The following is a 72,089-nucleotide window of genomic DNA, read 5'->3' on the forward strand; positions in this document are numbered from 1 at the left end:
ATCCTCCAAGCCCCTAACGTCACCGTCTGCAGCTGCCAGCCCACAGGAGAAAGAGGAGGAGGAGGAGGAGGAGGAGGAGGAGGAGGAAGAGGAGGAGCTGACACGGAGAGAGGACCATTCTGGACCAGAGCAGGAGGATGGACCATGGATCAGTGACCAGCTGCAGAGCGGTGGCAGCCTCTCTCTGAGCGCGCTCAGTAAGTGATCCCTCTTACAGCATCCAGCCGTTTTTAGGAGTCCATTAAGACGTCCTCCTGAGAATGACCGGGGCTGAAGCTGTGACTAAACTCTTCATCACTTGTTCTTCTTTAGCTGCCCAGAGCGGAGCTGAACCAGGCCCCTCAACCCACCATCTGCAGCTGCCAGCCCACAGGAGGAGGAGGAGGAGGAGGAGGAGGAGGAGGAGGAGAGGCGCCCCCACCTGACCAGCACAGAGGACGCTGTTTGCCTCTGCTTCTTCTCTGAGCTGGAGGGTTTGGGACGCTCCTCACACACACACACACACCAACCTACAACGTGGCCATGACGAGAAGACAAATCTTTGATGTGCTCCAGAAGTCTGATCAAACTATGGGTGGCACCGTGAATTAAAGAAACACACTTTAAACCCAGGATTTACTGGATTTAGCTTTTCTTCACAAACAACTTTCAGTCAGCCCTCAGGTTCAGGGGTCCCATTCACAAAGCAGCTTAATGAAAACTTGGAGTCTATTAACTCTGAAATAGGGGAAACTCTGGATCTAACCTGGGGGGGGGCAGGTTTTTCTCACTGAACTTTGAGTTTTTCTCTGTCTCTGCCCTCTTTCAGAGCCACACACCATTTCATTTCCTCATTCATCCAGTCAGCAGTGAGTTTTGGCGTAGCCTTGTTTTAGCCATCTGTCATTATCCGTAGCATAAAAAAATCACAGTCAGTAGTTGGTCAGGCACTGTAGGTGTCACCAAATATTTTTTTACTGACATGGCATGTTCCTTTGTCAAGGACCCCGTGGATGAAGGTGCAGCATTACTGCACAGAGGATTAAAAATGCGTCAGGAGTTGATCATCAGACGGCACATGTACTCGCATTTCCACACAGTTACCTTATTGAGCGGCACAGTTTCCCGTCTCAATCGTTTGCATTCACAACTTAATCCGTCTTTACATTTGAAACATTACAGCTCACAGTCATGCGCTCACTTCTCAGTAGATATTGTGTGCTGCACTGCGTTTCTTTGTAAACAGAAGTTTTTTCTATAATATCGGAGATGCTGAGCATTTAAGTAAGGCAACTGTACGCAGAGCGGTCTGAAAAGTGCGCCTCCCCAATGAAACGGTTTTTACCAGTCTTTGTGGTTTTCTTCTTCTTTTTGTTGGCTGAGTAGAAGTCTGTGTTAGTTTCATTGGGCTTACTTCTTTAACAGAACGTGATATTGATCAGAAAGCCATTTGCGTGTGTGAAAGCAGCATTATTTTTGGAATAAAACCACTACACGGTCAAATAGCCACTAGATATTTACTCTACAATGTAAAGCATGTTCAAAATGAGCTGCCCCCCTCCCCTCAATGACATTATGCTGAGATTTTACCTGCTTGAACAATGTTTTTTAATATCTATAACAACACAACCTTTATCAAGTCAGCGTTAAAAAAACACCCAGAAAAGTTTAAGTAGAAAACCCTGACTGTAAGAAGTTCAATAATCATCCAAAAAATAATATTAGTTAACTAATGTATCCAATGAATCTCTCAGAGACTGTGCTGTAAAGCAAAATATTTCCTGTTTAATCAAAAACTCATCATTCTCCTGCGCACCCCAGGCATAATGACAAATCCAAAGTACATCTCAAGCAAAACAATCCCCCAGTCTCAGTGTTTTTCAATCCCAAATTATACAAAAGTCCCAAACTGACCAAAATAACCTACGTGTCCTTTTTGAAGCTATTTTAAATGATCTTTGACTCAGTTTTTGGTCCTTGACGCACACAATGCAAAACGCCATTAAATCCACAAGGAGAGGAAAGATAAACCCACACGGAAAAACGGCCCAAACCAAAAATACTTGATGGATCAACAAAAACACTGGTATACCAGGAATAAGAGACAAAAGAATGAAGATCTCACCTAATCCTGGGAACTTAAACCCAGAGCAGAAACCTTTCAACTCCTGGCGCATATTTTATCCTTATCTGCTGCCATGTGCGCTTCACTCCTGCAGGATTGCACTTATGTTAAATAACTTCAACTAATATGCAACAATTCAAACAGCTGTAATGTTTTTGAGATTGCAAAGGACTACATTTATACTAACGCATTGACCCCAGCAGCAATGTTCTCCCATGCTGCCTCCCTCTCTTGCAGCTGCGTTGGTCTTTATTTCTATGTTTGACCTCTTCATATGAGCGCATTAACATTTCTGCTTGAATTGGGGTGACAAACGCGTCCCTTCTCCTCTCTGTTGCCGTGGTGTATCATTGAATCAGGGCTCCATTGATGATGGCTTTTTTTGGGTTGGGCTGCACAGGCTTAACTCCAGGTGAAACTACTCTGAGTTGATTAAACCAACTCAAATCAACCGTTCTGAAACCCAAATCTCAGAGTTTTCTGTCTCAAAGTAGATCAACTCACAGTTCAGAATTAGACTCAAGAGTTTATTGAAACTGCTTTGTGAAACGGACCCCGGGTGTCTGATATGTTGAAGCATTTGTCAGGAGCCATGAAGGAGGAGGGGGAGGAGGGGAGGAGGAGGAGGAGGAGCAGGAGAGAAAACACAATCGTTTACTGAAGTCAAATAAGGGAAGAGGCATAAAATAAAGACCCAGTGTCTGGAAAGTCTTCATGATAAAATCAGTGAAACATCAAAAAAACAAAAACACACAAAAAACATGGTGAAAGATGATTCAGACTGCAGACACAGGCTCTGTATTATCTAGTTGTGTAAATCCAGGGCCTTACATTGAACTTTGAAAAGCAAAGTTATTTAAAAATATGTCATTTCCCAAAGGGGTGAAATGAACTCCATCCTCCAAAAAAAGAAAAAGAAAAAAGATCAGGTCTTTGACTCTCCACTTATGTTGGCATGGAGTGGCTGAACCAACCAGAGGTCAATAATGAACAGCAAAGATATGAAACACGTGATTGACTTCATCATAAATCCTGAGGGGGATAAAACACTGAGTGAAGACGACTAAAAAACCAAACAGTCTGATGAAGTCAGTGTGCTTCAATCAGACGGGGCAAACATTTGAAAGTTTCTCACCTTGGGTGAAATGTGATTTCTTTCCTCTGGATAGCAGTCATGTGATGGTGCTTTCTCTTTGTTGAAGAGCTAAATTGACTCTTTTTTTCCCCTGGGTGGCTGTTGGACAGCACTGAGAAGACTTGAAGTGAAAATCTTTGTCATGTAGTAGGTTACAGCCTGTGAGCAGCAGAGGGCGCTCAAAGCTCTGCCAAAGCTGCAGAGGGACTGAAGCAGGTGATGAAAGTGAAAGCTCCCAATGAAGAATTCAGGACTCATTCATAACTGCAAGAATGTCAGCCTTTAAAAACCGGACGTGACATTCGTCAGGTGAAAATCAAACAAACCAACCCCCGTCATCTTCACCGTTTAGGACATGAAGCTCGTCATTTTAACACCTGATTCAAGAGGATCAAAAATCCTGAGAGAAGTCAAACCTTTGGTGGAGATGGAGAGTTAAAGTAGAGACAAAAGAAAGGAAGAGGAGTTCATGGTGTTAGTTTATGGTTTATTTAAAGAAAAGAAGAAGAAAAAAAACTTTTGATACTGCTCTCTGCTTCAACTAGAATATGAATGCTCTCTCAAAGTTGGAAGATCAGTGCAAATGCCTGAATGCAAAATAAAGTTGCTTAGCCGTCTGATGAGAGGGGGTGGAGGTGGGATCAAATAGGAAAGAAAAGAGTGCGCTGTGGGACGCACCATGAAATCTAAAACATAGATTCATCTGCAGTGTGAAAAATGACCCCGTCAAACACAAAAGTAGGAATCTGACATTTGACAGTGAAAGCCAACACCAGGACTGAAGCGGATCATCTGATGCCATCCAAGCTAACGTCCCACTAAAAACTCTGACTTTGATAACAGCCTTGATAAACTGTGTGCGTGAGCTCATGGGGTCAAAGGTCATCCGATCCCTTTTGTAGGTCCAGCCAGCAAACAAAGCATTTCACAATAAGAGTTTGTTCTTCAAGCTGAGAGCAAAGGAGACTGTGTCCGTGCTGCTGCTGCTGCTGCTGCTGCTGCTGCTGCTGCTGCTGCTGCTGCTGCTGCTGCTGCTGCTGCTGCTGCCCTGCCACCGCTGTCCTGCTGCTGCTGCTGCTCTCTCTCTGAGTTTCCTTCCACAGGGGGTTAAACAGCTCAGACTCAGGTGTTGTGTCCGTGTGAATGTAAGTGTCCATGTTTAAAGGCAGTCCCCTGACAGCTACAGAGCCAGTCCTCATCAGCATCTCATTGTTCTTTGTTTGGAGCTGATGGATCAGAGCCGCCTGGCTAACAGCGAGGGGCTCGTCTGCTGTCCTTTGGCCAGGTTTACGTGTGTTGTAGAGCAAAGGAGCTTTTCATGCTGCTGCTGCTGCTAAATGACTGTGTTTTTCTGACCCACTATCTTTCTGCTGTGGCCTCCAGGTTCTCATCTGCAAAGAATCAAAGGAAGGAAAATGAAGAGGTGAAATGAGTCCAGGTCAGACTTCACAAACACCTGGGACCAGATGTTGCCAACAAGTCTACGAGGGAGTCGGTCAGGGTGGGGGAGACCTTGGCATCCATCTCCTCCTCAGAGGGAAGGGTCCCGCAGCAGTTGGCGTGCAGTGCTGAAGCACACCCAAAACGGCTCTTTTAAGAGCCACGTTCCTGGAACATGTTGCTTTGCTTTACAGCCGTTGAAAAAGTTATGAGACAGAAAATAGTTTAGTTTAGTTTAGCTAAGTTAAGTTAAGTTTAGTTGTTTATTGTTTCGTGGACAGTCCCCTTTGATTCACTATGCAGTAAAAGAGGCAGCTTTAGCCTGAACGGCTAATTTCCAGCTGTAGTCCAGTTGTAAAATAGGCAGCCTACAATGTTATCACTGAAAGTTAAGATACAATTAAATATAAAAGAAAATACATAAAATGTATGTTTGTAAAAAAGGCCTAAAACAAAAGGAAGAGACACAAGTTATCACACAAAATGAGAACAGACACAAAGCAATTGATGCATTTAAAGGCAAGACTGAGACAACAAAGGGTGAAGAAATAATCCTAAAGGCCACATTCAAAGCACAGATAAGACATTACACTAAGACATTACATTAAAGTGATACTCCGGGATGGAACAAGTTGGGTCCTATCACAAGGTTTAGGGCAGAAATGACCCCTACAGCAGTGATTTTGTGCAGCAGAAGCCCAGAGCGCTCGCACCAAACACCCCCTCCCTGCTCCTCTGCTGGTTTCCTCTGCACTCAGACGGGGCCAATTTTTTACTTGACCAAAAACACAAATAAATGGACTCCCAACGAAAAACTCTGATATTGGTCTGCATTCACGCTTTAATCAGAGAAATTTCAGCGCGTTACTTTCACACAAAAACACCGCTAAATAAGGCTCTAGTTCTCATGGTGTCGTAAAACGGCGCTACCTCGGCTGCAGAGCCACAGCTGGCTACGAGATGCTCGCCGCTTAGTGTATCAGTCCGTGCGCGTGGTGCCGAATATAAACAAACACAGGTAGTCTGCCAGGACGAAGAGACACCATGAGAACTAGAGACTGATTTAGCAGTGTTTTTGTGACTTCAGGATCTGACTGGAAAAACTTTTAAAAAGATGTGGATTAATATTACAGTAGAATTCATCACATTGTATTTCTGATCTCACACCAAAAGTGAAAGTTCACTGAAAATAAATCTCTGTCTTCCTATTTAGCAGCTGTATGGAGGCCAAGAGAAAAAAAGACTGTAATATTTTACTTTCATGGTTGAGATTGAGTAAACAAGGACTTTTAATGTCACATCACCTTTAGCTGCTCTTAAAAAATGATCTTGTGAAATGTTTCCTACACGTCACATCAATACTTTCAACAACACTGAAAACAAGTGAAACCTCAGCGTCTTTGTTCCAGAATAAATAAAGGTTTAAATGGATGAATGAACGAGTCATTTCTGATGCACCTTGTTTAGAAAAAGTGATTTTCAGTATCTTCATCAATGCATTTCTAAACCCAACAGATCATTCTGCTAATGTAGTTATTCTGATTTAAAATCAGATTGATATGGACATGGCTTTGTTAAAGCATCCTCAACCACACACATGTACACACACACACACACACACACACACACACACACACACACACACACACACAAACCTAAATACAAAACAATCACATCGAGATGAGCAAAAATAGGAAATACAACATAAACAGTTAAAAGATCAACACTGCTTTAACAGCATTTTTTACGTCACACACTGTAATGTTAAAAATCACATTTTGAAGCACATTTATTGTTGTTATTTATTGTTTTGTTTTTTTGTTTGTTTGCTGAACACACATTTACAAACATTTAAAACATTTAAAGGGAATGTGAATTATTGTAATGTTGTCTGCGACTGATCAAGTGGTTACACACTCAATGAAACACAGGCATTACAATAAACAAAGTTAAAAGGAGCAACAATAGGGAAGCATAGGGGGTTTCAAAGGGGGTTCAGGGGGGCTGACAGGTCTTGTGTGAGGAGGTCACTGGCCGTCACTAGAGGTTCCTCTGTTTCTTCTAAATAGGCCCAGGAACCTTTTCCTCAAGGATTTCTTTGATCTTCTTTGGGCCACCTCCTCTATTTGACCATCAAGGACTGCAAGAGTGTCCATCACAGAGGTCGTTGGTCTCACCTCTAATCAAATGTCCCTACACAGCTAAAGGCTGAAAACTGATCCAACTGTCAGAAGAAAAAGACTTTTGCTTGGTTAAATCTTCGTCCTCAGATGCAACACTGAAACTTAACAGGCAATACAACTACTATTTTCAAGTGCAGTTCCAGATTCATGTCATAAAAAGTAATAACATGAAAGTCTGCAAATTTGGTAGTCCTGTGAAAAATTTAATGTTACGCTCATCAAATAATGAGGCATCAAGGGAACCATATTTAAGCTCACTTTCTAGTTTGTGAACTTTATCTCTGAGTGTTTGACATTCAATGTTTAAAGATTCAATCTGTTGATGTAGTGAGGCAATGTCATCATGTGTCTCCTCTGTCCAGACCTCAGTGCCCCGAATTCCAGTTTCAGCCTAAACCTCTGGTTGATCTGCATGTACCTCCTCCTCCTTTGACACAGGACTTTGATGTCATTTCAAAAGAGCTGCAGCAGCCAGCTCTTTATTTCTGTTGTCAAATCTTGTAGAACACATTTTGAGATCGCAGATATCTTTCAAGATTGTTGACAGCCCGAGTCTTATCAGCAGCGGAGGTGAAACTGAACAAACTTGGCACAAAGTCAGGGTGTAGGGGATCATCACTCTTTTTGCCTGAAACAAATAAATATGCTTTCATCATTTCTGCCCAGAGTGTATATACATACATGTGTATCATAGACTGTAAAAAATATATATATACAGTACATATACATATATACTGCATTTACATATATACTTTACAGTCTATGATGTGTATGTTTGTGTATATATGACTGTAACAGCTGGTTATCATCATATAATACAACTAGCTGACACAAAGTCAATTCAAAGTATACAGTGAATAGTGAGTATATGCATTATCTTCTTGTACTCCTGATATTTGAATACTTTATACAACACAGCTACAACTACTTTGTGCTGGAGTACCCAGTTAGCCTCAGTTTAAGTTAGCATGTAGAGCAAAAGCTTCATTATCACACACGAAGACAAAAACGTTTCATTTATTTTAAAAGGAAGCTTAACCCTTGTGCACTGCTTAAGTAGACTATACGCTTGTACTGTTAAGGCTGTTTTCAGCCACTAATTTTTTACAGCTGTAAAAAAATATCAGATCAATATTTTCTTCTACTTTTTTCACATAAATCTCTTAATCCACTTCTGCCCTGCTCAAAACTACCAAGCATTGAAAAATAATTTACTAATTTTAATAACTTAAGGGCAATTAAACTGAAAGAACATCACTGATTATGGGAGGGTTAAAGATGAAATGACCTATATTCCACATAAAAAGCCATCAGAAACCAGAGATTTTTTACGGGGTATCATGGTCTTGGATATTTCAAAGATGAGTGACATTGTTGACTTTAATGTGTTTTTAGATCTTGTGTAGCATCAATTTTTTTTCAAAAAGTAACGCTCGGGCTGTTAAGGCTGTTTTCAGCCACTAACTTTCAACTGCTCTAATAACCCATCCAATCAGTATTTTTTTCTACTTTTTTCACTAAAATCTCTTAATTCACTTCTGCCCTTGTCAAAATTACCAAGCATTAAAAAAATTAATAAATTTGTTTTACCCCTATTCTATACAAGATTCTTTTCTGTGTGTGGTTTTTCTCTTATTCCCTTTCGGTACCATAATGTGGTAGTAACATGCTGAATCAGAATTCAACTTGAGGCCACAAAAAATAAAAACAAAGACAAAAAAGAAAGCAAACACAAAAACACACACTCACCAAAAAAAGAAAACGACGAATTGGTGCATTAGTGCCACCATGTGGATTGTGAGGTAACACGACCATTTTTGTGGCTCAGAGTCAGAAGAATCAGCTATGACCATCTCAAGAGCTTCAGTGATGCTGAGTTTCCTCTCCATGTAGCTTTCAGCTGCTCTTCTCATCAGAAACTGATCATGAGGATGAGTGAAAGACCTGAGCGCAGGAATGGAGCAAGCAGGTGGCAGGTGCATAAGCACCCTCTACATTTTGTTTTTGTTTAGTCTGAGTGGACCCTTTGTAGTTCTAAGAGCTGGAGTAAATGTTCATATTATTTTCCAGGATCAATTCACAGAGGTCAGACCCATCATGTCATTTTACTTTTTTCTCACCAACGCGGCTCGACAAACAAAACACACAGCCTCAAGTTGAATTCTGACTCAGCATGTTACTACCATGTAATGGTACTGAAAGGGAATAAGAGAAAAACCACACACAGAAAAGAATCTAGTATAGAATAGGGGTAAAACAAATTTATTAATTTTTTAATGCTTGGTAATTTTGACAAGGACAGACTCACGTCTGTCCTTAAGAGATTTTAGCAAAAAAAAAAGGAGAAAAAAATACTGATGGGATGGGTTTTTGGCGTAGTTAAAAGTCAGTGGCTGAAAACAGCCATAACAGCACCAGCGTTACATTTTGTAAAAAAATTGATGCTACAAAAAAATTAGAAATGATTAAAAATCAATGATGCGACAAATCTTTGACATATCTAAGACTATGATGTCACGAAAAAAATCTCTGGTTTCTGATGGCTTTTTATATAGGTCATTTCCTCTTTAACCCTCCCATAATCTGTGATGTTCTATCAGTTTAATTGCCCTTGAGGTATTAAAATTTGTTAATTATTTTTCAGTGCTTGGAAGTTTTGAGTAGAGCTGCACGATTTGGGGAAAAGGTGCGATTTGCGATTAGGTGGAAAATATTGCGATTGCGATTATGCTTGCGATTTAATAAAAAAGGTTGTGTCATGATGAGTCTACAGATTTGCTTGGTTATCATGGAGAAAAATCTGAATTGCATGTGCTGACATTGCGATTGCGATTGCGATATCCTCTTTTGCGATTATGTAATTGCATGTGCTGACATTGCGATTGCGATTGCGATTGCGATAATCGTGCAGCCCTAGTTTTGAGCAGGGCACAAGTGGATTAAGAGATTTGTGTGAAAAAGTAGAAGAAAATATTGATCTGATGTGTTTTTAGAGCAGTCAAAAAGTTAGTGGCTGAAAACAGCCTTAACAGTACGAGTGTACAGTAAAATTGTCCACAGTGACTTTTAGCCCTTTGAAAATTTTTTAAATCGTATTTTCAAAATGCATGTAAAAATAAGCTCCTTGCCCAAAATTCATTCAATTTGCTGTAATACAAGAAAAGTTATGGTCAAATAACTGATAAAATTTTACCCCTAGTGGCTGTTTACAGTCATAGCAGTGCACAAATGAAAGATGCCTACATAAAGAGCTTTACTGAAGAGTTAAGTTATCCAAAGGATGAGCTATGAAAGGTTTGATTTTACCCCCCAAATACAAAAGAAAACGTTACCTGACACGAAATGGGAACTACAAATCCACGTTTCGTTGCCTGGATTCCAGTCATGTCTGCGAATTGCAGCGATCCACTTGCTTCTTTAATCTTTTGCCTTCGGTAGCCTGTAAAATGAAAGTTCTGACTGCTTATCATATCTGTTTGTGCAGTCAATGGAACAACAGCTCTTTACCATTGTCGATGTTTTTCTGAAAACAATACAACTAGTCTCCCTCTTTCCGCCTCTAGTCTCCCACTTTCTGCCACTCAGTGGGCGTAACCGCAGTGACTTCCGCATCCTGTGACGTTAAAGTATACCGCCATACTGAAAAACTTATCAGCCAATAGGAACGCGCCCATCATAGAACCCGCCCACACGACAGGTTTGTGTCAGAAGAATAACCAAAGAAGCTGGAATCAAAAACCAAAAAACCGAGAAGCAAAACCAAAAGAGAGAGAGAAGAGAGAATGAAGCAATGGAAACAATTCAGAAAAAAAGTAAACAGTTTTCATAATGAGTGATTTTTTTTGCTTTTGACAAGATTTTTTTTGGTTGAGTAGATTTGATTTTTGATTAAATCCATATTATTCCTTTGAGTTTTAGAAAGCGTTTGTTTATTCTATTGGCACAAATCTGATTCCATAATATGCATGCTTCCTCGTTGTTTAATCCTTATATATATATACAGAGAGAGAGAGAGCGCGCAATATCTATCTATCTATCTATCTATCTATCTATCTATCTATCTATCTATCTATCTATCTATATATATATATCTATATCTATATCTATCTATCTATCTATCTATCTATATATATATATCTATATCTATATCTATCTATCTATCTATCTATCTATCTATCTATCTATCTATATATATATATATATATATATCTATATCTATATCTATCTATCTATCTATCTATATATATATATATATATATATATATATATATAAATATATATAAATATATATAAATATATGTACGTGTGTGTGTGTGTCTGTGTCTGTGTGTGTGTGTCTCAACAGGGTCTTTAATTTTAATAAATTGTATAAAGACCAGAATTAATCTTTCTTCTGAATCACCACAGGTGTTCTGGATGAGGTGGCAGATTACATGGAAGACTTGGAAGCCAAATTGAAGAGTGTTTCCCTGCCATCCCCATCCATCTTCAGCCAGTAACCTTGAAGGCACTTATTGGAGTTACCCCTCATGGTTTTGTGTCATTCTTCTCAAAGCTGTACACTGGCAGCATCTCTGACAAAGAGATAACAAAGCTTTGTGGCATCCTTCTCTTGCTGGAGCCAGGCGATGAAGTGATGGCAGACAAAGGCTTCGTCATTGATGATCTCCTCTCTGGTGTTGGAGCAAAACTCAGCATTCCACCCTTCAAGCATACAGCCCAGTTTACCAGAGAGGACACTGAGAAGACACAGGCCATTGCCCGTCTCAGGATAGTGGTTGAGAGAGTAATAGGCAGAATAAAATCCAATCACATCTGGGACTCACCTGTACCACTCACTTTGATGGTCACTGTTAGCCAAATCTGGTACAACTGTTGTGTAATGGCTAATTTTCAAGGGCCTTTGTCCAGTGATGAGTAATTAGCTCATGGTTTCTGAAACACTTTCAAAACATACATGAAATACTCTGTATACCTTCTTCTTTTTTTGTATTCATGCCAACTTGTATTAGATATTCAATGTTTGAAAACTGGCTGTGAGACATCTTTTTGAATCACTACAGCCCTGCTTATGATGCATGTAATCGTTAGTGTGTACAGATCACGGTGTTTCCAGTTTGGGTGGAGAACATGTGGGTCATGACTCCTTTCATGTTATTTTTGTAAAGCACTTTATGCTCCAATGTTTTGTATGAAAATGGATGTATAAATAAAGTTTGATTGTCTTACAGGCAACTGCTTCTTTTGTCATTGTTACTTTTTGGGGATAGGATTTGAATTTAGCCACACAACCACATAAGGAAAAGTGAAATCATACACACTACAACAAGCAAACTTTTAATTAATTAAACTGAGACCAAAGATACATTTTATACAGTAAGGTAAGTAAGACTATTACCAATCAGGGCCCTGGAAATATCAAATGAGCTGTGTAATTAATCACCATGTATGCATTTACAAGTATTTACAATGTTAGATCACTATGCAAAACTGTAAAACAATAACAAATATGTGATAAAATATCAAAATAATAAAAATAATCACATTACAGCAGTGCAGCAATTATTTACAACAGATGCAGTTAGTCCACAACAGTTCAGTGTGACTGCAAGTACACATTCATGTATGTGGTGTAGTAGAAAAGGTCTCATTTTCCCTTCATTTTGAGTATGAATTCATCATCTCGCCAAATTCTTTCAACACAAAAATTTGCCTGAGTATCTGTTACAAAGTCACAGCACTCAAGGCCGGTTACAGCCAACTGCCCCTGTACCTGCCAGTAGTACGGGTGTGACTGCCTCAGGGTATACCCATTTTCCCTGTTAAGGTGTGCAACCTGTGACGCATCAGATTTCGTGGTGCTCTTCACCTCAACAAGTCCGAATGGCGGTGACTCTGAGGGGTCGTAGACCCTACTATCAGGACTGGCCCCGAGATGGGGTGCTTCAGTGGGATTGACAGATCCAACAGGCAGCACATTAACACGTTTGAATTCAGAGTAGCTTAACGGGATCTCTGATTCCATTTGCAAACCTCGCTTCATTGCAGCTGTTTGCTTGCTTGAGCCCCTTACCATTTTAGCAGCAAGGGCTTTTGCTGAAGCCTCTGAATCCACACCCCTGCCCCAGGAGGCACAGGCCTCTCGAAAATGACTGGCAGTTAACCTTGGATGACGTAATTGCACCCACAAAGGACATTTTGATTGTTGCCTGGTTGCCTTCTCAATCTCACCGGCCATTTGAAGTGACACTTGCAATGACTGTAGGTGCAATTGCTGGTGCAATGTGGGAACAAAGTACAAGTTAGAGAGAGAATGCTGAGACCAAGGAAGAGGAAGAACTGGGAATTCAGAAGCCAAGTGATGCTGGGTAAGATCACTGGATGTTTCAGGTGGACAAAGGGAAGACATGGGGCATCCACGTGGGACAGGGCCAAATTTAGATGGAACCAGCTCTATTTCAGACAAGCCATCCCATACAAGAGCAATGAGGGGCTGGGGTTGTTCCTCACGTAGCTTTGGTCCAGCCGCCATCAAATCAGGGTCAGGAAACGGTCCTAAAAAAACAGGATACATACCGCCCTACTTATTTGTACTTCTGTTTTGGGAAAATGTAGTTACATTTGGCTATCATTATACAAAGGCATTACCATTTAGCTGTAGCAAAAGTGAAATGTTGAATCCTATTACCTGCATATGCCTGGTTCAAAGTGGACTGAAGACCACTCTTGCCAGCTGTTGTTGGCTTTCACACCACCACATCACTCACAGGTTCTGGATGAATACCCTGAAATCAAGGATGAAATATGTTCATTTTTGCAAGAATTGTGGTAATACACTGTCTTTGTGTGTGGTGTTTTTTCCTATTGATTTTATGACACAAACAAACAAGGCAACATAAACATATTGCTGCGTTTCCACCAAGCAGTACGGGTCGGTTCAGTACGGTTTGGGACGGTTTGGGACAGTTAAGTCTCATCCCGTTTGCGTTTCCACAGAAAACTGTGCCCTCTCGTGGTGGGCGGCGTGTAAGCCGCATGCCGGAAGCCACAGCTGGTAAACAATAGCGCGACGCCGTAGCAGCTTACCCCGCGATTAAATCCAACAAAGAAGAAAACGCGACACAGTAAACAAAGAGCACGGATGGAAGACATGCAGCATTTCGTCCTCTCTGTGATTTTCATGTAACTCTCTGTTACAAAGTGCAATCAAGCTTCGTTTCAGAGAAGTCTGTGTGCCGCCAGGAGAAATGCAGCCGCTGTCGAGGTGAGTGACGATTCTTTTGACCAATCAACCGTCTGCAGTGTGTTGCTCCACCTCCCGAGAGCGGATCGGTTCAGTCTGGTACCCATACGAAAGGGTCCCAAAAAAGTGGGACGGCTCGTCTCGGTTTTTAGGGATCCGTCCCGGGATGAGTCTGTGGAAACGCCACTAAAAGCGCACCGTCCCGAGACGAACCGCCCCGGACTGCTTGGTGGAAACGCGGCTTAAGATACACCCCACTCACTACACATGGTACAACAGTGTACAATCTGTTAATGACAACAGGGGAAATAAACTACCTTATTTTACACCCACCTGAGTTCTCGGTCTATGCCATTATTGTAGACTGCTTGTGCAGGCCAGAGATGGAGGGACGGTCTGCAGGCCATACTGTGAATAATGCGCTGTCTGATGTAGTAGGGCCACAGTATGGTTGCAAAACCCTTTTCCTGCTGCACAGCTACAGGAAAATGCCATCAGACATCCACTGTCAACAGTTAGCGTCATCTGTACAAAAATAGATAAGAATGATGAACACTGCATCACGGAATTACATCACTGTCAGTGGTAATAGATAGTAACAGTAACAGTAACTCATGGCAAGGGGACCCTTTTTTTCCCCAAATAACTCTAACTTTTATAATATGATATTTTTACACACACACACACACACACACACACACACACACGACTTTATTCAGTACAACAGAAATACATCACAAAAAGTTGGTTTGGTTAGGTGGTGGAAGAGGATGCACTCTACTGACCACAGGTCTATTATAGAAACAGTTAATATAGCAGAAGAGACTTATAGCCTGTGGAATTAGGTGAAATATAAGGGCAAAGAAAAAGAGCGGAGTTGAGGCTCTTGTACAAGATAAGGCTAGGATGGACAGCACGTCAGCTGAGAGAGCTGCAACAGCAGTGGAGAGAAATCCTGCAACAACAGGGAACTTATGCTCTCTATAGTCAAACCTCTAGTTTGTGAGGCTCCTCGCTTTTCCTCTGTGACCGGTAGCACCTTGCCCTCACTGTCACCTGGCCATCTAATACATTTGATACTTTGATAATGATAAGACACGCACAAGAACACAAGTTAGCAGAGAAAGCTGTCGGGCTAATCAATGATAGCATCGGTCTAATATAAAAGAAGTTGACTTAAACAACCATAAACAGAACAAACGGTTGGCATCATGCTGCAAAAGAGACTTAAATGGTTGAGTATGGTTACCTGGATCTATACATAAAAAAGTATGTTTAAGTGCTAATGTGACCCAGTGTAATATTGCAGGCCGTCCTCTCTAGAAGTCATTCGCCGGAGCTATTTATGGAAGCCACGATGTCTTTTAATGCATGTCAGTCTGTGTGAACAGAGACAGATGCAGGATAAAATGGTGACACAGGGCATTCATACACACTCTCCAATCTGCGGCAATTCCTCCATAGCAGTGAGTGAACAATACAAATTAAAAATAAAATACTTATTTAAAACAAAAATATTGATCGTATAGTGGATTTTTTACCTCATTTTAACTGTTTTCAACAATATGAACTCATAACACTTTTTAACTTGGAAATACATCATGAATTATTATCGTGCAAAATACATGAAATTAACATTTGTGAATGTTTTAAAACCCACAACATTTTGACAGACTCAGCCCAATTACATACCTGTGTGAACAGAGACAGATGTAGGATAAAATGGTGACACAGGGCATTCATACACACTCTCCAATCTGAAACAGGGATGTTGCTAACATTAGCCGCTAGCTAGCGATCGTTTATATTGCTTTAAACATACAAAACGGAAGGGTAAACTCATTATAAACATCGTGAAATGAAAGTTAAGAAACTCAGAAATAACTCGATTCTCATTACTTTCAGCTGTGTGTCTATTTTAACGTGAAGTTAATTGATCATTCTCACAGAGAGATATAGGCAAGTTACCTGCGGCAATTCCTCCATAGCAGTGAGGAATTACCCGGGATGCGTCACCATATTTACCCTGAGGCTGAGCTGTACTTGCATATCTAGAACAGCAGGTGTCACTACTGAACCATTTAGCATGGATTTAACAATGAGCCTGTTTAACTATGTTACACTAAGTAAAGTCGCTAATGATTTGTTATTCTCTATCAGGGTTCAGTAGCACTTAGGCTAACATGCTTACTCTCTACTTACCTTCATATTTTTCTATGAAGTTTTCGTGGAAAAAATTGTATCCTTTCTTTATTTTTGATTTTTTCGTGACTGATTTCTCTTCCACGACCCTTTCCACATCAGCAAAGGAAATGCTGGGCAAATGTTGGATACATGTACTGAAAACCCGATCCATCTTGAAGAAAGTGAAAAGAGTTTGCACTTGACCGGAAGCTAAGTTCCCCAGTGATTACACATTTCCGGTTTTTGTGAAAAAGGTCTATAAACAGATTAACTTCACCCTCAATTTGAGAAAAAATAATAATTATGTAACAGATTGTTCTATTAGTCTGTCTGTATCAGGTATTTAGTTCGCCTTTTCAGTCATATGTTCCTTATGAGTTGCCATAGGAGCCGTAAAGCGGTGGTTGTTGTGGTAAGAAACGAGTGGCGGTCTCTCAGTTTGGATGTGGAATAAAGTGGAAGCTGTGGATGCCGAAGCTCCCTGCCTACGTGCTCTTTTATCATCTATACACTTTACATGCCGAACTCAAAGAACCCAGAAAGCTCGGTTACATTGGTGGCAGCGGTGGTTCTTTCTGTGAGTGCTTAGTTGGTCTTTGTTTCGCTGTGTCGTCTCGGCTTTCGCTGTCGTTCATTAGCTTAGCTTCCTCAGTATAGCTAGCCCGCTTACCTTCCTCAGTATAGCTAGCCCGCTTACCTGTTGAGCTGCGTGACTTTACCAAGTGATAGCCATGTGGTCCGGATACGAAGACCCTCTGAAACCAGGCACGAGACAGTATTTGGACCGCTTCAGAGCTAACTTATCTGCTCGGTCACGAGCTCCCGGCGAAAGCTTGGAGGTGTATGCAGCTGATGTGAGCCGGCTCGTGACGGAGGCGTTCCCGGAGTATGGCGCAGCTGCACAGAGAGAAGAGAAGTTTCGTCGCTTCCTTGCTGGCCTGGATCCGATGCTGAAAGCCAAGTGTCTGGAGCAGGGTGCTACGGATTTGGAGGAGGCTCTGACTATAGCGGAGCGTTGTGAAAATGCCAGAGAGGCCCTGCAGAGAGAGTGTGTGAGTACTTACCCCGTCACCCAGCTACCTGTGGGCTCCACGACGGTGCAGTCTGTGTCGGTGACGGATAATCTGCAGAGAGCTGTAAACAAATTGACTGATGAGATGTGCTCCATGAGGCTGGAAATGAAAGAGATTTGTGAGGAAAATCAAAGACTGAGAACGGGGAAGAACGATAACCGTGAGCGGTGGTACCGATCTCCCTGAGGGGGCGTTGCAGCTGTACCTGTGGTGAGTGGGGATGTCAGTCAAGGAGCTCCCGTGATGGACAGTGGGGCCGCTCCCCAGAGCGGGGGCCATCTTCACCTCGAGAGAGTTTACAGTCACGTGGTCGCCATCAGGATACAGGGCTGTACCCCACCCCGAAGCAACAGGGGGCCAGGAGCCCTAGCCCTGGGTGGCGTTCCAGACGTGATGAAGAACCTGGACGGCGTGGGGTGCGTTTCTTGCCTCGGCAGCAGCATGCTGACAGCGGACAGCAGGGAAACGGTCAGTAGCTGGTGTTGAGGCCCTGACATCAGCTCTTCCCCCTCCTGAGGGCCCTATGTTGCATGACACTTTTGTGAACTCCCCTGTCAACAACGCCTCGGACCGCACCACATCTTACGTGAGAGGGGTGGTTGAAGGAACTGAGGTGGCTGTGCTGGTGGACTCGGGGGCCACTGTGTCATTAATCAGTGAGAGTTTTCGCATGTCTGTTCCTGCCCTGCGGAGCAGGCCCCTCAAGAAGAATTACATTGACTCCCGTGCAGTAAATGGACAGATGCTGGATACGCTTGGCTCTCTGTCAGTAACTTTTAAACTTGGCTCCTCTTGTTGGCAGCACAATTTCTTTGTGCTAAGAGAGTCTACTCAGGATGTTCTGCTGGGTCTAGATTTCTTGGCAGAAAACTGTGCGCTTCTGGACTTGGGGCGAAAAGTGTTACAGTTGTGGGATATTACCGTGCCCCTACTCCAGGGTGGGGAGTTGGTACCCGGCTGCTGTAATGTGTCTCTAGCTGATGTAGTGACCATTCCACCCTTAAGTGAAGCCCTGGTGCCAGTCAACGTCCGCTGCCCAACAGGGGCCAGTGTTCCAGCTGCAGGTTTTGACGGCTATTTAGAGCCCAACATTCCTGAGACAGCTGGATTGGTAGTGGCTCACACAGTTACTCGAGTGAAAGATGGTGTGACTGTGGCCCGAGTCCTAAATCCAACAGGTGGAGCAGTTGAGCTTAAACAAGGTCTTCACCTGGGGGAATTCTATCCAGTTCAGGAGACTGATGTTACGCCACTGGCCCCCCCCCCTGTGACTGGATCTGACCATTCGCCACCTGCTGCTCCCCCTGTCACACTGGACGGATCGCCTGTCACCGAGCAGCAGAGGGCGCAGCTAACAACGCTACTGCAGAGATTTAGCAGTGTATTTAGCGGGCCAGGCAAGAGTACAGGAAGGTGCTCGCTCGTTAAACACCACATAAGGACTGGGGACCATCCACCCATAAAACAGCGCGCCTATCGTACTTCTCCTGAAAAGAGGGCAGAGATCGACCGTCAAGTGGCTGCGCTTCTGGCTGATGGTATGGTGGAGGAGAGTTGCAGTCCTTGGGCGTCGCCTGTGGTGCTGGTTAAAAAGAAAGGGGGTGAGTGGAGATTCTGTATCGATTATCGTCGCCTCAACGCAGTGACAATCAAAGATTCTCACCCCCTCCCACGGGTTGATGACAGCCTCGATGCCCTTTCAGGTTCATCCTGGTTCAGCACCCTCGACTTTTCAAACGGCTACTGGCAGGTGGAAGTGGTGGAAGAGGATCGCGAAAAGACCGCCTTCACGACTGGCCGCGGCTTGTATCAATGGAGGGCCATGCCGATGGGTCTGACAAATTCTCCAGCAACCTTCCAGCGCATGATGGAGCTGATTCTCAGAGGTCTGCCGTGGCACATCTGCATGGTGTATCTGGATGATATATTGATTTACAGTCGCACCTTCGGAGACCACCTGGCCAACCTGGAGGAGGTCTTGACCAGGATACAGTCGGCGGGCCTGAAACTGAACCCTGGCAAATGCCACTTTGCCAGAGATCACGTGGTATTTCTGGGTCATGTGGTTTCCGGACAGGGCCTCCAACCGGACCCCCGTAACACCGAAAAGGTGAGCTCCTGGCCAACTCCACGCTCTTCGTCTGAAGTCCGGGCGTTTGTGGGTCTCTGCTCATATTACAGGCGATTTGTGAAAAATTTTTCACAATTTGCAGCGCCACTTAACCGCCTCGCTGGGAAAAATGTGCCTTTTGAGTGGACTGCTGAGTGTGAGAGGGCTTTCACGTATCTTAAAGGGGTGCTCACTTCTTCGCCAGTGGTGTCTTTGCCTAACTTTGCTCTCCCATTCAAAGTCTACACAGATGCATCTAAAGACTCTGTAGGGGCGGTGTTGGCACAGGAAGTGGACGGCCTGGAGAGGGTCATTGTCTATACCAGCCAGGCTCTCACGCATGCACAGAAGCGCTGGTCCACCTTTGACAGGGAACTGTGGGCCATAGTGTGGGCTGTGCGTGAATTTAGGCATTATCTGGGACTCTCGGCCTTTACCATTGTGACTGACCATCGCCCACTGCTGGGACTCAGGCACATGGCCATTGATAATGACCCCACAGGAAGGAGGGGTCGTTGGGTGCTGGAACTGGACCCCTTCAACTGGACCATGGTGCACAAAGATGGCCCTAGCCATAAAAATGCAGATGCTCTTTCCCGCAGGCCTGTTTCCCCTGACTCCCCCGCGACGACGGATCATGTTGTGGGTTCAGTGGAGTGTACTTCTCTCTCTCCAGGGACACAAGCAGAGCTGCAGGCTGCTTACTCTCTCAGCTGCACCAACTTTGAGCTGCAGGCCGCGCAACGTCAAGACCCCGACATTGGTGTGGTGCTTGCTTGGTTGGAGCATGGAGCAGCACGGCCACCTCGCAGACGCCTGGGGGGAGCCTCATGTTGCCTTAGAAAGCTTTGGACTGAATTCGGCCGTTTGTCGGTCATTGATGGACTGTTGTGCAGGACTGTGCTATCATCATCCACTGGATCTCAGCAGGTTCAAGTTGTAATCCCTGCGTCGGTGGTGCCTGAACTGCTACAGCGCCTGCATGGGGGTCCTGCTGCTGCCCACTTTTCAACAGAACGTGTGTGGGAGAAGGCTAGACGATCCTGCTACTGGCCGTTTATGCTGAGAGACATTAGGGTGTGGTGTGAGCAGTGCAAGGCCTGCCAGACTCGCAGGTCCCCGGTCCCCAAGCAGAAGGCTCCTATGGGGGGTTCCCTGGTTGACCACCCTTTGCAGCGGGTGGCTGCAGATATCCTGGAACTGCCTGTGACTTCTCAGGGGAATAGGTATGTTTTGGTTGTTGAGGATTATTTTACCAAGTATGTCAATGTGTACGCCCTTCCAAACCAGTCTGCTCACACCGTGGCTCGCTGTCTTTTTGAGGACTATGTTTTGGTGCATGGAGTCCCCGAGGTCCTGCACACCGACCAAGGCCGCCAGTTCGAGGCTGATGTGATTCAGAATCTCTGTCAGATGTTGGGGATCAAGAAAACACGCACCACAGCCTACAATCCGAAGTCGGACGGCATGGTGGAACGCCATAATCGAACCCTGATTGACCAACTTGCCAAGATGTTGCTCTCCCATGGGGGTGAGTGGGACAGTTATGTAAAGCAGGTCGCTTTTGCATATAACACCTCTAGACATGCCAGCACCCGGTACACCCCCTTTTACCTCATGCATGGTCGAGAAGCTCGTGTCCCCGCTGATGTGCTGGTGCCTGGTGTGGCTTCAGACTCCCGTGGAACTGGATCTCTGCCAGGGTATGTGTCGTCAATGGTAGAGGGTCTGGAGGCTGCTTTCTCAGCCGCCAGGCTGAATGCTGCAGAGGCTCAAGAGAGGCAAAAATCGTATTATGATACTGATGTCTGTCACCGTGCCTATGAGGTGGGAGAGATGGTATGGTTGAGTAACCCCACTGAGAGCCGTACAAAGCTGGCACCACATTGGAGGGGACCATACCAAGTCATGGACACACTCACATCTGGAGGTGAGGCTGCACTTACCTACCGGATCAACAACCCTCTGGACCCAATGGAGAAGACTCAGGTGGTTCACCATGACAGACTGAAACGTTACACTTTGCCAGTGCCATTGGGGACTGTCGGTGGCTCCCCTCCTGACCCTCAGGCATCTGCTTTGTTGGGGGCTTCACCGCTTCCATCATCGCAGCAGAAGGTTGAACAACAGCTGACCGGAAACAGGGACATGGATCTGTATGGAGAGTTTTCAGGGTCTGGTCTAGCGCAGTCACGCAGGGGGCGTGTCCTGCGGCAACCTTTGCATCTCCAGGATTTTGTGAGGTTCTGAGTTTGTGGTTTGGATATTTGTTTCCCACTTGTAGGGCTGTTTTGTTTTGGAGAGGCCAGTTATCACATTAAAAAAAAAAGAAAAATGTGAATGAAACACAAGTGAAGCTATGTTTTGTATTGACAGTGATGTTCATGTTGTTTGTCTGTTTTTTTCTCGTATGTGTAAGTTAAATTCTGCTTCAGGGTTTTTTTTTGTTGAGAGACAGATTTCCTGTTGTCCCGATATCTCAGTTTGTTTTTGTTGTGAAACGAGGACATTTCAAGCTAAAGGGGGGGACGTATGTAACAGATTGTTCTATTAGTCTGTCTGTATCAGGTATTTAGTTCGCCTTTTCAGTCATATGTTCCTTATGAGTTGCCATAGGAGCCGTAAAGCGGTGGTTGTTGTGGTAAGAAACGAGTGGCGGTCTCTCAGTTTGGATGTGGAATAAAGTGGAAGCTGTGGATGCCGAAGCTCCCTGCCTACGTGCTCTTTTATCATCTATACACTTTACATGCCGAACTCAAAGAACCCAGAAAGCTCGGTTACAATAATAAAAAAAGGTTAATTAAATGTTTGTTTCTAAGACGTACATTAACGCACGCACGTGCGTGCGTCGTCGTCATGGAAACCGAAGCGGAGTTTATAAAAGGTCGGCTGACTCTTCCGGGTTCCCCTTTTGCACTTGGATTTCCTAACGAGTTGCTACAAATCTTGCCTTTGGAAAACAAAGTTTTGGAAAAGCTACTGAAAAGTTCATCTTTGCTTGGATAACCCTCTTCCGGATCGACCATCGGCTGACGGTGCCGAAAATGGCCTCTGGAAGATCACCTTTTGACCCGGACCACCTGCCGCCGAGGATCGAGCAGTGGGAGGACAACCCTGCAGGTGAGACTACTCCGACCAGTGGTCTCTTTTTGCGTTTGGCTCATAAAAGATGGGCTCATCGAGCACAATAAAGAACTTTAAAGCTTTATCTGTTCACAAGTCTGAGTTACTTTTCTGAATTTAAGAGTTTACACCGTGTATTATCCAGTATTTTGATCGTTCATATCTTCTAGTTGAATCGCTCCGTTTATACTTCTAACACTAATTGTTTTTATGTCTTTATATATTTTTGTTCCAATATATAGACTACTGTCTTTTTCCACTGTAATTCTGTAAATTTCCTCGTTGTAGTGCGAGTTAATTCCATTATCTTGTAAATCTTAGCATACGGAATGAATGCTAACTGGTATCAAATGGAGTTAAAGTCGATTTTTTTCCGACTTTTTTTCTTCTTAATATTTATTTCACTTGCAGTAGCTTATATACTACTACTGTCTTTTGCCACTGTAGTTCTGTAAATTTCCCCGTTGTGGGGCGAGTTTATGGAGTTTAAGACCATTTTGCGACTTTCTTTTGAAGTAGTTGTAGTAGTAGTTGTTTTTAATTTTTTTTTTGTTAGCGTGAAATGATAAATCATGGTGGTTGAGTGTCTAAAGTATCCCGGGACACAAAGGGGAACCTGTTGACAGTCGGTGTGGTGGTTTAAAACGTTTTGATTTTGGTTTTGATTTTCATGGATTGGTTAGAAAAGAATGTTGAATGTTGAGTCTTCTATTCCAATCAAAACAAAACAACTGCTAAAAGAGTACTTTAGTTGAGCTCCATGGAGACGATGAATGCCTGAAGTCAGGTGTGGGCACGTTCACCCGTGTAGATGTGGAGCTTTGATGGTTTGTTTTCACCATTGAACTTTCAGTTTGTATCTGGATTTGATCAAATCAAAATTCATCTTCCCCTTTAGAGTAAAACCTGATCACTTTTAAGGATTTTATGATATTTTATTAAAGTGAAAATAATCCCAGAGATTGATGCTGGTGTTGTGAGAGAAACCAGTGGACATGTCTGACTAGACTGGTTTTGGACTTGAGCTGTTGGTTGAATCGTTGCCATTGTTGTTTTGACCGCATGGTCTTTGCTCGTTCAGCGGGGTTTTGAGTTTTGGAGGGCTTTACACCGCTTTAGGATGCCGCGGTGTGGGTGTGCTGTCTGGATGAGCGCACGCTGAGCTCCAGGATGACCCCCTGCCCATCACGTGCCATGACAGCAGCCTGTAAAACTACAGCAACACCGACAACACCAACAACACCAACAACACCAACTGATCAGCTTTGACCTGTTTGATCTGCACTCTGCGGTTACCCGCGCTGCTGGCTCAGTCAGCATGGTGAACTTTTAAACAGTATTTTATGTCAGGGCTAAATGTTTCCATAATCCAGTGTGAGGCGTAAGGACTGGTGTCTAACACAGCTCATTGTAAATCAGTCAGACCTTGATCATTTTGTTTAGCATGTCTTTGCTTGATGCACATTTTGTGTGCTGCTTCTTAAAGTAGCAGAGCATCTCTGTGTGTAGACCATCTTTTGTTAAAGCCTTTTAAACATCATCTCTCTCACTCTCTAAAGATAACCGTAAACTGGGCATAAGCTCCTTTTTCTCCAGAAAAATCTGAGGGAGTGAAAAGGGTTTCTTGGTTACAGTAGATAGTATTGATGTGTGTCAGCTCAGAGCAGCCAGCAGGTGGGTGAACTTTAACAGCACTGGAGCCTGCAGCTGATGCTGCAGCTCTGCCTGTGCTCACTGTCTCATGGCTCAGTTCACCGTTTTCAATGGTACGCTCACGTGCGGTCATGTCCACGTGGACAGAAATGTTTTCATCTCCTCACCGATCCTTGTTAACTCTAACAAGTATTAATTGTTTAAAGAGTCAGAGTTTTGAATCCTGCTCTCTGACGCTCTGACTCCTTCTCTTTAGATGGCCTTGACATCATCATGGAGCTTCCTGAGGACAACGGCGTCCCTGAAGGCCCTATGTTGGATGACCACCCAGGTCCCATCTACATCTCCTCTGGTGAGGAAGATGAAGATGGAGATGATGTGGTTTTTGTTGGGGTTTATCACCAAATGATGGCGCCCATGGAGTGGGATGATGAGGACATGGACGAAGAGGACACAGATGACGAGGACACAGACGACGAGGACACAGACGACGAGGACACAGACGACGAGGACACAGACGACAACGACACAGACGACAACCACACAGACGACAACTACACAGACGACAACTACACAGACGACAGTGACGAATGGGGGGAGGAGAGTAAAGACTCTGGATATGGATCCATGACTGAGGACGAAGAGGAGGAAGAGGACCAGGAGCATCTACCACAGGACTTCTGGCAGGAATTGCACCGAGTGATGCGTGCAATTAGTCCTCTTCTTGCTTCTCCTCCTCTTGTTTCTCCTCCTCTTGGTCCCTCTGTACTTGTCAGTCCCCCTGCTGGTAGTCCTCCAGGCACCCTCTCCCCCTCTCCTCAGAGGCCAGACGAGTGTGTCCCCTCCACCTCTGGCCTCGTCTCTTCTCTTAAGAGGAGCAGGGAGGAGAGCGGCCCGGAGCAGGAGCAGGAGCAGGAGCAGGTAAGTACCAAGAGGCAGAGGACGAGCCAGGAAGACTCGGCTCCTTCCACATCCTCGGGCCTCAGCTCTGGCGCAAACAGCAGGTTCTGGCACGTTCCATCTCACCACACGGGATGGAACGATGACAGTGACTCTGACTGAGACAGAGACTCTGTTTGCTGCTGGGAAGGGAAGTATACACACACACTGACACACGCTCACACACTAATAACAAGCAAAGATTTTTGAGATTTTTGCAGTGATTTTTGTTGTTGTGTAAAATGTGGATGGCTGCAGTAGAAGTGAGTAACTGTTCAAGTTTCCATGGTCTGATCGAACTGACTGTAACACCTGGAGTTATTGAGGATCTGACGCCGTTTTCCATTCTTTATTTTCACAGAGAGCTGAGGAGACCACGAGGAGGAGGAGGAGGAGGAGGAGGAAGAGGAGGAGGAGGAGGAGCTGACACGAAGAGAGGACCATTCTGGATCAGAGCAGGAGGATGGACCATGGATCAGTGACCAGCTGCAGAGCGGTGGCAGCCTCTCTCTGAGCGCGCTCAGTAAGTGATCCCCTCTCACACTACAGCAGTGACAGTAGAGTGGTAAAGTAGAGATCAGCTCCATTTCAAAGCATGCTGAGATTACAGTGAAAAGCATCCAGCAGTTTGTCCATTAAGACGTCCTCCAGAGAATGACCGGGGCTGAAGCTGTGACTAAACTCTTCATCACTTGTTCTTCTTTAGCTGCCCAGAGCGGAGCTAAACCAGGCCCCTCATCCCACCATCTGCAGCTGCCAGCCCACAGGAGGAGGAGGAGGAGGAGGAGGAGGAGGAGGAGGAGGAGGAGGAGGAGGAGCTGACACGGAGAGAGGACCATTCTGGACCAGAGCAGGAGCATGGACCATGGATCAGTGACCAGCTGCAGAGCGGTGGCAGCCTCTCTCTGAGCGCGCTCAGTAAGTGATCCCCTCATACACTACAGCAGTGAGAGTAGAGTCGTTTGTAGGAGTCCATTTAGACGTCCTCCAGAGGAGACGGGGGGCAAAGCTCTGGCTGAACTCTTCATCACTTGTTCTTCTGTAGCTGCTCAGAGCGGAGCTGAACCAACAGACAGTCACAGGAAGACCACAGATCCACCACGGACATCCTCCAAGCCCCTAACGTCACCGTCTGCAGCTGCCAGCCCACAGGAGGAAGAGGAGGAGGAGGAGGAGGAGGAGCTGACACGGAGAGAGGACCATTCTGGACCAGAGCAGGAGGATGGACCATGGATCAGTGACCAGCTGCAGAGCGGTGGCAGCCTCTCTCTGAGCGCGCTCAGTAAGTGATCCCTCTTACAGCATCCAGCCGTTTTTAGGAGTCCATTAAGACGTCCTCCTGAGAATGACCGGGGCTGAAGCTGTGACTAAACTCTTCATCACTTGTTCTTCTTTAGCTGCCCAGAGCGGAGCTGAACCAGGCCCCTCAACCCACCATCTGCAGCTGCCAGCCCACAGGAGGAGGAGGAGGAGGAGGAGGAGGAGGAGGAGGAGAGGCGCCCCCACCTGACCAGCACAGAGGACGCTGTTTGCCTCTGCTTCTTCTCTGAGCTGGAGGGTTTGGGACGCTCCTCACACACACACACACACCAACCTACAACGTGGCCATGACGAGAAGACAAATCTTTGATGTGCTCCAGAAGTCTGATCAAACTATGGGTGGCACCGTGAATTAAAGAAACACACTTTAAACCCAGGATTTACTGGATTTAGCTTTTCTTCACAAACAACTTTCAGTCAGCCCTCAGGTTCAGGGGTCCCATTCACAAAGCAGCTTTAATGAAAACTTGGAGTCTATTAACTCTGAAATAGGGGAAACTCTGGATCTAACCTGGGGGGGGGGCAGGTTTTTCTCACTGAACTTTGAGTTTTTCTCTGTCTCTGCCCTCTTTCAGAGCCACACACCATTTCATTTCCTCATTCATCCAGTCAGCAGTGAGTTTTGGCGTAGCCTTGTTTTAGCCATCTGTCATTATCCGTAGCATAAAAAAATCACAGTCAGTAGTTGGTCAGGCACTGTAGGTGTCACCAAATATTTTTTTACTGACATGGCATGTTCCTTTGTCAAGGACCCCGTGGATGAAGGTGCAGCATTACTGCACAGAGGATTAAAAATGCGTCAGGAGTTGATCATCAGACGGCACATGTACTCGCATTTCCACACAGTTACCTTATTGAGCGGCACAGTTTCCCGTCTCAATCGTTTGCATTCACAACTTAATCCGTCTTTACATTTGAAACATTACAGCTCACAGTCATGCGCTCACTTCTCAGTAGATATTGTGTGTTTCACTGCGTTTCTTTGTAAACAGAAGTTTTTTCTATAATATCGGAGATGCTGAGCATTTAAGTAAGGCAACTGTACGCAGAGCGGTCTGAAAAGTGCGCCTCCCCAATGAAACGGTTTTTACCAGTCTTTGTGGTTTACTTCTTCTTTTTGTTGGCTGAGTAGAAGTCTGTGTTAGTTTCATTGGGCTTACTTCTTTAACAGAACGTGATATTGATCAGAAAGCCATTTGCGTGTGTGAAAGCAGCATTATTTTTGGAATAAAACCACTACACGGTCAAATAGCCACTAGATATTTACTCTACAATGTAAAGCATGTTCAAAATGAGCTGCCCCCCTCCCCTCAATGACATTATGCTGAGATTTTACCTGCTTGAACAATGTTTTTTAATATCTATAACAACACAACCTTTATCAAGTCAGCGTTAAAAAAACACCCAGAAAAGTTTAAGTAGAAAACCCTGACTGTAAGAAGTTCAATAATCATCCAAAAAATAATATTAGTTAACTAATGTATCCAATGAATCTCTCAGAGACTGTGCTGTAAAGCAAAATATTTCCTGTTTAATCAAAAACTCATCATTCTCCTGCGCACCCCAGGCATAATGACAAATCCAAAGTACATCTCAAGCAAAATAATCCCCCAGTCTCAGTGTTTTTCAATCCCAAATTATACAAAAGTCCCAAACTGACCAAAATAACCTACGTGTCCTTTTTGAAGCTATTTTAAATGATCTTTGACTCAGTTTTTGGTCCTTGACGCACACAATGCAAAACGCCATTAAATCCACAAGGAGAGGAAAGATAAACCCACACGGAAAAACGGCCCAAACCAAAAATACTTGATGGATCAACAAAAACACTGGTATACCAGGAATAAGAGACAAAAGAATGAAGATCTCACCTAATCCTGGGAACTTAAACCCAGAGCAGAAACCTTTCAACTCCTGGCGCATATTTTATCCTTATCTGCTGCCATGTGCGCTTCACTCCTGCAGGATTGCACTTATGTTAAATAACTTCAACTAATATGCAACAATTCAAACAGCTGTAATGTTTTTGAGATTGCAAAGGACTACATTTATACTAACGCATTGACCCCAGCAGCAATGTTCTCCCATGCTGCCTCCCTCTCTTGCAGCTGCGTTGGTCTTTATTTCTATGTTTGACCTCTTCATATGAGCGCATTAACATTTCTGCTTGAATTGGGGTGACAAACGCGTCCCTTCTCCTCTCTGTTGCCGTGGTGTATCATTGAATCAGGGCTCCATTGATGATGGCTTTTTTTGGGTTGGGCTGCACAGGCTTAACTCCAGGTGAAACTACTCTGAGTTGATTAAACCAACTCAAATCAACCGTTCTGAAACCCAAATCTCAGAGTTTTCTGTCTCAAAGTAGATCAACTCACAGTTCAGAATTAGACTCAAGAGTTTATTGAAACTGCTTTGTGAAACGGACCCCGGGTGTCTGATATGTTGAAGCATTTGTCAGGAGCCATGAAGGAGGAGGGGGAGGAGGGGAGGAGGAGGAGGAGGAGCAGGAGAGAAAACACAATCGTTTACTGAAGTCAAATAAGGGAAGAGGCATAAAATAAAGACCCAGTGTCTGGAAAGTCTTCATGATAAAATCAGTGAAACATCAAAAAAACAAAAACACACAAAAAACATGGTGAAAGATGATTCAGACTGCAGACACAGGCTCTGTATTATCTAGTTGTGTAAATCCAGGGCCTTACATTGAACTTTGAAAAGCAAAGTTATTTAAAAATATGTCATTTCCCAAAGGGGTGAAATGAACTCCATCCTCCAAAAAAAGAAAAAGAAAAAAGATCAGGTCTTTGACTCTCCACTTATGTTGGCATGGAGTGGCTGAACCAACCAGAGGTCAATAATGAACAGCAAAGATATGAAAGACGTGATTGACTTCATCAAAAATCCTGAGGGGGATAAAACACTGAGTGAAGACGACTAAAAAACCAAACAGTCTGATGAAGTCAGTTTGCTTCAATCAGACGGGGCAAACATTTGAAAGTTTCTCACCTTGGGTGAAATGTGATTTCTTTCCTCTGGATAGCAGTCATGTGATGGTGCTTTCTCTTTGTTGAAGAGCTAAATTGACTCTTTTTTTCCCCTGGGTGGCTGTTGGACAGCACTGAGAAGACTTGAAGTGAAAATCTTTGTCATGTAGTAGGTTACAGCCTGTGAGCAGCAGAGGGCGCTCAAAGCTCTGCCAAAGCTGCAGAGGGACTGAAGCAGGTGATGAAAGTGAAAGCTCCCAATGAAGAATTCAGGACTCATTCATAACGGCAAGAATGTCAGCCTTTAAAAACCGGACGTGACATTCGTCAGGTGAAAATCAAACAAACCAACCCCCGTCATCTTCACCGTTTAGGACATGAAGCTCGTCATTTTAACACCTGATTCAAGAGGATCAAAAATCCTGAGAGAAGTCAAACCTTTGGTGGAGATGGAGAGTTAAAGAAGAGACAAAAGAAAGGAAGAGGAGTTCATGGTGTTAGTTTATGGTTTATTTAAAGAAAAGAAGAAGAAAAAAAACTTTTGATACTGCTCTCTGCTTCAACTAGAATATGAATGCTCTCTCAAAGTTGGAAGATCAGTGCAAATGCCTGAATGCAAAATAAAGTTGCTTAGCCGTCTGATGAGAGGGGGTGGAGGTGGGATCAAATAGGAAAGAAAAGAGTGCGCTGTGGGACGCACCATGAAATCTAAAACATAGATTCATCTGCAGTGTGAAAAATGACCCCGTCAAACACAAAAGTAGGAATCTGACATTTGACAGTGAAAGCCAACACCAGGACTGAAGCGGATCATTTGATGCCATCCAAGCTAACGTCCCACTAAAAACTCTGACTTTGATAACAGCCTTGATAAACTGTGTGCGTGAGCTCATGGGGTCAAAGGTCATCCGATCCCTTTTGTAGGTCCAGCCAGCAAACAAAGCATTTCACAATAAGAGTTTGTTCTTCAAGCTGAGAGCAAAGGAGACTGTGTCCGTGCTGCTGCTGCTGCCCTGCCAATGCCGTCCTGCTGCTGCTGCCCTGCCACCGCTGTCCTGCTGCTGCTGCTGCTCTCTCTCTGAGTTTCCTTCCACAGGGGGTTAAACAGCTCAGACTCAGGTGTTGTGTCCGTGTGAATGTAAGTGTCCATGTTTAAAGGCAGTCCCCTGACAGCTACAGAGCCAGTCCTCATCAGCATCTCATTGTTCTTTGTTTGGAGCTGATGGATCAGAGCCGCCTGGCTAACAGCGAGGGGCTCGTCTGCTGTCCTTTGGCCAGGTTTACGTGTGTTGTAGAGCAAAGGAGCTTTTCATGCTGCTGCTGCTGCTAAATGACTGTGTCTTTCTGACCCACTATCTTTCTGCTGTGGCCTCCAGGTTCTCATCTGCAAAGAATCAAAGGAAGGAAAATGAAGAGGTGAAATGAGTCCAGGTCAGACTTCACAAACACCTGGGACCAGATGTTGCCAACAAGTCTACGAGGGAGTCGGTCAAGGTGGGGGAGACCTTGGCATCCATCTCCTCCTCAGAGGGAAGGGTCCCGCAGCAGTTGGCGTGCAGTGCTGAAGCACACCCAAAACGGCTCTTTTAAGAGCCACGTTCCTGGAACATGTTGCTTTGCTTTACAGCCGTTGAAAAAGTTATGAGACAGAAAATAGTTTAGTTTAGTTTAGCTAAGTTACGTTTAGTTGTTTATTGTTTCGTGGACAGTCCCCTTTGATTCACTATGCAGTAAAAGAGGCAGCTTTAGCCTGAACGGCTAATTTCCAGCTGTAGTCCAGTTGTAAAATAGGCAGCCTACAATGTTATCACTGAAAGTTAAGATACAATTAAATATAAAAGAAAATACATAAAATGTATGGTTGTAAAAAAGGCCTGAAACAAAAGGAAGAGAAACAAGTTATCACACAAAATGAGAACAGACACAAAGCAATTGATGCATTAAAAGGCAAGACTGAGACAACAAAGGGTGAAGAAATAATCCTAAAGGCCACATTCAAAGCACAGATAAGACATTACATTAAAGTGATACTCCGGATGGAACAAGTTGGGTCCTATCACAAGGTTTAGGGCAGAAATGACCCCTACAGCAGTGTTTTTGTGCAGCAGAAGCCCAGGGCGCTCACACCAAACACCCCCTCCCTGCTCGTCTGCTGGTTTCCTCTGCACTCAGACGGGGCCAATTTTTTACTTGACCAAAAACACAAATAAATGGACTCCCGCCGAAAAAATCTGATATTGATCTGCATTCACGCTTTAATCAGAGAAATTTCAGCGCGTTACTTTCACACAAAAACACCGCTAAATAAGGCTCTAGTTCTCATGGTGTCGTAAAACGGCGCTACCTCCGCTGCAGAGCCACAGCTGGCTACGAGGCGCTCGCCGCTTAGTGTGTCAGTCAGTGCGCGCGGTGCCGGATATAAACAAACACAGGTAGTCTGCCAGGACGAAGAGACACCATGAGAACTAGAGACTGATTTAACAGTGTTTTTGTGACTTCAAGATCTGACTGGAAAAACTTTTAAAAAGATGTGGATTAATATTACAGTAGAATTCATCACATTGTATTTCTGATCTCACACCAAAAGTGAAATAGTTCACTGAAAATAAATATCTGTCTTCCTATTTAGCAGCTGTATGGAGGCCAAGAGAAAAAAAAAGACTGTAATATTTTACTTTCATGGTTGAGATTGAGTAAACAAGGACTTTTAATGTCACATCACCTTTAGCTGCTCTTAAAAAATGATCTTGTGAAATGTTTCCTACACGTCACATCAATACTTTCAACAACACTGAAAACAAGTGAAACCTCAGCGTCTTTGTTCCAGAATAAATAAAGGTTTAAATGGATGAATTAACGAGTCATTTCTGATGCACCTTGTTTAGAAAAAGTGATTTTCAGTATCTTCATCAATGCATTTCTAAACCCAACAGATCATTCTGCTAATGTAGTTATTCTGATTTAAAATCAGATTGATATGGACATGGCTTTGTTAAAGCATCCTCAACCACACACACACACACACACACACACACACACACACACACACACACACACACACACACAAACAAACCTAAATACAAAACAATCACATCGAGATGAGCAAAAATAGGAAATACAACATAAACAGTTAAAAGATCAACACTGCTTTAACAGCATTTGTTACGTTACACACTGTAATGTTAAAAATCACATTTTGAAGCACATTTATTGTTGTTATTTATTGTTTTGTTTATTTTTGTTTGCTGAACACACATTTACAAACATTTAAAACATTTAAAGGGAATGTGAATTATTGTAATGTTGTCTGTGACTGATCAAGTGGTTACACACTCAATGAAACACAGGCATTACAATAAACAAAGTTAAAAGGAGCAACAATAGGGAAGCATAGGGGGTTTCAAAGGGGGTTCAGGGGGGCTGACAGGTCTTGTGTGAGGAGGTCACTGGCCATCACTAGAGGTTCCTCTGTTTCTTCTAAATAGGCCCAGGAACCTTTTCCTCAAGGATTTCTTTGATCTTCTTTGGGCCACCTCCTCTATTTGACCATCAAGGACTGCAAGAGTGTCCATCACAGAGGTCGTTGGTCTCACCTCTAATCAAATGTCCCTACACAGATAAAGGCTGAAAACTGACCCAACTGTCAGAAGAAAAAGACTTTTGCTTGGTTAAATCTTCGTCCTCAGATGCAACACTGAAACTTAACAGGCAATACAACTACTATTTTCAAGTGCAGTTCCAGATTCATGTCATAAAAAGTAATAACATGAAAGTCTGCAAATTTGGTAGTCCTGTGAAAAATTTAATGTTACGCTCATCAAATAATGAGGCATCAAGGGAACCATATTTAAGCTCACTTTCTAGTTTGTGAACTTTATCTCTGAGTGTTTGACATTCAATGTTTAAAGATTCAATCTGTTAATGTAGTGAGGCAATGTCATCATGTGTCCCCTCTGTCCAGACCTCAGTGCCCGGAACTCCAGTTTCAGCCTAAACCTCTGGTTGATCTGCATGTACCTCCTCCTCCTTTGACACAGGACTTTGATGTCATTTCAAAAGAGCTGCAGCAGCCAGCTCTTTATTTCTGTTGTCAAATCTTGTAGAACACATTTTGAGATCGCAGATATCTTTCAAGATTGTTGACAGCCCGAGTCTTATCAGCAGCGGAGGTGAAACTGAACAAACTTGGCACAAAGTCAGGGTGTAGGGGATCATCACTCTTTTTGCCTGAAACAAATAAATATGCTTTCATCATTTCTGCCCAGAGTGTATATACATACATGTGTATCATAGACTGTAAAAAATATATATACAGTACATATACATATATACTGCAATTACATATATACTATACAGTCTATGATGTGTATGTTTGTGTATATATGACTGTAACAGCTGGTTATCATCATATAATACAACTAGCTGACACAAAGTCAATTCAAAGTATACAGTGAATAGTGAGTATATGCATTATCTTCTTGTACTCCTGATATTTGAATACTTTATACAACACAGCTACAACTACTTTGTGCTGGAGTACCCAGTTAGCCTCAGTTTAAGTTAGCATGTAGAGCAAAAGCTTCATTATCACACACGAAGACAAAAACGTTTCATTTATTTTAAAAAGAAGCTAAATGAAAGATGCCTACATAAAGAGCTTTACTGAAGAGTAAAGTTATCCAAAGGATGAGCAATGAAAGGTTTGATTTTACCCCCCAAATACAGAAGAAAATAACGTTACCTGACACGAAATGGGAACTACAAATCCACGTTCCGTTGCCTGGATTCCAGTCATTTCTGCGAATTGCAGCGATCCACTTGCTTCTTTAATCTTTTGCCTTCGGTAGCCTGTAAAATGAAAGTTCTGACTGCTTATCATATCTGTTTGTGCAGTCAATGGAACAACAGCTCTTTACCATTGTCGATGTTTTTCTGAAAACAATACAACTAGTCTCCCTCTTTCCGCCATTCGTCTCCCACTTTCTGCCACTCAGTGGGCGTAGCCGCAGTGACTTCCGCATCCTGTGACGTAAAGGTATACCGCCATACTGAAAAACTCATCAGCCAATAGGAACGCGCCCATCATAGAACCCGCCCACACGACAGGTTTGTGTCAGAAGAATAACCAAAGAAGCTGGAATCAAAAACCAAAAAACCGAGAAACAAAACCAAAAGAGAGAGAGAAGAGAGAATGAAACAATGGAAACAATTCAGAAAAAAAGTCAAACAGTTTTCACAATGAGTGATTTTTTTTGCTTTTGACAAGATTTTTTTTGGTTGAGTAGATTTGATTGTTGATTAAATCCATATTATTCCTTTGAGTTTTAGAAAGCTTTGCTTTTTTCTATTGGCACAAATCTGATTCCATATAACGCACGCTTCCGCGTTGTTTAATCCTTATATATATATATATATATATATATATATATATATATATATATATATATATATATATATATATGACATGATTCATTGAATAATGAGTTTAGGGGAGAACGAGAACGAGAGGACGCTGGCGCTGTCTGTTTGCCGCTTCTCCTTTTAAATGCCACTTTTATCATCAAAACCTTTGAAGTTTTTAGTTTAATTTATGTTTAACAGAACACACAAAGGCCTAGTGTGTTAAATACGTTTCTTACTACTATTCTGTGTCACCGTGTTGTGGACTTCTTCAGATAGTAAGACTGCCCCGGTGGCCTACCTGTTGCTGCCTGCACCACACCGTCTGGATCCGCATCCCCACTACTATCACGGCTGGAAAATCCTTTCCGGATCCCGTCCTGGATCTCCTGGTTCTGTTTCGCCCCTGCCATTGTGAAGTGTTCCTGGGAAAGCTTCACTCAACCCATCGCTATCTCCACCGCATAGCTGGAAGCGAATGTAGCTCCTGGTTAGCTCCGCGGCTACAAACATCTCGCTGCGCACGCCTCCACCGGTGCCGCTATGCTGAGATACTCCTTCAAGCAGCTGGAACTCCTCAACAGTTTCTCCACTCCGCCTTGCCTCCCACTGATAAAAGAACTCAGACTCCTCCGCCGCCCGCGCTATGTCCACAGAAGTTCCCGGAGAAAGTTCCTCTACTCACGGACAAACTCAAACATCCCGGCTGTCTGGTCAGCCAAGCGAGCTGTCGCTCCCCTGTGTCATCATCAGAGCGCTGCCTCCTACCGGAGGTGTAGCTCTGGCATCTCCATGGCAACCCCCCTCCGGGATTCAGATGGCAAACGTGGAGTGGATTTCAGCCTACTTCGGCCACTACAAAGACTTTCTATTTCATCCAACATTAAAATTGAATTGTTAAACGCCCAATCAATCACTAACAAGTCCTGCCTCATACACGACCACATACTGGATAAATGTCTGGATATGATCTGCATTACTGAAACCTGGCACCAACCAGATCATTTTTCCACTCTCAATGAAAGCTGTCCCCAAGGATACAACTACCTCCAGAAAGCCCGCAGCACAGGTCGTGGTGGTGGCCTGTCAGTCATCCACCACACTGATCTGGAGTTATCCCCACTACCACTACCAGCACTCACTTCATTTGAATGCCTTGCATTTAAATGTAAGCCCCCCTCCTCTCCCCCCTTGTCCCCCTCTTCCCCTGTGGTGTTTCTCCTTATCTACAGACCACCCAAACCAAACCCAGCCTTCATCCCTGAGATGTCAAACCTCCTCACAATTTTCTGCACCTCCTCTGCCGATGTTGTCATCTTAGGGGACATGAACATTCATGTTGACACCCCCTCCTGCCGCTCTGCTGCTGACTTTCTCCAACTACTGGACTGTTTCAACCTGAAACAACTTGTTGATGTCCCTACACACTGCCGGGGACATACATTGGACCTGGTCATCACAAACTCTGCTCTCCTTACCAATCTGCATGTGTATGACCTAGGCGTCTCTGACCATAAAGCCGTCTCCATGGAGTTGCCATCCTCATCCAGCCTCCCAAATCCCAAAAGAAATATATGTTTCAGGAACCTCAAAAACATTAACCACGAGAAACTGGCTTCAGATTTTCAACATCTCTCCTCACATTTCTCATCGGCCGACGAAGCAGTGGATTACTACAACAGCCAGCTCAGCAATCTCCTGGACCATCATGCACCTGTTAAAACTAGGGCAGTCTCCTTCTCCCGCTCAGCGCCCTGGTTCACAGATGGACTTCGGAAAATGAAGGCAGCTGGACGAGTCCTTGAGCGGCGCTGTGTAACCTCAGGCCTCACCGTTCACAAGCAAGCCTACCGGACACATCAAAAACATTATTCAGCTGCTCTTAAAGAGGCAAGGTCACTATTCTACTCCGATGTCATCAGAAATAGTCCAGGAAACTCCAAACAGCTTTTCACTACTGTAAACCACCTCCTCAAACCTAAACCCCCTCCACTCACCAGTACTACAGCAGAGCAATGCAATCATTTCATGGACTTTTTCACCTCCAAAATTGCACGTATCCGCTCTGCATTTCCTGGTCCTCCAACACAAGCCGCCTCCCCAACATGCGGAATCTCCCAACCCTTAAACTGCTTTCCCCCGGTCTCATCAGAAGAAGTGCAGCACATCATCAGGAAAATGAAACCCTCCACCTGTGCTCTGGACCCTCTCCCATCCTCCCTGGTAAAAACCCATATCACTGTTTTAAATCCTCTGATCACCTCTGTTATTAATCACTCTCTCCAAGCTGGCCACGTCCCCTCTGTCTTAAAAACAGCCATTATCAGACCACTCCTCAAAAAACCCACCCTCGACCCAGAAGTCCTTTCAAACTACAGGCCCATCTCAAATCTTCCTTTCATATCCAAAGTCCTTGAGAAAGCAGTTGCCACCCACCTTCAGAACCACCTACAACTCAACAACCTCTTTGAAAAATTCCAGTCCGGTTTCCGCTCCGCCCACAGCACAGAGACTGCGCTTGTAAGAGTCACAAACGACCTCCTGTTGTCATCAAATGCTGGTTTTCCATCCCTCCTCATCCTCCTGGACCTCTCCGCAGCATTTGACACAGTTGATCACAACATTCTACTAAACCGGCTCCACTTCACCATTGGTCTCTCTGGCACCGCCCTCAGTTGGTTCCAATCATACCTCACAAACCGGACAGAATACATCTCCATGGGCCACTCCACCTCAAACCTCCACACAGTCACATGCGGTGTTCCCCAAGGGTCTGTCCTAGGCCCCATCCTCTTTATCCTCTACCTGATTCCCCTTGGCCAGGTTATCAGTCGTCATGGCCTCTCTTTCCACTGTTATGCCGATGACACACAGTTGTACGTCAATGCCAAAGCTGCAATCCCTCCCTCATCATCATCCCCATCACAACTCACCATCTGCCTGGAGGAGATAAAGGCATGGATGGAGCACAACTTCCTCCAACTGAACAGCTCCAAAACTGAAGCCATCCTGGTTGGCACTCCGCACCAAACTAAATCATCGCCCATAATCAGCATCACTTTCTCCGGCACAAACATCCCCCTCTCATCTACAGTCACAAATCTTGGTGTGAAAATGGACCCCCAGCTCACCTTCGAATCCCATATTAACCATCTCTGCAAGACTTCCTTCTACCATCTCCGAAACATCTCCAAACTCCGCCCCACTCTCTCCTTTCCAGATGCTGAAAAGCTGGTCCATGCCTTCATCTCTTCCAGACTGGACTATTGCAATGCACTTCTCATCGGGATCCCTAGCAAGAGCCTGCAAAGGCTACAATACATCCAAAACTCGGCAGCCAGGATCCTGATGAGAGTGCACAAACATGATCATATCACCCCCATCCTCCGTTCACTACACTGGCTTCCGGTCCCCAGCAGAATCGAATACAAGGTTTCCCTCCTCACTCACCAATGCATCCATGGACATGCCCCCCCCTACCTCAAAGAGCTTCTCACTCCACAACACTCATCACGCTCCCTCCGCTCCACAGACTCAAACCACCTCCTCCAGACACCCAGGTCTAAACTGAGGACCATGGGTGACAGGGCCTTCAGTGTTGCTGCACCCCGTCTGTGGAATGCCCTCCCTGATACCCTGAGGGCTCCACAGTCCACAGACTGTTTTAAAAGGAACCTTAAGACTTTCCTTTTTAACAAGGCTTTTGATTCTTCTTAGCTGTCGCTGTTTTAGATCTTTTTAACTGCCTTTTTTTTTTTTTTTTTTTTTAACTGGTAGCCCTTTGAGATCTTTTGATGTAAAGGGCAATACAAATAAAATCTATTATTATTATTATATATATATATATATATATATATATATATATATATATATATATATATATATATATATATATATAGACAAGGGACAAAATAAGGTCGGTCATGCCTGAGAATTTTAAGAATCACTGTCCCAACGTCCGGGTGATACTGGACTGTACTGAGATTGCTGTGGCTGCAGCCTCTTCACTCAACTTGCAATCTGAGATGTTCTCCCATTACAAAAGCAGGACAACCTTGAAGGCACTTATTGGAGTTACCCCCCATGGTTTTGTGTCATTCTTCTCAAAGCTGTACACTGGCAGCATCTCTGACAAAGAGATAACAAAGCTTTGTGGCATCCTTCTCTTGCTGGAGCCAGGCGATGAAGTGATGGCAGACAAAGGCTTCGTCATTGATGATCTCCTCTCTGGTGTTGGAGCAAAACTCAGCATTCCACCCTTCAAGCATACAGCCCAGTTTACCAGAGAGGACACTGAGAAGACACAGGCCATTGCCCGTCTCAGGATAGTGGTTGAGAGAGTAATAGGCAGAATAAAATCCAATCACATCGGGGACTCACCTGTACCACTCACTTTGATGGTCACTGTTAGCCAAATCTGGAACAACTGTTGTGTAATGGCTAATTTTCAAGGGCCTTTGTCCAGTGATGAGTAATTAGCTCATGGTTTCTGAAACACTTTCAAAACATACATGAAATACTCTGTATACCTTCTTCTTTTTTTTGTATTCATGCCAACTTGTATTAGATATTCAATGTTTGAAAACTGGCTGTGAGACATCTTTTTGAGTCACTACAGCCCTGCTTATGATGCATGTAATCGTTAGTGTGTACAGATCACGGTGTTTCCAGTTTGGGTGGAGAACATGTGGGTCATGACTCCTTTCATGTTATTTTTGTAAAGCACTTTATGCTCCAATGTTTTGTATGAAAATGGATGAATAAATAAAGTTTGATTGTCTTACAGGTAACTGCTTCTTTTGTCATTGTTACTTTTTGGGGATAGGATTTGAATTTAGCCACACAACCACATAAGAAAAAGTGAAATCATACACACTACAACAAGCAAACTTTTAATTAATTAAACTGAGACCAAAGATACATTTTATACAGTAAGGTAAGTAAGACTATTACCAATCAGGGCCCTGGAAATATCAAATGAGCTGTGTAATTAATCACCATGTATGCATTTACAAGTATTTACAATGTTAGATCACTATGCAAAACTGTAAAACAATAACAAATATGTGATAAAATATCAAAATAATAAAAATAATCACATTACAGCAGTGCAGCAATTATTTACAACAGATGCAGTTAGTCCACAACAGTTCAGTGTGACTGCAAGTACACATTCATGTATGTGGTGTAGTAGAAAAGGTCTGATTTTTCCTTCATTTTGAGTATGAATTCATCATCTCGCCAAATTCTTTCAACACAAAAATTTGCCTGAGTATCTGTTACAAAGTCACAGCACTCAAGGCCGGTTACAGCCAACTGCCCCTCTACCTGCCAGTAGTACGGGTGTGACTGCCTCAGGGTATACCAATTTTCCCTGTTAAGGTGTGCAACCTGTGACGCATCAGATTTTGTGGTGCTCTTCACCTCAACAAGTCCGAATGGCGGTGACTCTGAGGGGTCGTAGACCCTACTATCAGGACTGGCCCCGAGATGAGGTGCTTCAGGGGGATTGACAGATCCAACAGGCAGCACATTAACACGTTTGAATTCAGAGTAGCTTAACATGATCTCTGATTCCATTTGCAAACCTCGCTTCATTGCAGCTGTTTGCTTGCTTGAGCCCCTTACCATTTTAGCAGCAAGGGCTTTTGCTGAAGCCTCTGAATCCACACCCCTGCCCCAGGAGGCACAGGCCTCTCGAAAACGACTGGCAGTTAGCCTTGGATGACGTAATTGCACCCACAAAGGACATTTTGATTGTTGCCTGGTTGCCTTCTCAATCTCACCGGCCATTTGAAGTGACACTTGCAATGACTGTAGGTGCAATTGCTGGTGCAATGTGGGAACAAAGTACAAGTTAGAGAGAGAATGCTGAGACCAAGGAAGAGGAAGAACTGGGAATTCAGAAGCCAAGTGGTGCTGGGTAAGATCACTGGATGTTTCAGGTGGACAAAGGGAAGACATGGGGCATCCACGTGGGACAGGGCCAAATTTAGATGGAACCAGCTCTATTTCAGACAAGCCATCCCATACAAGAGCAATGAGGGGCTGGGGTTGTTCCTCACGTAGCTTTGGTCCAGCCGCCATCAAATCAGGGTCAGGAAACGGTCCTAAAAAAACAGGATACATACCGCCCTACTTATTTGTACTTCTGTTTTGGGAAAATGTAGTTACATTTGGCTATCATTATACAAAGGCATTACCATTCAGCTGTAGCAAAAGTGAAATGTTGAATCCTATTACCTGCATATGCCTGGTTCAAAGTGGACTGAAGACCACTCTTGCCAGCTGTTGTTGGCTTTCACACCACCACATCACTCACAGCTTCTGGATGAATACCCTGAAATCAAGGATGAAATATGTTCATTTTTGCAAGAATTGTGGTAATACACTGTCTTTGTGTGTGGTGTTTTTTCCTATTGATTTTATGACACAAACAAACAAGACAACATAAACATAAGATACACCCCACTCACTACACATGGTACAACAGTGTACGATCTGTTAATGACAACAGGGGAAATTAGCGTAACTACCTAATAACTACCTTATTTTACACCCACCTGAGTTCTCGGTCTATGCCATTGTTGTAGACTGCTTGTGCAGGCCAGAGATGGAGGGACGGTCTGCAGGCCATACTGTGAATAATGCGCTGTCTGATGTAGTAGGGCCACAGTATGGTTGCAAAACCCTTTTCCTGCTGCACAGCTACAGGAAAATGCCATCAGACATCCACTGTCAACAGTTAGCATCATCTGTACAAAAATAGATAAGAATGATGAACACTGCATCATGGAATTACATCACTGTCAGTGGTAATAGATAGTAACAGTAACAGTAACTCATGGCAAGGGGACCCTTTTTTTCCCCAAACAACTCTAACTTTTATAATATGATATTTTTACACACACACACACACACACACACACACACACACACACACACACACACACACGACTTTATTCAGTACAATAGAAATACATCACAAAAAGTTGGTTTGGTTAGGTGGTGGAAGGGGATGCACTCTACTGACCACAGGTCTATAATAGAAACAGTTAATGTAGCAGAAGAGACTTATAGCCTGTGGAATTAGGTGAAATATAAGGGCAAAGAAAAAGAGCGGAGTTGAGGCTCTTGTACAAGATAAGGCTAGGATGGACAGCACGTCAGCTGAGAGAGCTGCAACAGCAGTGGAGAGAAATCCTGCAACAACAGGGAACTTATGCTCTCTATAGTCAAACCTCTAGTTTGTGAGGCTCCTCGCTTTTCCTCTGTGACCGGTAGCACCTTGCCCTCACTGTCACCTGGCCATCTAATACATTTGATACTTTGATAACGATAAGACACGCACAAGAACACAAGTTAGCAGAGAAAGCTGTCGGGCTAATCAATGATAGCATTGGTCTAATATAAAAGAAGTTGACTTAAACAACCATAAACAGAACAAACGGTTGGCATCATGCTGCAAAAGAGACTTAAATGGTTGAGTATGGTTACCTGGATCTATACATAAAAAAGTATGTTTAAGTGCTAATGTGACCCAGTGTAATATTGCAGGCCATCCTCTCTAGAAGTCATTCGCCGGAGCTATTTATGGAAGCCACGATGTCTTTTAATGCATGTCAGTCTGTGTGAACAGAGACAGATGCAGGATAAAATGGTGACACAGGGCATTCATACACACTCTCCAATCTGCGGCAAGTCCTCCATAGCAGTGAGTGAACAATACAAATTAAAAATAAAATACTTATTTAAAACAAAAATATTGATCGTATAGTGGATTTTTTACCTCATTTTAACTGTTTTCAATAATATGAACTCATAACACTTTTTAACTTGGAAATACATCATGAATTATTATCGTGCAAAATACATGAAATTAACATTTGTGAATGTTTTAAAACCCACAACATTTTGACAGACTCAGCCCAATTACATACCTGTGTGAACAGAGACAGATGTAGGATAAAATGGTGACACAGGGCATTCATACACACTCTCCAATCTGAAACAGGGATGTTGCTAACATTAGCCGCTAGCTAGCGAACGTTTATATTGCTTTAAACATACAAAACGGAAGGGTAAACTCATTATTAACATCGTGAAATGAAAGTTAAGAAACTCAGAAATAACTCGGATCTCATTACTTTCAGCTGTGTGTCTATTTTAACGTGAAGTTAATTGATCATTCTCACATAGAGATATAGGCAAGTCACCTGCGGCAATTCCTCCATAGCAGTGAGGAATTACCCGGGATGCGTCACCATATTTACCCTGAGGCTGAGCTGTACTTGCATATCTAGAACAGCAGGTGTCACTACTGAACCATTTAGCATGGATTTAACAATGAGCCTGTTTAACTATGTTACACTAAGTAAAGTCGCTAATGATTTGTTATTCTCTATCAGGGTTCAGTAGCACTTAGGCTAACATGCTTACTCTCTACTTACCTTCATATTTTTCTATGAAGTTTTCGTGGAAAAAATTGTATCCTTTCTTTACTTTTGATTTTTTCGTGACTGATTTCTCTTCCACGACCCTTTCCACATCAGCGAAGGAAATGCTGGGCAAATGTTGGATACATGTACTGAAAACCCGATCCATCTTGAAGAAAGTGAAAAGAGTTTGCACTTGACCGGAAGCTAAGTTCCCCAGTGATTACGCATTTCCGGTTTTTGTGAAAAAGGTGTATAAACAGATTAACTTCACCCTCAATTTGAGAAAAAAAAATAATAATAATAATAAAAGGTTAATTAAATGTTTGTTTCTAAGACGTACATAAACGCACGCACGTGCGTGCGTCGTCGTCATGGAAACCGAAGCGGAGTTTATAAAAGGTCGGCTGACTCTTCCGGGTTCCCCTTTTGCACTTGGATTTCCTAACGAGTTGCTACGAATCTTGCCTTTGGAAAACAAAGTTTTGGAAAAGCTACTGAAAAGTTCATCTTTGCTTGGATAACCCTCTTCCGGATCGACCATCGGCTGACGGTGCCGAAAATGGCCTCTGGAAGATCACCTTTTGACCCGGACCACCTGCCGCCGAGGATCGAGCAGTGGGAGGACAACCCTGCAGGTGAGACTACTCCGACCAGTGGTCTCTTTTTGCGTTTGGCTCATAAAAGATGGGCTCATCGAGCACAATAAAGAACTTTAAAGCTTTATCTGTTCACAAGTCTGAGTTACTTTTCTGAATGTAAGAGTTTGCACCGTGTATTATCCAGTATTTTGATCGTTCATATCTTCTAGTTGAATCGCTCCGTTTATACTTCTAACACTAATTGTTTTTATGTCTTTATATATTTTTGTTCCAGTATATAGACTACTGTCTTTTTCCACTGTAATTCTGTAAATGTCCTCGTTGTAGTGCGAGTTAATTCCATTATCTTGTAAATCTTAGCATACGGAATGAATGCTAACTGGTATCAAATGGAGTTAAAGTCGATTTTTTTCCGACTTTTTTTCTTCTTAATATTTATTTCACTTGCAGTAGCTTATATACTACTACTGTCTTTTGCCACTGTAGTTCTGTAAATTTCCCCGTTGTGGGGCGAGTTTATGGAGTTTAAGACCATTTTCCAACTTTCTTTTGAAGTAGTTGTAGTAGTAGTTGTTTTTAATTTTTTTTTTGTTAGCGTGAAATGATAAATCATGGTGGTTGAGTGTCTAAAGTATCCCTGGACACAAAGGGGAACCTGTTGACAGTCGGTGTGGTGGTTTAAAACGTTTTGATTTTGGTTTTGATTTTCATGGATTGGTTAGAAAAGAATGTTGAATGTTGAGTCTTCTATTCCAATCAAAACAAAACAACTGCTAAAAGAGTACTTTAGTTGAGCTCCATGGAGACGATGAATGCCTGAAGTCAGGTGTGGGCACGTTCACCCGTGTAGATGTGGAGCTTTGATGGTTTGTTTTCACCATTGAACTTTCAGTTTGTATCTGGATTTGATCAAATCAAAATTCATCTTCCCCTTTAGAGTAAAACCTGATCACTTTTAAGGATTTTATGATATTTTATTAAAGTGAAAATAATCCCAGAGATTGATACTGGTGTTGTGAGAGAAACCAGTGGACATGTCTGACTAGACTGGTTTTGGACTTGAGCTGTTGGTTGAATCGTTGCCATTGTTGTTTTGACTGCATGGTCTTTGCTCGTTCAGCGGGGTTTTTAGTTTTGGAGGGCTTTACACCGCTTTAGGATGCCGCGGTGTGGGTGTGCTGTCTGGATGAGCGCACGCTGAGCTCCAGGATGACCCCCTGCCCATCACGTGCCATGACAGCAGCCTGTAAAACTACAGCAACACCGACAACACCAACAACACCAACAACACCAACACCAACAACACCAACTGATCAGCTTTGACCTGTTTGATCTGCACTCTGCGGTTACCCGCGCTGCTGGCTCAGTCAGCATGGTGAACTTTTAAACAGTATTTTATGTCAGGGCTAAATGTTTCCATAATCCAGTGTGAGGCGTAAGGACTCGTGTCTAACACAGCTCATTGTAAATCAGTCAGACCTTGATCATTTTGTTTAGCATGTCTTTGCTTGATGCACATTTTGTGTGCTGCTTCTTAAAGTAGCAGAGCATCTCTGTGTGTAGACCATCTTTTGTTAAAGCCTTTTAAACATCATCTCTCTCTCTCTCTCTAAAGATAACCGTAAACTGGGCATAAGCTCCTTTTTCTCCAGAAAAATCTGAGGGAGTGAAAAGGGTTTCTTGGTTACAGTAGATAGTATTGATGTGTGTCAGCTCAGAGCAGCCAGTAGGTGGGTGAACTTTAACAGCACTGGAGCCTGCAGCTGATGCTGCAGCTCTGCCTGTGCTCACTGTCTCATGGCTCAGTTCACCGTTTTCAATGGTACGCTCACGTGCGGTCATGTCCACGTGGACAGAAATGTTTTCATCTCCTCTCCGATCCTTGTTAACTCTAACAAGTATTAATTGTTTAAAGAGTCAGAGTTTTGAATCCTGCTCTCTGACGCTCAGACTCCTTCTCTTTAGATGGCCTTGACATCATCATGGAGCTTCCTGAGGACAACGGCGTCCCTGAAGGCCCTATGTTGGATGACCACCCAGGTCCCATCTACATCTCCTCTGGTGAGGAAGATGAAGATGGAGATGATGTGGTTTTTGTTGGGGTTTATCACCAAATTATGGCGCCCATGGAGTGGGATGATGAGGACATGGACGAAGAGGACACAGATGACGAGGACACCGATCACGAGGACACAGACGACGAGGACACAGACGACAACGACACAGACGACAACGACACAGACGACAACGACACAGACGACAACGACACAGACGACGAGGACACAGACGACAACGACACAGACGACAACGACACAGACGACAGTGACGAATGGGGGGAGGAGAGTAAAGACTCTGGATATGGATCGATGACTGAGGACGAAGAGGAGGAAGAGGACCAGGAGCATCTACCACAGGACTTCTGGCAGGAATTGCACCGAGTGATGCGTGCAATTAGTCCTCTTCTTGCTTCTCCTCCTCTTGTTTCTCCTCCTCTTGGTCCCTCTGTACTTGTCAGTCCCCCTGCTGGTAGTCCTCCAGGCCCCCTCTCCCCCTCTCCTCAGAGGCCAGACGAGTGTGTCCCCTCCACCTCTGGCCTCGTCTCTTCTCTTAAGAGGAGCAGGGAGGAGAGCGGCCCGGAGCAGGAGCAGGAGCAGGAGCAGGAGCAGGTAAGTACCAAGAGGCAGAGGACGAGCCAGGAAGACTCGGCTCCTTCCACATCCTCGGGCCTCAGCTCTGGCGCAAACAGCAGGTTCTGGCACGTTCCATCTCACCACACGGGATGGAACGATGACAGTGACTCTGACTGAGACAGAGACTCTGTTTGCTGCTGGGAAGGGAAGTATACACACACACTGACACACGCTCACACACTAATAACAAGCAAAGATTTTTGCAGTGATTTTTGTTGTTGTGTAAAATGTGGATGGCTGCAGTAGAAGTGAGTAACTGTTCAAGTTTCCATGGTCTGATCGAACTGACTGTAACACCTGGAGTCATTGAGGATCTGACGCCGTTTTCCATTCTTTATTTTCACAGAGAGCTGAGGAGACCACGAGGAGGAGGAGGAGGAGGAGGAGGAAGAGGAGGAGGAGGAGGAGCTGACACGAAGAGAGGACCATTCTGGACCAGAGCAGGAGGATGGACCATGGATCAGTGACCAGCTGCAGAGCGGTGGCAGCCTCTCTCTGAGCGCGCTCAGTAAGTGATCCCCTCTCACACTACAGCAGTGACAGTAGAGTGGTAAAGTAGAGATCAGCTCCATTTCAAAGCATGCTGAGATTACAGTGAAAAGCATCCAGCAGTTTGTCCATTAAGACGTCCTCCAGAGAATGACCGGGGCTGAAGCTGTGACTAAACTCTTCATCACTTGTTCTTCTTTAGCTGCCCAGAGCGGAGCTGAACCAGGCCCCTCAACCCACCATCTGCAGCTGCCAGCCCACAGGAGGAGGAGGAGGAGGAGGAGGAGGAGGAGGAGGAGGAGGAGGAGGAGGAGGAGGAGGAGGAGGAGGAAGAGCTGACACGGAGAGAGGACCATTCTGGACCAGAGCAGGAGGATGGACCATGGATCAGTGACCAGCTGCAGAGCGGTGGCAGCCTCTCTCTGAGCGCGCTCAGTAAGTGATCCCCTCATACACTACAGCAGTGAGAGTAGAGTCGTTTGTAGGAGTCCATTTAGACGTCCTCCAGAGAATGACCGGGGCTGAAGCTGTGACTAAACTCTTCATCACTTGTTCTTCTGTAGCTGCTCAGAGCGGAGCTGAACCAACAGACAGTCACAGGAAGACCACAGATCCACCACGGACATCCTCCAAGCCCCTAACGTCACCGTCTGCAGCTGCCAGCCCACAGGAGGAAGAGGAGGAGGAGGAGGAGGAGGAGGAGGAAGAGCTGACACGGAGAGAGGACCATTCTGGACCAGAGCAGGAGGATGGACCATGGATCAGTGACCAACTGCAGAGCGGTGGCAGCCTCTCTCTGAGCGCGCTCAGTAAGTGATCCCTCTTACAGCATCCAGCCGTTTTTAGGAGTCCATTAAGACGTCCTCCTGAGAATGACCGGGGCTGAAGCTGTGACTAAACTCTTCATCACTTGTTCTTCTTTAGCTGCCCAGAGCGGAGCTGAACCAGGCCCCTCAACCCACCATCTGCAGCTGCCAGCCCACAGGAGGAGGAGGAGGAGGAGGAGGAGGAGGAGGAGGAGGAGGAGGGGCGCCCCCACCTGACCAGCACAGAGGACGCTGTTTGCCTCTGCTTCTTCTCTGAGCTGGAGGGTTTGGGACGCTCCTCACACACACACACACCAACCTACAACGTGGCCATGACGAGAAGACAAATCTTTGATGTGCCCCAGAAGTCTGATCAAACTATGGGTGGCACTGTGAATTAAAGAAACACACTTTAAACCCAGGATTTACTGGATTTAGCTTTTCTTCACAAACAACTTTCAGTCAGCCCTCAGGTTCAGGGGTCCCATTCACAAAGCAGCTTAATGAAAACTTGGAGTCTATTAACTCTGAAATAGGGGAAACTCTGGATCTAACCTGGGGGGGGCAGGTTTTTCTCACTGAACTTTGAGTTTTTCTCTGTCTCTGCCCTCTTTCAGAGCCACACACCATTTCATTTCCTCATTCATCCAGTCAGCAGTGAGTTTTGGCGTAGCCTTGTTTTAGCCATCTGTCATTATCCGTAGCATAAAAAAATCACAGTCAGTAGTTGGTCAGGCACTGTAGGTGTCACCAAATATTTTTTTACTGACATGGCATGTTCCTTTGTCAAGGACCCCGTGGATGAAGGTGCAGCATTACTGCACAGAGGATTAAAAATGCGTCAGGAGTTGATCATCAGACGGCACATGTACTCGCATTTCCACACAGTTACCTTATTGAGCGGCACAGTTTCCCGTCTCAATCGTTTGCATTCACAACTTAATCCGTCTTTACATTTGAAACATTACAGCTCACAGTCATGCGCTCACTTCTCAGCAGATATTGTGTGTTGCACTGCGTTTCTTTGTAAACAGAAGTTTTTTCTATAATATCGGAGATGCTGAGCATTTAAGTAAGGCAACTGTACGCAGAGCGGTCTGAAAAGTGCGCCTCCCCAATGAAACGGTTTTTACCAGTCTTTGTGGTTTTCTTCTTCTTTTTGTTGGCTGAGTAGAAGTCTGTGTTAGTTTCATTGGGCTTACTTCTTTAACAGAACGTGATATTGATCAGAAAGCCATTTGCGTGTGTGAAAGCAGCATTATTTTTGGAATAAAACCACTACACGGTCAAATAGCCACTTGATATTTACTCTACAATGTAAAGCATGTTCAAAATGAGCTGCCCCCCTCCCCTCAATGACATTATGCTGAGATTTTACCTGCTTGAACAATGTTTTTTAATATCTATAACAACACAACCTTTATCAAGTCAGCGTTAAAAAAACACCCAGAAAAGTTGAAGTAGAAAACCCTGACTGTAAGAAGTTCAATAATCATCCAAAAAATAATATTAGTTAACTAATGTATCCAATGAATCTCTCAGAGACTGTGCTGTAAAGCAAAATATTTCCTGTTTAATCAAAAACTCATCATTCTCCTGCGCACCCCAGGCATAATGACAAATCCAAAGTACATCTCAAGCAAAATAATCCCCCAGTCTCAGTGTTTTTCAATCCCAAATTATACAAAAGTCCCAAACTGACCAAAATAACCTACGTGTCCTTTTTGAAGCTATTTTAAATGATCTTTGACTCAGTTTTTGGTCCTTGACGCACACAATGCAAAACGCCATTAAATCCACAAGGAGAGGAAAGATAAACCCACACGGAAAAACGGCCCAAACCAAAAATACTTGATGGATCAACAAAAACACTGGTATACCAGGAATAAGAGACAAAAGAATGAAGATCTCACCTAATCCTGGGAACTTAAACCCAGAGCAGTAACCTTTCGTCTCCTGGCGCATATTTTATCCTTATCTGCTGCCATGTGCGCTTCACTCCTGCAGGATTGCACTTATGTTAAATAACTTCAACTAATATGCAACAATTCAAACAGCTGTAATGTTTTTGAGATTGCAAAGGACTACATTTATACTAACGCATTGACCCCAGCAGCAATGTTCTCCCATGCTGCCTCCCTCTCTTGCAGCTGCGTTGGTCTTTATTTCTATGTTCGACCTCTTCATATGAGCGCATTAACATTTCTGCTTGAATTGGGGTGACAAACGCGTCCCTTCTCCTCTCTGTTGCCGTGGTGTATCATTGAATCGGGGCTCCATTGATGATGGCTTTTTTTGGGTTGGGCTGCACAGGCTTAACTCCAGGTGAAACTACTCTGAGTTGATTAAACCAACTCAAATCAGCTGTTCTGAAACCCAAATCTCAGAGTTTTCTGTCTCAAAGTAGATCAACTCACAGTTCAGAATTAGACTCAAGAGTTTATTGAAACTGCTTTGTGAAACGGACCCCAGGTGTTTGATATGTTGAAGCATTTGTCAGGAGCCATGAAGGAGGAGGGGGAGGAGGGGAGGAGGAGGAGGAGGAGGAGGAGAGAAAACACAATCGTTTACTGAAGTCAAATAAGGAAAGAGGCATAAAATAAAGACCCAGTGTCTGGAAAGTATTCATGATAAAATCAGTGAAACATCAAAAAAACAAAAACACACAAAAAACATGGTGAAAGATGATTCAGACTGCAGACACAGGCTCTGTATTATCTAGTTGTGTAAATCCAGGGCCTTACATTGAACTTTGAAAAGCAAAGTTATTTAAAAATATGTCATTTCCCAAAGGGGTGAAATGAACTCCATCCTCCAAAAAAAGAAAAAGAAAAAAGATCAGGTCTTTGACTCTCCACTTATGTTGGCATGGAGTGGCTGAACCAACCAGAGGTCAATAATGAACAGCAAAGATATGAAAGACGTGATTGACTTCATCAAAAATCCTGAGGGGGATAAAACACTGAGTGAAGACGACTAAAAAACCAAACAGTCTGATGAAGTCAGTGTGCTTCAATCAGACGGGGCAAACATTTGAAAGTTTCTCACCTTGGGTGAAATGTGATTTCTTTCCTCTGGATAGCAGTCATGTGATGGTGCTTTCTCTTTGTTGAAGAGCTAAATTGACTCTTTTTTTCCCCTGGGTGGCTGTTGGACAGCACTGAGAAGACTTGAAGTGAAAATCTTTGTCATGTAGTAGGTTACAGCCTGTGAGCAGCAGAGGGCGCTCAAAGCTCTGCCAAAGCTGCAGAGGGACTGAAGCAGGTGATGAAAGTGAAAGCTCCCAATGAAGAATTCAGGACTCATTCATAACGGCAAGAATGTCAGCCTTTAAAAACCGGACGTGACATTCGTCAGGTGAAAATCAAACAAACCAACCCCCGTCATCTTCACCGTTTAGGACATGAAGCTCGTCATTTTAACACCTGATTCAAGAGGATCAAAAATCCCGAGAGAAGTCAAACCTTTGGTGGAGATGGAGAGTTAAAGAAGAGACAAAAGAAAGGAAGAGGAGTTCATGGTGTTAGTTTATGGTTTATTTAAAGAAAAGAAGAAGAAAAAAAACTTTTGATACTGCTCTCTGCTTCAACTAGAACATGAATGCTCTCTCAAAGTTGGAAGATCAGTGCAAATGCCTGAATGCAAAATAAAGTTGCTTAGCCGTCTGATGAGAGGGGGTGGAGGTGGGATCAAATAGGAAAGAAAAGAGTGCGCTGTGGGACGCACCATGAAATCTAAAACATAGACTCATCTGCAGTGTGAAAAATGACCCCGTCAAACACAAAAGTAGGAATCTGACATTTGACAGTGAAAGCCAACACCAGGACTGAAGCGGATCATCTGATGCCATCCAAGCTAACGTCCCACTAAAAACTCTGACTTTGATAACAGCCTTGATAAACTGTGTGCGTGAGCTCATGGGGTCAAAGGTCATCCGATCCGTTTTGTAGGTCCAGCCAGCAAACAAAGCATTTCACAATAAGAGTTTGTTCTTCAAGCTGAGAGCAAAGGAGACTGTGTCCGTGCTGCTGCAGGTGCTGCTGCTGCTGCCCTGCCACCGCCGTCCTGCTGCTGCTGCTGCTCTCTCTCTGAGTTTCCTTCCACAGGGGGTTAAACAGCTCAGACTCAGGTGTTGTGTCCGTGTGAATGTAAGTGTCCATGTTTAAAGGCAGTCCCCTGACAGCTACAGAGCCAGTCCTCATCAGCATCTCATTGTTCTTTGTTTGGAGCTGATGGATCAGAGCCGCCTGGCTAACAGCGAGGGGCTCGTCTGCTGTCCTTTGGCCAGGTTTACGTGTGTTGTAGAGCAAAGGAGCTTTTCATGCTGCTGCTGCTGCTAAATGACTGTGTCTTTCTGACCCACTATCTTTCTGCTGTGGCCTCCAGGTTCTCATCTGCAAAGAATCAAAGGAAGGAAAATGAAGAGGTGAAATGAGTCCAGGTCAGACTTCACAAACACCTGGGACCAGATGTTGCCAACAAGTCTACGAGGGAGTCGGTCAGGGTGGGGGAGACCTTGGCATCCATCTCCTCCTCAGAGGGAAGGGTCCCGCAGCAGTTGGCGTGCAGTGCTGAAGCACACCCAAAACGGCTCTTTTAAGAGCCACGTTCCTGGAACATGTTGCTTTGCTTTACAGCCGTTGAAAAAGTTATGAGACAGAAAATAGTTTAGTTTAGTTTAGCTAAGTTAAGTTAAGTTTAGTTGTTTATTGTTTCGTGGACAGTCCCCTTTGATTCACTATGCAGTAAAAGAGGCAGCTTTAGCCTGAACGGCTAATTTCCAGCTGTAGTCCAGTTGTAAAATAGGCAGCCTACAATGTTATCACTGAAAGTTAAAATACAATTAAATATAAAAGAAAATACATAAAATGTATGGTTGTAAAAAAGGCCTGAAACAAAAGGAAGAGACACACAAGTTATCACACAAAATGAGAACAGACACAAAGCAATTGATGCATTAAAAGGCAAGACTGAGACAACAAAGGGTGAAGAAATAATCCTAAAGGCCACATTCAAAGCCCAGATAAGACATTACACTAAGACATTACATTAAAGTGATACTCCGGATGGAACAAGTTGGGTCCTATCACAAGGTTTAGGGCAGAAATGACCCCTACAGCAGTGATTTTGTGCAGCAGAAGCCCAGAGCGCTCACACCAAACACCCCCTCCCTGCTCGTCTGCTGGTTTCCTCTGCACTCAGACGGGGCCAATTTTTTACTTGACCAAAAACACAAATAAACGGACTCCCACCGAAAAAATCTGATATTGGTCTGCATTCACGCTTTAATCAGAGAAATTTCAGCGCGTTACTTTCACACAAAAACACCGCTAAATAAGGCTCTAGTTCTCATGGTGTCGTAAAACGGCGCTACCTCCGCTGCAGAGCCACAGCTGGCTACGAGACGCTCGCCGCTTCGTGTATCAGTCCGTGCGCGCGGTGCCGGATATAAACAAACACAGGTAGTCTGCCAGGACGAAGAGACACCATGAGAACTAGAGACTGATTTAGCAGTGTTTTTGTGACTTCAGGATCTGACTGGAAAAACTTTTAAAAAGATGTGGATTAATATTACAGTAGAATTCATCACATTGTATTTCTGATCTCACACCAAAAGTGAAATAGTTCACTGAAAATAAATCTCTGTCTTCCTATTTAGCAGCTGTATGGAGGCCAAGAGAAAAAAAAAGACTGTAATATTTTACTTTCATGGTTGAGATTGAGTAAACAAGGACTTTTGATGTCACATCACCTTTAGCTGCTCTTAAAAAATGATCTTGTGAAATGTTTCCTACACGTCACATCAATACTTTCAACAACACTGAAAACAAGTGAAACCTCAGCGTCTTTGTTCCAGAATAAATAAAGGTTTAAATGGATGAATTAACGAGTCATTTCTGATGCACCTTGTTTAGAAAAAGTGATTTTCAGTATCTTCATCAATGCATTTCTAAACCCAACAGATCATTCTGCTAATGTAGTTATTCTGATTTAAAATCAGATTGATATGGACATGGCTTTGTTAAAGCATCCTCAACCACACACACACACACACACACACACACACACACACACACACACACACACACACACACACACACACACACACACACACACACACACACACACACACACACACACACACACACACACACACACACACACACAAACCTAAATACAAAACAATCACATGGAGATGAGCAAAAATAGGAAATACAACATAAACAGTTAAAAGATCAACACTGCTTTAACAGCATTTTTTACGTTACACACTGTAATGTTAAAAATCACATTTTGAAGCACAATTATTGTTGTTATTTATTGTTTTTTTTTTTGTTGTTTGCTGAACACACATTTACAAACATTTAAAACATTTAAAGGGAATGTGAATTATTGTAATGTTGTCTGCGACTGATCAAGTGGTTACACACTCAATGAAACACAGGCATTACAATAAACAAAGTTAAAAGGAGCAACAATAGGGAAGCATAGGGGGTTTCAAAGGGGGTTCAGGGGGGCTGACAGGTCTTGTGTGAGGAGGTCACTGGCCATCACTAGAGGTTCCTCTGTTTCTTCTAAATAGGCCCAGGAACCTTTTCCTCAAGGATTTCTTTGATCTTCTTTGGGCCACCTCCTCTATTTGACCATCAAGGACTGCAAGAGTGTCCATCACAGAGGTCGTTGGTCTCACCTCTAATCAAATGTCCCTACACAGCTAAAGGCTGAAAACTGATCCAACTGTCAGAAGAAAAAGACTTTTGCTTGGTTAAATCTTCGTCAGATGCAACACTGAAACTTAACAGGCAACACAACTACTATTTTCAAGTGCAGTTCCAGATTCATGTCATAAAAAGTAATAACATGAAAGTCTGCAAATTTGGTAGTCCTGTGAAAAATTTAATGTTACGCTCATCAAATAATGAGGCATCAAGGGAACCATATTTAAGCTCACTTTCTAGTTTGTGAACTTTATCTCTGAGTGTTTGACATTCAGTGTTTAAAGATTCAATCTGTTAATGTAGTGAGGCAATGTCATCATGTGTCTCCTCTGTCCAGACCTCAGTGCCCGGAATTCCAGTTTCAGCCTAAACCTCTGGTTGATCTGCATGTACCTCCTCCTCCTTTGACACAGGACTTTGATGTCATTTCAAAAGAGCTGCAGCAGCCAGCTCTTTATTTCTGTTGTCAAATCTTGTAGAACACATTTTGAGATCGCAGATATCTTTCAAGATTGTTGACAGCCCGAGTCTTATCAGCAGCGGAGGTGAAACTGAACAAACTTGGCACAAAGTCAGGGTGTAGGGGATCATCACTCTTTTTGCCTGAAACAAATAAATATGCTTTCATCATTTCTGCCCAGAGTGTATATACATACATGTGTATCATAGACTGTAAAAAATATATATACAGTACATATACATATATACTGCAATTACATATATACTATACAGTCTATGATGTGTATGTTTGTGTATATATGACTGTAACAGCTGGTTATCATCATATAATACAACTAGCTGACACAAAGTCAATTCAAAGTATACAGTGAATAGTGAGTATATGCATTATCTTCTTGTACTCCTGATATTTGAATACTTTATACAACACAGCTACAACTACTTTGTGCTGGAGTACCCAGTTAGCCTCAGTTTAAGTTAGCATGTAGAGCAAAAGCTTCATTATCACACACGAAGACAAAAACGTTTCATTTATTTTAAAAGGAAGCTTAACCCTTGTGCACTGCTTAAGTAGACTATACGCTTGTACTGTTAAGGCTGTTTTCAGCCACTAATTTTTTACAGCTGTAAAAAAAATATCAGATCAATATTTTCTTCTACTTTTTTCACATAAATCTCTTAATCCACTTCTGTCCTGCTCAAAACTACCAAGCATTGAAAAATAATTTACTAATTTTAATACCTTAAGGGCAATTAAACTGAAAGAACATCACTGATTATGAGAGGGTTAAAGATGAAATGACCTATATTCCATATAAAAAGCCATCAGAAACCAGAGATTTTTTACGGGGTATCATGGTCTTGGATATTTCAAAGATGAGTGACATTGTTGACTTTAATGTGTTTTTAGATCTTGTGTAGCATCAATTTTTTTTTTCAAAAAGTAACGCTCGGGCTGTTAAGGCTGTTTTCAGCCACTAACTTTCAACTGCTCTAATAACCCATCCAATCAGTATTTTTTTCTACTTTTTTCACTAAAATCTCTTAATTCACTTCTGCCCTTGTCAAAATTACCAAGCATTAAAAAAGTTTATAAATTTGTTTTACCCCTATTCTATACAAGATTCTTTTCTGTGTGTGGTTTTTCTCTTATTCCCTTTCGGTACCATTACATGGTAGTAACATGCTGAGTCAGAATTCAACTTGAGGCCACAAAAAATAAAAACAAAGACAAAAAAGAAAGCAAATACAAAAAACACACACTCACCAAAAATAGAAAACGACGAATTGGTGCATTAGTGCCACCATGTGGATTGTGAGGTAACACGACCATTTTTGTGGCTCAGAGTCAGAAGAATCAGCTATGACCATCTCAAGAGCTTCAGTGATGATGAGTTTCCTCTCCATGTAGCTTTCAGCTGCTCTTCTCATCGGAAACTGATCATGAGGATGAGTGAAAGACCTGAGCGCAGGAATGGAGCAAGCAGGTGGCAGGTGCATAAGCACCCTCTACATTTTGTTTTTGTTTAGTCTGAGTGGACCCTTTGTAGTTCTAAGAGCTGGAGTAAATGTTCACATTATTTTCCAGGATCAATTCACAGAGGTCAGACCCATCATGTAATTTATCTTTTTTCTCACCAACGCGACTCGACAAACAAAACACACCGCCTCAAGTTGAATTCTGACTCAGCATGTTACTACCACATATGGTACTGAAAGGGAATAAGAGAAAAACCACACACAGAAAAGAATCTAGTATAGAATAGGGGTAAAACAAATTTATTAATTTTTTAATGCTTGGTAATTTTGACAAGGGATTTAAGAGATTTAAGAGACTTAAGAGATTTTAGCAAAAAAAAAAGGAGAAAAAAATACTGATGGGATGGGTTTTTGGCGTAGTTAAAAGTTAGTGGCTGAAAACAGCCATAACAGCACCAGCGTTACTTTTTGTAAAAAAAAAATTGATGCTACAAAAAAATTAGAAATGATTAAAAATCAATGATGCGACAAATCTTTGACATATCTAAGACTATGATGTCACGAAAAAAATCTCTGGTTTCTGATGGCTTTTTATATAGGTCATTTCCTCTTTAACCCTCCCATAATCTGTGATGTTCTATCAGTTTAATTGCCCTTGAGGTATTAAAATTTGTTAATTTTTTTTCAGTGCTTGGAAGTTTTGAGTAGAGCTGCATGATTTGGGGAAAAGGTGCGATTTGCGATTAGGTGGAAAATATTGCGATTGCGATTATGCTTGCGATTTAATAAAAAAGGTTGTGTCATGATGAGTCTACAGATTTGCTTGGTTATCATGGAGAAAAATCTGAATTGCATGTGCTGACATTGCGATTGCAATTGCGATATCCTCTTTTGCGATTACGTAATTGCATGTGCTGTATTTTCAAAATGCATGTAAAAATAAGCTCCTTGCCCAAAATTCATTCAATTTGCTGTAATACAAGAAAAGTTATGGTCAAATAACTGATAAAATTTTACCCCTAGTGGCTGTTTACAGTCATAGCAGTGCACAAATGAAAGATGCCTACATAAAGAGCTTTACTGAAGAGTAAAGTTATCCAAAGGATGAGCAATGAAAGGTTTGATTTCACCCCCAAAATACAGAAGAAAATAACGTTACCTGACACGAAATGGGAACTACAAATCCACGTTTCGTTGCCTGGATTCCAGTCATTTCTGCGAATTGCAGCGATCCACTTGCTTCTTTAATCTTTTGCCTTCGGTAGCCTGTAAAATGAAAGTTCTGACTGCTTATCATATCTGTTTGTGCAGTCAATGGCACAACAGCTCTTTACCATTGTCGATGTTTTTCAGTAAACAATACAACTAGTCTCCCTCTTTCCGCCTCTCGTCTCCCACTTTCTGCCACTCAGTGGGCGTAGCCGCAGTGACTTCCGCATCCTGTGACGTTAAGGTATACCGCCATACTGAAAAACTTATCAGCCAATAGGAACGCGCCCATCATAGAACCCGCCCACACGATAGGTTTGTGTCAGAAGAATAGCCAAAGAAGCTGGAATCAAAAACCAAAACACCGAGAAACAAAACCAAAAGAGAGAGAGAAGAGAGAATGAAGCAATGGAAATAATTCAGCAAAAAAGTCAAACAGTTTTCACAATGAGTGATTTTTTTTGCTTTTGACAAGATTTTTTTTGGTTGAGTAGATTTGATTTTTGATTAAATCCATATTATTCCTTTGAGTTTTAGAAAGCTTTGCTTTTTTCTATTGGCACAAATCTGATTCCATAATATGCATGCTTCCTCATTGTTTATATATACAGAGAGAGAGAGAGAGAGAGAGCGCAATATCTATCTATCTATCTATCTATCTATCTATCTATCTATCTATCTATCTATCTATCTATCTATATATATATCTATCTCTATATCTATATATATATATATATATATATATATATATATATATATATATATATATATATATATATATATATATATATATATATATATATAAAAATGTATGTATGTGTGTGTGTGTCTGTGTGTCTGTGTGTGTATGTGTCTGTGTGTGTGTGTGTCTCAACAGGGTCTTTAATTTTAATAAATTGTATAAAGACCAGAATTAATCTTTCTTCTGAATCACCACAGGTTTTCTGGATGAGGTGGCAGATTACATGGAAGACTTGGAAGCCAAATTGAAGAGTGTTTCCCTGCCATCCCCATCCATCTTCAGCCAGTAACCTTGAAGGCACTTATTGGAGTTACCCCTCATGGTTTTGTGTCATTCTTCTCAAAGCTGTACACTGGCAGCATCTCTGACAAAGAGATAACAAAGCTTTGTGGCATCCTTCTCTTGCTGGAGCCAGGCGATGAAGTGATGGCAGACAAAGGCTTCGTCATTGATGATCTCCTCTCTGGTGTTGGAGCAAAACTCAGCATTCCACCCTTCAAGCATACAGCCCAGTTTACCAGAGAGGACACTGAGAAGACACAGGCCATTGCCCGTCTCAGGATAGTGGTTGAGAGAGTAATAGGCAGAATAAAATCCAATCACATCTGGGACTCACCTGTACCACTCACTTTGATGGTCACTGTTAGCCAAATCTGGTACAACTGTTGTGTAATGGCTAATTTTCAAGGGCCTTTGTCCAGTGATGAGTAATTAGCTCATGGTTTCTGAAACACTTTCAAAACATACATGAAATACTCTGTATACCTTCTTCTTTTTTTTGTATTCATGCCAACTTGTATTAGATATTCAATGTTTGAAAACTGGCTGTGAGACATCTTTTTGAATCACTACAGCCCTGCTTATGATGCATGTAATCGTTAGTGTGTACAGATCACGGTGTTTCCAGTTTGGGTGGAGAACATGTGGGTCATGACTCCTTTCATGTTATTTTTGTAAAGCACTTTATGCTCCAATGTTTTGTATGAAAATGGATGTATAAATAAAGTTTGATTGTCTTACAGGTAACTGCTTCTTTTGTCATTGTTACTTTTTGGGGATAGGATTTGAATTTAGCCACACAACCACATAAGAAAAAGTGAAATCATACACACTACAACAAGCAAACTTTTAATTAATTAAACTGAGACCAAAGATACATTTTATACAGTAAGGTAAGTAAGACTATTACCAATCAGGGCCCTGGAAATATCAAATGAGCTGTGTAATTAATCACCATGTATGCATTTACAAGTATTTACAATGTTAGATCACTATGCAAAACTGTAAAACAATAACAAATATGTGATAAAATATCAAAATAATAAAAATAATCACATTACAGCAGTGCAGCAATTATTTACAACAGATGCAGTTAGTCCACAACAGTTCAGTGTGACTGCAAGTACACATTCATGTATGTGGTGTAGTAGAAAAGGTCTGATTTTTCCTTCATTTTGAGTATGAATTCATCATCTCGCCAAATTCTTTCAGCACAAAAATTTGCCTGAGTATCTGTTACAAAGTCACAGCACTCAAGGCCGGTTACAGCCAACTGCCCCTGTACCTGCCAGTAGTACGGGTGTGACTGCCTCAGGGTATACCCATTTTCCCTGTTAAGGTGTGCAACCTGTGACGCATCAGATTTCGTGGTGCTCTTCACCTCAACAAGTCCAAATGGCGGTGACTCTGAGGGGTCGTAGACCCTACTATCAGGACTGGCCCCGAGATGGGGTGCTTCAGGGGGATTGACAGATCCAACAGGCAGCACATTAACACGTTTGAATTCAGAGTAGCTTAACATGATCTCTGATTCCATTTGCAAACCTCGCTTCATTGCAGCTGTTTGCTTGCTTGAGCCCCTTACCATTTTAGCAGCAAGGGCTTTTGCTGAAGCCTCTGAATCCACACCCCTGCCCCAGGAGGCACAGGCCTCTCGAAAACCACTGGCAGTTAACCTTGGATGACGTAATTGCACCCACAAAGGACATTTTGATTGTTGCCTGGTTGCCTTCTCAATCTCACCGGCCATTTGAAGTGACACTTGCAATGACTGTAGGTGCAATTGCTGGTGCAATGTGGGAACAAAGAACAAGTTAGAGAGAGAATGCTGAGACCAAGGAAGAGGAAGAACTGGGAATTCAGAAGCCAAGTGGTGCTGGGTAAGATCACTGGATGTTTCAGGTGGACAAAGGGAAGACATGGGGCATCCACGTGGGACAGGGCCAAATTTAGATGGAACCAGCTCTATTTCAGACAAGCCATCCCATACAAGAGCAATGAGGGGCTGGGGTTGTTCCTCACGTAGCTTTGGTCCAGCCACCATCAAATCAGGGTCAGGAAACGGTCCTAAAAAAACAGGATACATACCGCCCTACTTATTTGTACTTCTATTTTGGGAAAATGTAGTTACATTTGGCTATCATTATACAAAGGCATTACCATTCAGCTGTAGCAAAAGTGAAATGTTGAATCCTATTACCTGCATATGCCTGGTTCAAAGTGGACTGAAGACCACTCTTGCCAGCTGTTGTTGGCTTTCACACCACCACATCACTCACAGGTTCTGGATGAATACCCTGAAATCAAGGATGAAATATGTTCATTTTTGCAAGAATTGTGGTAATACACTGTCTTTGTGTGTGGTGTTTTTTCCTATTGATTTTATGACACAAACAAACAAGGCAACATAAACATAAGATACACCCCACTCACTACACATGGTACAACAGTGTACAATCTGTTAATGACAACAGGGGAAATAAACTACCTTATTTTACACCCACCTGAGTTCTCGGTCTATGCCATTTGTAGCAGCCCTTGGCATCAATGATCACGCTGAGTTCGACTGGTGCATACTCTTCTTTATTCATCCATTTTTGGCACCGTGAAACTATAAATACATCAGTTCATATTAATATTTAATTCATTTACATTTTCTTTCAGTAATACATTATTAAAATACATCACAAAAGATAAACACTCACACACACACACACGCACGCACGCACGCACACACACACACTTCCATAGACACGTTTAAATTGCACCACTCCAAAATACAAAATATTGCCACGATCCCAACATACAAAATATTGCCACGATCCCAACATACAAAATATTGCCACGTCCCGACACACATAAACAAACTTGAGAGCGACATACCTCGCTTCGCCTGCCAAGAGTGCAAACTTTTATAAGCGATCATCCAGCTCCGAACCCGACTCTTCCCGACATAATGCACTGCTCCGCAAAATAAGAGTATATTTTTAATTTACCTGACCGAGCACCAAAGAAACTTTCTTAAATGAGACACTTCACATACCGTGTTGCTGTGATTCTCTGAACGCGAGAAAGCCTAATCAGATCGATGCAAACCCGGGCCCTGTTCTACGAAGCAAGTTCGGTCTAGCGAGATAGCCTTGAAGCTACCTCGCTGAACCGAGCGCGGTAGCCGGCGGTCTCGCTACACGGCTATACGACGCTGGTTGTCAACCTCATAAGTGGATACAGCTAGGCAATGAGCGCGTGCACGTAATAAGGCGGAGCCCACTGCATCTGACCAATCGCGAACATGGAGCAGTCTGGAGCGTCAGAGCAGGCCGGAGAGAAGGACCGCATACTTCATACAGGAGGAGCAGGAGGTGATCATGAGGAAGTATGACGAGCTGAAACATGTAATTAACGTTAGAAGCAGCACCGTCGCTGCTGCTCAAGCACGGAAGGAGTGCTGGCAGAAAATTGCTGACAGTCTAAATGCGTAAGTGTAGTGGTGTAGTGCAAATAAAATATTTTGTGCCATTATCATCCTGAAATAGCACTGTTCACCATGCACTTTTACTGTAACATGCAACAAACTAATTTATTTCTTACATGAATTTATTCATTTGTTCATTCCTATCGTGTTTACATTTTTTTGTGTGATACGTAGCCCTCATGAGCCCTACATGAATTCCTCTCACAATTTTAATACGGGCAATAAAATATTGTCATGGAACAGAAGTGTTGGCATTGAAGATCTTATTACAGCAGTGAGAGTTCTTCATTCCCTTTAACTAGGCTACCTGTAGAAAGTGTCATATACTACCAACCCCTCCCTGGAAAACCGGTACCTTTCATAAAGGTGGTCATCCCAAAAAGAGAGTGGGTTGGGCTCCGATGTCCACGGGATCCTCTAAGAACGGACAAGCCATTTTTTCGTGAGGGTTCATTGGTCAGTGGGCGGGGTTTTTATAGTCCGCGAGCTCAATCTGGAACCTAACCTGCCCCGGAGCAGGTTAGCCGTTCAGCGTACGTTGCCATGAAGACTCGGCTCGCTGAGGAGTGATCCCGTGTCGTAGAACAGGGAATCCGAAACCTATCCTCAAAGCTACCTCGCTAGGCAGTAATCCTGCTTCGTAGAACAGGGCCCCGGTGTGGGAGAGCTTTGCCCTTTAAATCCGCTCCAGTCAGGCTACTCTACCAGGAACATGAATAGATGCATTTTTATTGGCTCCGGTGGCCACTTACACTCCCACCAAATCAAGTTATGGTGCAGGGACGCAGCAATGCAAACCAAACAAACCATAACCATAACATGATTTCAAAAATGAATATTGGCCAAACATAAATTAAAACCACTGTATCACATAGTGATGTGTCTGATTTGAGGGTTACTCTTCCTTTCAATTTTAGTCTGGATTACTCTCGAGTAAAAGTACAAGCTTTTGAACAGGTCGTTCAATAACTGAGGGTGTGTCCCGTTTTGTTGACAGTCTCCTTTCTCCTACTTGAACTTTGACCCTGCAAACCAACCCATCCGGCCCTTCTGTGGCTCCAATCACCCGTCCCAGACGCCATTCACTTCTTGGAAGAGTTTCTTCTTTTACAAGAACAATGTCGTTTACTCTCATATTACGCCGAGGAACATGCCACTTCTGCCGCAGAGCAATATTCAGGAGGTACTCCCTTCTCCATCGATCGAACTGCTCTGTTAGATACTGCACCCTCCGCCATCGTTTTGCAGCATACTTGTCCTCACTTATGAAGTTTCCAGGGGGAGGCAAGGCAAGCTTGGATTTCATTAAGATGAGATGGTTAGGAGTTAAGGGCTCTAGGCTGGTTGGATCATTAATTAGGTCAACAGTTAAGGGACGGCTATTTACAATAGCCATTGCTTCATAGAACAAGGTTCTCAGGGACGCGTCATCTAACCTTCCAGGACACTGAGCAATTGTCACATTCAAGACACTACGAATGGTGCGTATCTGGCGTTCCCAGATACCACCTGGCGTTCCCAGATACCACCTGCATGGCTGGCTGAAGGAGCATTAAAGACAAACTCACACTGTTTATCTGCGAGAAACACCTTCAAGGCATTGAGGTCACACTGCTTTAGGGCCTCTTTTAGCTCATTATTAGCTCCGACAAAATTTGTGCCTTGATCGCACCGAAGCTGGGATACAGCCCCTCTAAGGCTAATGAAGCACCTTAGGGCATTGATAAAGGCATCGGAGGACAAGTCAGGGAGCATTTCAATGTGAACAGCACGAGAAGCTAGGCATGTGAAAATCAAACCGTACCGTTTAACTTCTTTACGACCTTGTTTTACAACAAATGGGCCAAAGCAATCCATTCCACAAAAAGTGAAAGGAGCAGCAACTTCACAACGTTCATTAGGGAGAGAGGCCATCTTTTGTTCCTCCACTGGCCTTCTCTGTTTGCGACATTGCACACATTCATGAATCAGCCTTGCAACTGATTTGCTGCCACCCACGACCCAGAACCCATTTGCTCTGAGTTCCATTAAAGTTTGATTACGACCTTGATGACAGACTTGATTGTGATAGTGTGACAAAATCAGTTTGGTAATGTGGCTGGTTTTAGGGAGAATGACGGGGTGCCTTTGTTCTTGGGTAAGTGCTGAACCCTCAAGTCTTCCTCCAACACGCAGTAGTCCTCCGTCCAGAAAGAGATTTAGGCTAAAAAGAGAGCTTGTCTTTGGAAGCTTTCCTGCTTTGAGAGATTTTATTTCATCTTGAAAGGCCTTCTGCTGTACAAGCTTTATCAACACTTCAGCAGCTCTCCTACGTTCCTCCACACTCACGGTGTCGCACTTCAGCTTTGAACCTAGTCTTTTGATCCTTGCAATCACCCTCAGGAGAGTGGACCAACTGGAGAACCTCTGCAGGCGGCTCACAATATCTGCTTGAATGTCAACTTGGGTTGCAGATACATACACAGTTTTGACCTCTGGGTCACCAACAAGCAGTTCAGCAGGGGGCTTGAGCATTGGAAGCCTTTCTTGTTCCCAAAGAAATTTGGGCCCTGATAACCAGATCGACGAGAGGATGTCTGTGGCACTGAGCCCTCTAGAGGCATAATCAGCAGGGTTTTGTGTTGTGTCGACATAGTGCCAGCTATTTGGATTTGTGTTTTCTCGAATGTACTGAACTCTGTTAGCCACAAATACATGAAAACGGCGGGCCTCATTATTCATGTATGCTAACACAACTTGAGAGTCTGTCCAAAAGTATTCCTTATCAATTTTTAGCTGCAACTCCGCCTTCAACATGACACTGATCCTTGCTGATGTTACTGCAGCTGAAAGCTCCAGTCTAGGGATGCTTGTAACTTTTGTTGGGGACACCCTTGCCTTTGCCATTACAAGACTACAGTGGATCTTGTTCTTGTCATTAATGTATCTCAAGTAAGTGCATGAACCATATCCTACATTACTTGCGTCAGAAAAATGATGCAATTCCACACTCTTGAGGTTGCCAAAGTTATGAGGATGGTAACAGCGAGGTATGTTGATCTCTTTTAACAATCCAAGGCCATTTGTCCATTCCTCCCACCGTGAACTTAGGTGCTCTGGAATTTCCTCATCCCATCCGATGCCCTTATGACACAGCTCCTGAAGAATGCGCTTTCCATTCAAGGTGAAGGGAGCCATGAGCCCAAGTGGGTCGTAAAAGGAGGCCACCACAGAAAGGATGCCACAACGAGTTAAAGGATGGTCCTTTACATTAATGTTGAAGTTGAAGAAGTCGTTTGTTATTGACCACTGAACTCCAAGTACATGCCCTTCTGATGTCTCAGGGTTTAGACTGAGTGGATCAGTTGACGCTGCTCTTTCTGAGGGAGTGACACAGGAGAGAACTTCTTTGTGATTTGAGATGAACTTATGAAGTCGCAAACCTGCATGTTTGCATAGCTCCTGGGCTTCAACAATTAGTTCTTTGGCCTCTCTGACTGTTGGAACACTGATTAAGCCATCATCAACATAAAAATTCTTCTCAACAAATGCTGAGGCCGCAGGATAGTCAGTTCTGTACTGCTGTGCTAGGTATTTTAGGCCAAAGTTCGCACATCCAGGTGAGGAAGCTGCTCCAAAAAGGTGAACTGTCATCCTGTATTCTTGTGGTTCTTTGTCTAGATCACCACCCTCCCACCAAAGAAACCTGAGGTAGTTGCGAGCCTCAGGTGAAACTTGAAACTGGTGGAACATCTTTTCTATGTCACATATCACAGCAACCTCTTCCTGCCTAAAGCGGCACAGAACTCCCACCAGTGAATTAACTAAATCAGGACCCGTTAACAGTGTGTCATTTAGGGAGATGCCATTAAACCTTGCTGAACAATCAAACACAACCCTGAGCTTTTTTGGCTTCTTTGGGTGATACACCCCATGGTGCGGGATATACCAAACTGTTTCCCCATCAGAGGCTGGAGGGGCAGGCTCTGCATCACCTTTACAGATCGTTTCTTCCATAAAGGCAGTGTACTGTTCGTGGTATTGCTTGTTGGAACTTAGTTTCTTCTTCAAATGTTGTAGTCGAATGGTGGCAAGCCTTTTATTGTTTGGCATTGATGGCAGACTGTAACTCTTGAAAGGGAGGGGCATTTGATAATGTCCATTTTCCTCTTGCTGTATGTTGTCACTCAGAAATTGTATAAAGCGCACGTCGTCCTGAGACACATATTTCTCCTCATACTTCTTTTCATTGAAATCCAATTCCAACACTTTGAGTACATCTGTGACTGATGGGGCTGGTATTTCTTTCACTGACACACGATGTACAAAGCTGTGATTTCCTGCTCGATCCAAGTGAGGGCTGGCTGAACCTATAATGCTCCAGCCAAGCGTCGTTCTTTGTGCAAAAGGTTCATTTTCACCACCAGTGATGACCTGCAGGGGGGCTAGAGCTGATGGACAGTCATAACCGATAAGGAGTCCCACATCACAGTCTTGAAGTGATGGCAATTCACTACTGAGGCATTTGAGATGGGGCCACTGAAGTGCTGTACTTTTTGTGGGAATATGAGACTTCTCAACCGGGATAAAATCACGTGTGTAAGCTTGGTGTATTTGAACAAGTGACTCTGAATTTAAACCACGAACTTGAAGACCACTAGCTAATTTGCTTCCTATAACTGTATTGACTGCTGTCATAGTACTTAACTTAAGCTGCACAGGCTGGGTGTTTACATTTAACTCTGAAACCAAGTCTTCCAAAATGAAAGTGGAATCGCTCTGGGTATCAAGAAGCGCGTAGGTGAGGATTTCCTTTTGGGGGTCTATTGTTGAGGACACGAGAACTGGAACAATGCTAGATGTTGTAGAAGCATGCTGGATCAATGCATGAGACATAACTGTGTGGATTTCATTATCTGCGCGGCTTCTTGAAGGTAAAGATTCACTACTTGGTGTTTCTGTGGGTCTTGATTTTCTCTCCATATGCAGACAAGTTGGATGACGTCCACCACAGGTGTTGCAGGTGTGTCTTCTTTTACAGTCTTTAGTACTGTGGCCCTTCCTCAGGCATCCAAAACACAGATGATGTTCATGAATGAAGGCTCTCTTTTCATCCATCCTCTTTTCAGAAAAGATGGGACATTTGGCAACACCAAGAGTTTCATTTTTACAGAATAAACAAGGTGGCCATGGCTTTGAAAGTTCAGCAGACGCTTTTGAATGTTTTACCGCCACGCTTGTGTTGAGTGTTTTGGCTCTCTTTGGAAACCTCTCCTCTGCTGATTTTATATTATTTAATAAAGGATAGGTAATGGGGTTACACATGATTCTTGCCTCTCTATGCACAAACTCAGCAAAGTGTGAAAAACTTGGGTAATCGCCTGCTCTATCCAACTCCTCAACAACAATACGACTCCATCTCCTCACTATCCACTCAGGCAACTTTTAAAGAAGCTTGTGGTTTTCCTCACAGTCATTTAGAATTGACAAGCCTTTAATGTGAGGCATAGCTTCAACACAGCCTTGCAGAAAATCTGAAAATTCTTGCAGCGCTTTAGTATCATTAGCATTTATCTTGGGCCATTTCATAAGTCTCTCTCTAAATGCTCGCTGAATCACAAAAGGACTACCATATCTTTCTTCTAAGACTGCCCACGCACCACTATATGCATCTGCAGAGCTGCGGTAGAAGAACCCCTCTACAGCCTTACGTGCCTCTCCAGCAAGATAGCTCTTTAAATAGAGCATTTTCTCACTAACCGGAAGAGGCTTCTGATCAATAAGAGCTGTAAAGGAAACCTTCCAGTCTAAGAACTTTAAAGGATCCCCTGTAAATGTTACTGGTTCTGGGATAGGTAAACGACTTAAGGCATATGAATTTGCAATTGCCTGATTTAAACTAGCTTCATCCTGAACTGCTAAGCTTCTTGGTGCTACAAGTTGAGGTGCAAAGGGCGTGGCTTCTGGATTCAGAAAAGTTGCGTATTCTGTGTTTAGGCTGCCGAGAGGAATTTTAATGTCAGTTTCGTCATTATGACCTTCTAAGGCATCAAAATTATTATAAGCTCTCACACGAGCTGCTGCAACCTTCACTTCACTTTCAGCTTGAAGCTTATGCAACTTTGTTTTTTCCTCTTCCAGCTTCAATTTTATTTCAGCCTCCCTTTGTTTGATTTCTGCAAGCATTTGTGCTTCCTTCAGCTTCCATTCAGTCTCCATTTTGTCAAGCTTTGCTTGTTGGGCCTGTAGCATTTGCATAGCCTTTGCCTGTTCCAATTTTGCGGCGAGTTCTGCTTCTGCATCTGCACGTTTAGTTGAGGACATAGAGGTGGCACAGGATTGCTTGTCAGATCCTTGAGATGAGTGCGAGACGACAGTTTCTGTGTTAGTATTTCCAAAGATAGATCCATAATCTTCTTTATTGAGCTGAATCCTAACCCTCTCCTTTTCAAGCTGATCATTAAAAGCCTCATCCATACACATTTGGCGTTTTTTGACAATATCACAGACTTCAAGGGTTAAAATGTTGCTTGCATCCATTTTCTTAGCAACATCTGGTGTAGTAGAATGGCTGCGTAGGATTGACTCATAATGCTGCCGTACTCTCTCATGTTTCAGTTAAATTTCCTTTTGAATTTCATCAAGATCATCACTTAAGCAGAAACCTTTAAGTTTTGATCTTACATCTTTGGCTGTCAGCTTCCAGGCTTCATATGATTTGATGAACATCTTCTCCTTTTTCTTTGTCTCCTTCTGATGCAACTCCAGGCCCTTTTCTGTTAAGGTTCGCTCACGAGAGCTGGACCGAACTTTCACTGCTTGAGAGGGATTTTTCATCTGTTGTTGATGCTTTGTGCCATCAGTTAAAGTTTGTTCACAGTTGTCTGCTTGAGAGGGATTATTTTCCTGTTGTTGGTGCTTTGTGCCCTCAATTAAAGTTTGTTCACAGTTGTCAGAACTGGCCTTGTGCGCCTTTGAGGAGTCGTCTACTTCATCTGGCTCTAACATCCTTTTGTTTGTTTGTTTTTATCTGTTTGTTAGGCCTATTAGTATTTAACTCAGAACCAAACTTGCTTTATTACCGACTTGATTTTATTTCTAAATCCTGCCTTTCACCCTCATATCAGACATTTAGAAAATGTGAACACTCAAAACTTGATAAACCATACAATAAAATATTGAAAGAAAATGTCACACATTGAATGTTATTAAACCTCAAATCTTCAAGTTCATGATAAACGATGCTTATTATATTGGACTTAAATGCAAATTTAAAGCCTTATTTATCAGATTCTACTTTACACAATTTATGAAGGCAAACAATACGCATTTAACATGATTCAAAATATGCTGGGCTTAATACTCGTCCTTTGTCTCATAATAAAATGTTGCGTGAGTCCTTTAAAACTCCATTTTAAAATGGAACCACATAATGACAAAAGGTACAATGATTTACCGCACAGCAACCAAAGTCTTTCACGCCAGCTGGCTGATGACGTCAGTCGGGTAAAGACGCTCCGATGTAGCGTCGAGTTTCACTGTAGCAGCCCTTGGCATCAATGATCACGCTGAGTTCGACTGGTGCATACTCTTCTTTATTCATCCATTTTTGGCACCGTGAAACTATAAATACATCAGTTCATATTAATATTTAATTCATTTACATTTTCTTTCAGTAATACATTATTAAAATACATCACAAAAGATAAACACTCACACACACACACACACGCACGCACGCACACACACACTTCCATAGACACGTTTAAATTGCACCACTCCAAAATACAAAATATTGCCACGATCCCAACATACAAAATATTGCCACGATCCCAACATACAAAATATTGCCACGTCCCGACACACATAAACAAACTTGAGAGCGACATACCTCGCTTCGCCTGCCAAGAGTGCAAACTTTTATAAGCGATCATCCAGCTCCGAACCCGACTCTTCCCGACATAATGCACTGCTCCGCAAAATAAGAGTATATTTGTAATTTACCTGACCGAGCACCAGAGAAACTTTCTTAAATGAGACACTTCACATACCGTGTTGCTGTGATTCTCTGAACGCGAGAAAGCCTAATCAGATCGATGCAAACCCGGTGTGGGAGAGCTTTGCCCTTTAAATCCGCTCCAGTCAGGCTACTCTACCAGGAACATGAATAGATGCATTTTTATTGGCTCCGGTGGCCACTTACACCATTGTTGTAGACTGCTTGTGCAGGCCAGAGATGGAAAACCCTTTTCCTGCTGCACAGCTACAGGAAAATGCCATCAGACATCCACTGTCAACAGTTAGCGTCATCTGTACAAAAATAGATAAGAATGATGAACACTGCATCACGGAATTACATCACTGTCAGTGGTAATAGATAGTAACAGTAACAGTAACTCATGGCAAGGGGACCCTTTTTTTCCCCAAATAACTCTAACTTTTATAATATGATATTTTTACACACACACACACACACACACACACACACACACACGACTTTATTCAGTACAATAGAAATACATCACAAAAAGTTGGTTTGGTTAGGTGGTGGAAGGGGATGCACTCTACTGACCACAGGTCTATTATAGAAACAGTTAATATAGCAGAAGAGACTTATAACCTGTGGAATTAGGTGAAATATAAGGGCAAAGAAAAAGAGCGGAGTTGAGGCTCTTGTACAAGATAAGGCTAGGATGGACAGCACGTCAGCTGAGAGAGCTGCAACAGCAGTGGAGAGAAATCCTGCAACAACAGGGAACTTATGCTCTCTATAGTCAAACCTCTAGTTTGTGAGGCTCCTCGCTTTTCCTCTGTGACCGGTAGCACCTTGCCCTCACTGTCACCTGGCCATCTAATACATTTGATACTTTGATAACGATAAGACACGCACAAGAACACAAGTTAGCAGAGAAAGCTGTCGGGCTAATCAATGATAGCATTGGTCTAATATAAAAGAAGTTGACTTAAACAACCATAAACAGAACAAACGGTTGGCATCATGCTGCAAAAGAGACTTAAATGGTTGAGTATGGTTACCTGGATCTATACATAAAAAAGAATATGTTTAAGTGCTAATGTGACCCAGTGTAATATTGCAGGCCGTCCTCTCTAGAAGTCATTCGCCGGAGCTGTTTATGGAAGCCACGATGTCTTTTAATGCATGTCAGTCTGTGTGAACAGAGACAGATGCAGGATAAAATGGTGACACAGGGAATTCATACACACTCTCCAATCTGCGGCAATTCCTCCATAGCAGTGAGTGAACAATACAAATTAAAAATAAAATACTTATTTAAAACAAAAATATTGATCGTATAGTGGATTTTTTACCTCATTTTAACTGTTTTCAACAATATGAACTCATAACACTTTTTAACTTGGAAATACATCATGAATTATTATCGTGCAAAATACATGAAATTAACATTTGTGAATGTTTTAAAACCCACAACATTTTGACAGACTCAGCCCAATTACATACCTGTGTGAACAGAGACAGATGTAGGATAAAATGGTGACACAGGGCATTTATACACACTCTCCAATCTGAAACAGGGATGTTGCTAACATTAGCCGCTAGCTAGCGATCGTTTATATTGCTTTAAACAGACAAAACGAAGGGTAAACTCATTATAAACATCGTGAAATGAAAGTTAAGAAACTCAGAAATAACTCGGATCTCATTACTTTCAGCTGTGTGTCTATTTTAACGTGAAGTTAATTGATCATTCTCACAGAGAGATATAGGCAAGTTACCTGCGGCAATTCCTCCATAGCAGTGAGGAATTACCCGGGATGCGTCACCATATTTACCCTGAGGCTGAGCTGTACTTGC

The sequence above is a fragment of the Halichoeres trimaculatus genome, unplaced genomic scaffold, assembly GCF_033239565.1.
Source record: "Halichoeres trimaculatus isolate MK-OKI-2021-1 unplaced genomic scaffold, fHalTri1.1 fHalTri1_scaffold_11, whole genome shotgun sequence".
Lineage (NCBI taxonomy): Eukaryota > Metazoa > Chordata > Actinopteri > Labriformes > Labridae > Halichoeres > Halichoeres trimaculatus.